The sequence below is a fragment of the Beta vulgaris genome, chromosome 5 (assembly GCF_026745355.1).
Source record: "Beta vulgaris subsp. vulgaris cultivar EL10 chromosome 5, EL10.2, whole genome shotgun sequence".
In the NCBI taxonomy this organism is placed as follows: domain Eukaryota; kingdom Viridiplantae; phylum Streptophyta; class Magnoliopsida; order Caryophyllales; family Amaranthaceae; genus Beta; species Beta vulgaris.
Genome location: NC_079206.1, coordinates 29,580,234 through 29,652,322, shown reverse-complemented (window position 1 = coordinate 29,652,322; position 72,089 = coordinate 29,580,234). Strand labels below are relative to the sequence as shown.

General features: G+C 36.0%; 1 protein-coding gene, 1 long non-coding RNA gene and 2 other non-coding genes across 4 annotated transcripts; 3 read left to right on the top strand and 1 right to left on the bottom strand.

Moving 5' to 3' along the window:
- The first annotated feature begins 16,610 nt into the window (after window positions 1–16,610).
- LOC130591496 (uncharacterized) lies at window positions 16,611–17,503 on the top strand. Its single transcript, XR_008969243.1, has 3 exons — window positions 16,611–16,653; window positions 16,788–17,066; window positions 17,187–17,503. It is a non-coding gene; the product is annotated as an uncharacterized LOC130591496 (long non-coding RNA).
- Window positions 17,504–17,663: 160 nt separating this feature from the next.
- Window positions 17,664–18,495, top strand: LOC125497310 (uncharacterized). The gene is made up of 5 exons (XM_057394829.1): window positions 17,664–17,759; window positions 17,848–17,958; window positions 18,049–18,118; window positions 18,213–18,311; window positions 18,388–18,495. Exons 1-5 carry the CDS (start codon window positions 17,704–17,706, stop codon window positions 18,484–18,486), a joined length of 435 nt encoding a protein of 144 aa, XP_057250812.1. The 5' UTR covers window positions 17,664–17,703; the 3' UTR covers window positions 18,487–18,495.
- A 22,311-nt stretch (window positions 18,496–40,806) lies between these two features.
- LOC125498133 (small nucleolar RNA R71) lies at window positions 40,807–40,913 on the bottom strand. The gene has a single exon (XR_007274899.1). It is a non-coding gene; the product is annotated as a small nucleolar RNA R71 (small nucleolar RNA).
- A 14,450-nt stretch (window positions 40,914–55,363) lies between these two features.
- On the top strand, window positions 55,364–55,470 carry LOC125498130 (small nucleolar RNA R71). Its single transcript, XR_007274896.1, has one exon. It is a non-coding gene; the product is annotated as a small nucleolar RNA R71 (small nucleolar RNA).
- Window positions 55,471–72,089: the final 16,619 nt, after the last annotated feature.

The window sequence follows — 72,089 nt, the reverse complement described above, 5'->3', positions numbered from 1 at the left end:
GGATTAGGTAGTGAACTGCTTGATCTGGACATTCTCATTTTTATATTGGCGCTGAGAAATTTTTAATAAATCCATTCTTATTTTTGAATATAATACACTGTTGAGTATATGTTTTTCTTGATTTTTGTCAATTCTTTGAAAATTTCTGATTGAGGTTCCGGAAATTCGAAGAATTTTCTTACCAAGCTATATTTTCATGTTGGATAATATGGATCATGCCTTTGCATATCATTTGGCGATACAAAAATCCTTATGTCTTGTAAAATGCGCATAATAGTATAAATTATCACAATGTGCGCCACATATTGTGACAACAAATTTTTCTGACGGTCAAGAGATTATGGTACCATCTTTGAAATTTTCTTTTCAACTTTTCTTGAGGATGATTTTTTGAATATCAATAGGAAGTTGAAAAATATAGATGATCAATTCAAGTACAAAGAGTCTGAAAATCATTATATCGATATCAAGTAGGGCACTACATTGGGAATGCTTTTTGATTGCTTGAATGAGGTTTTGAGATAAATTTCTAGTGGTAGGGAATATTTTATTTAGTAAATTTTCAATTCCATTGCTTTCAATTTTTCATTCCTGTTAAATAATTTCTTAATTTCTTCACAGGTAAGATGATTAAAAAGTAGTGTCTTATTCTATGAAGATATTACATATGAAATGATAAATGAGTAAAGTGAATAATGTTTGAAAATATAATTGGTAAACAAAAGTTTAGGAATGTAAATTTTTTGTAATGACAAATATAATATTGTAGCAAACGTTTGGACAAAATGGAGCAAATTCTTTTGGCTCATTCTCGAACTCTATTTGGAATATATGACTATTTTCAATGCGGCTGGTGAGGTTACGTTCTTAGGATTTTTCTAATATACATAATGATAAGATCTTTTGTTGGAGGTCAAAGTTATCATGACCACATAGTTCATTTTTTTTGTTTCATATTATATTCATTAGCCTTATCACCTATCCGACAACATTTATAACTAGTAACTTGGTTTTTTTTGGTTCTATACTTTTCTTTGGTGGTATTGTTGGTTATTTAAAGGTCTTTTTCTAATGATTGTGGGTGTTCATAAATTGTATATTTGGTTGAATTTTTTCTCTATTTGTTTCTTAATGGCACATGGAGGTCGAATTTTAAGTAAACCAAATGCAGCAAATAAACTACCCAATTCAATTCTTTACGTCCTTCTCTTTTTTCTGATGAATATTTATTTTGAATTGCAAGCACTTGACAAAGTGCAATTTATTTTTTTACAAAGGAAAAATATATGTGCATAGGTCATACTATCATATGTAATTTCATCTTGGCCTCACTTTCTCTTAAATTTAGGAATATTAGTCATTATACAAGCAATAGTCATCAAGTGTTCGGCATTTAATATTAGCGAGGGACTACTTGATTTATTTTGACATCTCTTCTTTATGATTTCCAATAAACTGCTTAGTGATCATCTTAATAAGAATTGAGTTTCCATCTAAATTTTGTTGTTCATTATCTATTTTGACGTGGTTAAGTATTTGAATATTTGTTTCTATATTACTACTTCCTTTGTGTTCTTTTGTTGTTCCTATTTACAATCGGGTGAGAAACCAATGCAACTAAAAAAATGGGCAAGATTTCAATATTTTAAGTACAACGAAATTAATAAAAATTTAAGATTCTAATCCTTTGAGTTAATATATGTTAGACAACCAATAAGACAAAAGTTTGAGAGGTAAAAGAGTTAAAAATGACTAGTGAATAGTATGGACATATTTAGTATAGCTTAAAACCAATAGGATTTAAGTCATAAAATTACTCTATGTATGGAAAGTTCAAGATAGGAGCAACATATTGAAATTTTCGATAAAAAATACAGGAAAAGAATAGAAAACGGAGGGACTACTATTATCCGGCCAACTTCTATGTTGACCAGTAAAACCAATTGTAAGAAAATCTATGATAGTATGTTCATTATAATTTTTAGATATATAAGTTGTAATAGTCGTATATGATAGTCTCAGAAAAATAAAAATTCATATTCTTCTTTTCTATCAACATTCCATTCATAGACAACAACTCCGTCGTATTATGTATCTCTAAACTTATATTGTTCTTCATATTGAATATATGTTGGAGTTGGCCTAATATAGTAATTTCTAGTGGAGACTATTCTAAAGGAACAATTGTTTATTTTATTTATTTCAATGCTTTCATCATCATAATCAATTAATTTATCTTTGTTTGGGCAGAGCTTGTCTAAAATTTGATTAGACGTACTTAGGCTACACAATTTTTCTTTATTTTTACTAATTAAAGGAGTTGCTTTTTCAGGTAAATTGAGACATTTTTGATGATATATAAAAACACTTGAGGCATTAATATGTGGAGTTACCATGTAAAAGGGGAATTTTCTCTCTTTTTTTCCGGAGTATTTCTAGTTTTGACATTATATCTTCGATTTCATAAGTTTTTTTGATTCTAGTTGTGTGGTTAGCATTTCTATTTGTTTTTAAATTGTAGTAAGAAGTTGATTTGAGTAGCTATTTTGGTGATATAACTTTTCAGTGTCCTAATTTTTTTTTTTGACATCTAATCAACGTACAATAACATTTAAATATTGATAAGTCTATTGTTCCTACTATCTAAAGCGATCGTATGGGCCTGCTGGACTTGATCATGATGGACCTTCAGAATACGGCACCATTGGAAATTGCTCGCTACTTCCCTAATCGCCTTTAGAGTATGTTGAATAGTTATGTCGGCTTTCTTTTGGTTCCTTAAGGATTGGACCAGGACCACGGAGTCCGTAATAACTAGAATAGCAGAGAGACAAGCCGCTGCTTCTGTTTGTAGAGCTAAAACCGCATACAAAAACGAATGTGGCAGCGAAAAGATTGCCCATTCTATAGGGCGACCCAAGCAATGCCTCCAAATCCAGAATTTTTCTCCCAAGAACCATCTGTTTGTATAATGAGATCGGGATTGCCTATTTCCAATTGCCCAAGGTTGGTGAATAGAAATCCCGGGGGGGAGTTATAGTTGTAGTTGGGCGCCGGAGGGGGGTTTATCGGCTCTGGATCATTTGCAATGAAGATAGAGTGTTGTTGGTCGCCTTCTCTTATATAGGAACGAAAGAGCCCCATTGTGGCCCTTCTCCGGCGAAATATTTGCACGTTCCTTGTCCTCCAAATAGCCCACAAGGTGCCAATGAACTGTGGAAGACGTAAACCTCGATAACCATATTCTTTAAGATATTTTATAAACCAAAATTCTAGCCATTGTGCCAACGATAACTCCGAGTGATGGTGGGCTTGGATCTGGAGATCGGATCCTTCCTAGGCCTTTATCGCGAGGGGACAGGTCCTGAAGATGTGTTGTTCGTCCTCGTTATCATGCAGACAAGTCTGACATTGGTTAGAAGTTGTAATCCCTCGCTGATGGAGATTGGAAGACGTTGCCAAACATTTATGCCATAATTTCCATACAAATAGTTTCCACTTTAGCATGATGTTCAATCCCCAGAGCACGAAAGAAATTCGAGCCCTCTGGAATTGTCATGCTGCTGGTTTCATTTTGTTGGTGATGTAATAGTAACCCATACCCGGACTTCGTGGAGTAATTCCCAGACCGGTCTAAAGCCAGTATATTTGATCCTGTTCATCCGTTCGAGATGGTAGTTCCATCCCCAAGATTCGTCTGGCATCATTTGGGATGAAAATTTTATGAATCTAGCTTGGATTCCAACCCTGGTTATTTGGCAGTATAAGATCGGCCACTTTAATGGTGGCCGCTTCACGGAGAGTAATCCCATCCCTACAAATCGGGATTTTACCATTAACCCAATCTTGCATAGTGGCTCTGATAGAAGTATTGTTCCCCACTTTCCATGCGCAAGAACCCTGCATTATTTGACAAGCTTTGAGGAGGCCGCGACGCCTCAATGACAAGTTATATTGGGATCTTCGGATCCATGATTTCGGATGTTGATTTGATTGAAACACCTTAGCGATCAATAGTTAGGGATGTTGGACAATGCGCCACACCTTTTTCATGATTAATGCTTTGTTAAAACATCCAATGTTACGAATTCCGAGGTCATCCTGTCCCCGCGGTAGCTGTAACACTTCCTTTCTTTTCCAGTGAATTCCTTTATGTAGATTGTTTTTCCAAAAGAAGCGCGCTAGCATAGCGTCCAACTTATTTGTTATTGTTACTGGAATCGAAAATATATATGGACATCTGGTTCACTATGGAAGCCACCAAAATGGTGTTGATGATTATGAGCTTCATCGACTGAGAAAGGAAACTATGGTTCCAGAGAGCTATCTTTTTAGATATTATGTCTAGTAGAGGTGTGAAGTGCTGAACCTTCGAGCCCTGAATGTCTATCGGGGATCCCAGATACGTTCCCAGTGATGATTTGTCTGTCATTTGCAAAGCATTCCTATAGATGTGTCTGTTATCCTGGCTAATGTTGGGGCTGAACTTTATAAATGATTTTTGCCGGTTAATCATATGTCCCAAGACAACACAGAAACGATTGATAATTGTGTTAACTACATTGCAGGCTTCTTCGGATGCTCGAAAGAAAGATAGGGCATCATCTGCAAAGAAAAGGTGAGATATTGTCGGCCCGTGCTTTTCGACCTTTATAGCTTGTAATAATTTTAAATCCGCTGCCAACGTAGTCATTCGGGAGAGAATGTCCATGCCAAAAAGGAATAGAAATGGCGACAACGGATCGCCCTGCCTTAAGCCACATTGGAGAATAAAGGAAGGCATCGCCACGCCATTCACTAGAACCTTGTATGACACTGTAGTAATACATTGTTGAACGAGTTGTAACCAGTAGTTAGGAAACCCATATGCTGCCAGAACATTGAGAATGAAATCCCATCTAACTCTGTCATAAGCTTTATTCATATCTAATTTTAAGACTGCCAGGTGCCTGTTTGCCGACCGCTGTTTGTTAATTACGTGGGTCAATTCTTGAGAGATCAGAATATGATCATCCATATGCCGCCTCGAAACAAAGGCATTTTGATAGTCATCTATAAGTCCTAGTAGTAGGGGTTTCATCCTGTTAACCATGCATTTTGCAATACACTTATAAACAACATTGCCTAAGTTTATTGGACGAAACTGACTGACCTCTTCCGGGGCGTGACTTTCGGGATTAAAACCAACAACGTTTTGTTCCACTCTCATAGGATATGCCCAGTAGAGAAGAATCTTTTAATTGCTCTGATGAATGTGGGGCCAATATGTTCCCAATGTATTTGATAGAACTCCGCCGGGACACCATCCAACCCTGGTGATTTTCCATGTGCAATGTCAAAAATTGCATTTTTTTATTTCCTGGTCCGTTATTGGAAAGAGTAGACTCTGCGAGTCTATAGGCGAAATATGAGGCAAATTAAGCTCCCGAAGCACCAGGTCGATCTCTTCCCCTCGGGAAATGTTATCCCCTAGAGTCTCATTTGATGCTTGGTACAAATTTTTAAAATAAGCTTGAATCATTTGACCAATATCATCGCTGCTATCTATCCATTCCCCTGCTGGGTTTCGAAGCATGTAAACGAAGTTCTGGTGCTTTTTTTGTCGTAGTCTATTAAAAAGAAATTTCGAAGGAATCTCTCTGAGTTTCAGGTGGCGTTCTTTTATTCTCTGATGCCAGTATGTGAGAGCTAGTGAAGCCTCATTCATTATCAACCGATGATTGAGAACTAACAACACTCCTTGAGTTATTGTCTGAACTTGATTTTCTTGGTGTTGTAATTCAGAAAATACCTTTTTCCAGTTAATACTCCAAAAGGATCTTTTATCCAAGCACCAGACTTTAAGTCGCTTTCGAATTATATCCATCATCCTGGTGAGACAGTACATGTTCGAGCCCACCATATTAATTCCCCATATTTCGTGGATGATGGCTATTACCTCATGGTGTCTCAAACACCAATTTTCGATTTGATACGGTCTACTTGGTTTAGATGATCGAGGTGCAATTTGTAGCCATATAGGAGCATGGTCAGATTGAATAATTGGGAAATTTTGAAGAATGGTCAACGGATATTCGTCCAACCATTCCTGCGATGCATATGCTTTATCCAGACGTTCCATTATAAGTTCGGAATCGCTTCTGTTATTGGACCAATTATAGCGGGGACCAGAGAATGAGATATCGCGTAACTGAAGGTCATGTTTCCATGAGTTGAATTCTTCCCAACCCCTAATTAGTGGAGCTCCCTCGAGTTTATCCGAGTAATTCTCCACTTGGTTGATATCACCGATGACTAAGTACTTTGTGTATGGTTGTAAAAGGTGTGCCGATTCCGCCCATAGCACTGGTCTGTGTTCAACTTGAGCTTCCCCATACAAGAAAAGATAATGCCAGAACTTTCCATTAAGAGCAGTTATTTTACATAGTACAAAGCCCCGAGACTGAGCAACTACATCCATGGCAAATGACCCCCAACAAAAAACCACTAGCCCACCCCTTGTCTCTACAGCATCCACACCACAGAACGACGAGGGATAAGTTGGTCTAAGTACATTAGCTACTGTATTTACATTGGTTTTAGTCTCCTGCAGAAACAAAAAAGTTGGATGATGGCTCGAGATGAGCCATCTGAGGTATGGAATTGTCGAACTATTTGTGTCATTTAGTCCTCGACAATTCCATGCAAGGACATTCAGGATGACTTTGGTGGTTTATGAGGGTCAACCACTTCCCTACTAGCATCTTCCTGTGCTTTTCCCACTGCCAAGCTCAGATGGAGAACCATTTCATTAGCTACTGTTTCAGATTCAGTCATCATAATCTGTGATTGCGTCATTTCACGAGCTGGTGGTGAGGCTGACTTATTCTTTTTCCCATTCCATTTCGAAATCTTTTGTGGAGGTGACGTAACTGCTGGTCTTTTAGTTCCTTTATGAACTGTTAAGAAACCTTCTGGTTGGACCCCAAATATTGTAGCCATATCCACATCCGTGATACCTTTGCTCCGCATTGGCGTCGCATTCGGACCTCTTGGAATGGAAACCCCCCCCATTAGCATCCCACTCCTCCATTCTTTTCTTCCGACGTTTAAATCGAGCCTGAAACTCGTCCCCCTCAAATCTGAAAAAGGTCTCTAAAGACTGACTCTTCGAACATGGAGCATCTCGTCTCCTTTTGCCTGCAAACATAGGAGCTGAATCAGGTATATCCATAACTAGGCTTCTTTCATTTGCGATTTGCTGCCTAACCTCGAGATTATTTTCAGAGAGTGCATCTAAAGCATCAGTGAGCTGCTGGATATCGAGGGGTGATGTTGGGGAATAACGATCCTCCTGACGACCTTCAATAATATCTTCTCCATTAATATTCTGTTGTTCCTGCATCAATGGGTTAAGGCAATCTGCAAAAGGTGGAGGAGAGATGCAAAATCTACTATTAATAATATGCGGAATGTTACAAAGCTCATCTGGTTCATTGCTTGAGTTTGAGAATTGACGACTTTATGGGTGCAAACCGATATCAAGATATCCGTGCAAGTCATTTAGGGCCTGTTCCTGAGCTCTATCAACCTAGTTACTTGGGCCTGCCTCTTGTGGACCCGGAGGAATAAGGGCCCAGCCTTCTGCAACCAAGCCTTCGAGAGTGTTGGAATGGTGATGATTGTGCTCTATGGAAGGTTGGTTTGGGCTAGGTATACTATTCTTGCCAAACGACCCACGCAAGTTCCTCTCTATGTGGGCTGATCTACTGGCCCACTGGGAAATACCAAGTTGGTGAAAAATAGAACGCTGGTTATGAGGAGCCTGGTTACTATTGGTTTCTTGTTTAATATTGGGATCTAGACCAGAACTATGTGGGGGCAGGTTTAGGTCAAAAGCTGAAGTTTCGAGAATTGGGGGCCTGACCCCTTGATGTGGGCCTGTTAGAGATCCTCTTGCCTCTAGACCTAGCCCAAATCTTCTGCCTGGCGAAGGAGTAACATTCTCCTCCCATCTTATAGGAGTTTGGTTTTGAAACGAAGCATTAGAAAAGTCCGGCGGGGGGTTTGTGTGGTTTTGTGAATTATCATCGGAGTAGTATTAATGATAAGGATGGACCAAGGACCGGTACCTGGAATTCGGGTGTAGCATCGAAGTAATTCTCCTGCGAACTTTCAGATTCATCATGATCAAACAGATACAGGTGAGGATATAGGTATGGATCGTATTGGGGCCCAGCCATATGAGGGGGTATTCTGTTTAGGTTTAGTCGAGGGTTTCTATGTAGAAACTGATCGTTTAATCCTCGAATCAAGTTCGTGTAAAGTGGAATACCAGATTGGGTTTGTAACACCGTCATACCATCATTTTCAAATCCTTGTACACGCCTTTGGATGAGTCTTCTAGCATCATAGGCTGACAACGTGCACCTTCCTGTTTTGTGGCCCACACATCCACACTCCTTACAAAACTTAAATATTCCTTCATACCTGAAATAAACCCAGGAGACCCGATTCCCTTCAATTGGGAGAAAGCATCCAGGAATGAGAGGTTTAGACAAGTCGACGATCAACTTGGCACGCAAAAATGGCTGTTGTGGCAGACCTAAACCATGATTTTCTATTGCTTCAATTAAGCCCACGTGACTTAATATCCTCACACTCCAGTCAGTGTTGAGGTAGGCCCGTGGAAGATCACGGACTCGCACCCAGATTCGCCACATGTTAAAGTTTATACTTGTCGGGATTTATGATGCAGAACATGGACGAAACGTTACTGGCTTCCCATCAATAAAGGTAGTATTATAGTACAGAATTGCATCTCTATCGTTAGGGTTTTGGCATTCCAAGATAAAGTAAGGCCCCGTGCGAAACACTCAGATGGGTTCACGTGATTCCCAGTGATTGTTTACTATATTATAAACAAAACTAGAATTCGGCGGAGAGTTGTCAAAAAACATGCCTACAACAGCATGTGCCCAGTTTATGGCTTGATGAGGAAAGTTGTTGGTTGGCGGTTGGATAAGGATACCCATCCTCTGGAAATTAATAAAAGACTGGGGGGGGATTGTGCCATGGTAATTTGTTGATTTTGAATTTTTATTAGGATTCATATTGTGAAATTTAATATAAGAAGACAGGATTTGGCAAGGTAGGTGAAGAGTTAATGGAGGTAAGAGTTTGTTGGGGGAGATTAAGCACAGTAACAAACCAACTGATGGAGGCAATTAATAAAGCAGGTGAAAGCGGTAGAAATTTGCACCGCTTACTTTTTCCTCATGAAGTGTTGCATGATGAACATTTGTCAAATTTTGAGAATGATCAGTTGGTAGATTGCGGCGGACAGATCTAGCTTGTCGGCTGTTGTTAGGGTTCTCGAACTGAGAGAAATCTCTAGAGAGAGAAAGAGCCTCACTTTAGGGTTTGAGTGTTTGTTAAGGTTGTATTGATGTAGAGATTTAGCTTCTCTCGTTAGTGTACAAACTCCAGTGTCCTAAATTGTTACTAGAAGAGTAATCATCATCTCTTCCTTTCTGAAAGGGAGTCATAACAAAAGATATTTCACTATTATTAGCTTGAATTTTAATTTATACAGGATGTAATTAGATTTAAGTATATTTCAGCCTTTTAAGGCCAACCTTGAATCAAACTATTTGTCATATTTATTTTTCTTTTATTAAATGGATAAAATATACTACTTCCTCCGTCCCATAATATAGTTCTTGCATTCCTCTTTGGGTGTCCCAAAATGTTGTGCTTATTTCTTGTTTATCAATTTGTTTGGACTAAATTATCCTTCATTTCTACATAAAATTTTCCAAAATACCCCTATTTTCTTTTAAAATATGTGCCCCTATTTATTGTTTTACACCATTCCAAGGTATATTTATTGCTCTTTCATTTTATTTTAAAGGAAAAAGAAGAAAAAAATAGTTCCAAGACAAAAACACTCAATAAACATTTACTTAAATATATATTTTTGTGAAATCCTAAAACTCTTTCCATTTTCCTTAATTCTTGTGAAAAATGAGAAGTGAGCACTATATTATGGGACGGAGGGAGTATTTTTTATGGTATATGTAGAGAACCTTGTGAAAAAGAAATATTAATTTCTAACTTTTTCATGTCAGAAAACCAATGTTGAGCTTATATGATTTTTAGCAGTTTGATCAAAGCACCGCATTGTGTCATTATTTTCTTTTGAATAGAAATTATTATGAATATAGTTTAAGTGTATTTGAAATTATTTTCCTATAACAATAATAGAAGAAACCGTATGTGGTTTCATGGTTATAAAGAAGTAACTGAATTAGAATTAGTAGTAGATTTTCTTACTGGATCATATATTGGATTTTTGTAACAATATTTTGAGGATCCTTTGAAATGGGAATTCTTAGAAGTGGATGGTTGAAGACTATTATTAGAGTTTTCCTTGTATGAGAACAAAGGTTAAGCATTGTCATAAGAAGCCAAAGGCCGATTTCATTCAAATTTACTATCTCCGTTTCTTTTTAATAGTTATACTTTTATTTTTGACACTATTCACAAATTTTCTTTTGATTATCATTTGTGATTTTTGGTTAAAAGAAAATATAGTCAGGTGGTGTCTTGTTTGATTTGTCTCGATATGTACTTTTCTAATATCGACTTTTTATATTTTTACAAATACAAAATTAGAGATATAAAGGCTCAAAAAAGTATATTGGCATTTTTGAAAAGTGTAAGTGTAACTACTAAAAAGGAATGGAGGTAGTAGTACCTAACTTTATTATTACTTGACCATCAGGTTCTTCTAGAATAAAATAGACAACTTTGAACAGGGCTTTAGGGTGGTTCTAATTGTGGTAGGATTTTGTTATGGTTGTAAGAACTGTGTTAGTTGTTGTTGTAAGTTGATGGGCATCAATAAACCAAGTTAACTAATATGATGAAGCATTTTGTGTCTTAATTCTTTGTCAATTGCCATACATTGCAGTATTTGAGATCAAGAATAGACAACTTTGAACAGGGCCAAAAAATGACACTTAACTTTATTATTTCATTGTTTGTAGTAGAACTCAACAGCTAGCTAGCAATAGTAGACAAAAAAACCAAAATAATCTGTTACAACTTAACAGCTAGCAGTAGCTGACAAAAAGACACAAAATATATAAAATGTTCATAGCCAATAAAGGCAATACATAGGTTTCGAGAGCCCTTCTTTGCAAGGTTAGGCATCTTCCATTCACTTATCTAGGGCTTCCCATTGGCGGGGACTGCTCACGAATAAAAAGTTGTACCCTATTATTGATCGAATGCAAAAAAAGATGGACTCGTGGAAAGGGAAATTACTTTCCATTGGTGGCCGGGTGACGTTAATCAAATCATCTTTAGCTAGCCTTCCCTTATACTATATGTCTTTGTTTATGGTTCCAAAGGGCGTAATTGAGAAAATTGCAAAAATTCAAAGGAGATTTTTATGGAGTGGCGACATGGATAAAAAGGCTCTCTCTCTAGTAGCATGGAACATAGTGGAGCTTCCAAAAGAATTCGGGGGATTGGGCATTGGAAACATGGTTCATCGAAACATTGCTTTGCTCTTCAAATGGATATGGAAATTTTTTCAATATCCATCTCTCCCATGGCGGCAGATTATAAAGGAAAAATATGGCTACCCTGACACTCTTTCGATCAGAGATATCGAAATTCCGAAATCTGGCGGGCCCTGGAAAAGAATTTGTGAGTCAATCATCAAGAATCCGGCCGCAAAAAATATTGCTTACCAGGGGCTCCGTAAAGGGGTGGGTGATGGCGTGGATATACCTTCTTTTGGCATGATTAGTGGCTAGATATAACTCCCCTCAAGGTTCTTTTCCCACGATTATTTCGGTTGGCTTCTAACCCAACGGCTTCAGTGGCTTATTATAGTACATGGGATGGCATTCAATGGCAGTGGAATTTCTCATGGTCTCGGCCTCTTAGGGCTCGCGACATTGAAGAGAGAGCCCATCTTCTCCGCCTTTTCTCTCGCGTATCACTTGATGAAAATGGCAGAGACTCCTACACCTGGACCTTCCACAAATAAGGTATTTTTTCTGTGAAATCCTTTTACACAGAACTTATGAAACCATCAAATCTGGGAAACGACACTATTAAAGGCCTGTGGAGGGGCCTCGTTCCATTCAGAATTGAAATCTTCACTTGGACGGTACTGTTGGGCCGAGTTAATACAAGAAGCAAGCTTGCAAGGATTGGCATTATTCCTCGATCTGAAAATAAATGCGCTCTTTGTAACAATAGCGCAGAAGAGATAGATCATCTTTTTTTGCACTGTCCCTTCTCTTCTCAATTGTGGAGCAAATGGATGAATATCTGGAATTTGGTATGGGTGCTTCCAGTCCGTATCCGGGACGCCTTCGATCAATGGCAATCACCCCTAAAAAACAAGTTCTTCAAAAAAGTTTGGGCAGCCACATTTTTTGTCATTGTATGGTCCATCTGGAAAGAACGAAATTCTCCTATCTTTAATAACATGGAATGTTCGGTCTCACAAATTCATGATATGGTTTTACTCCGCCTTGGATGGTGGATATCAGGATGGACTGATTCCTTCCCCTATTCTCCGTCAGAAATTCAAAGGAATCCATCATGTCTAATCTAGGATGGGCCTTCTTCCTCGTCAGCGTGCTTGGGGAGCGTCGTCCTTCCCCCCTCTACATGGTCTCCTCCGGAAAAAGAATGCATAAAATGGAACGTGGATGCATCATACATCTCGTCTCTTTCCCAATCAGCCATAGGGGGAGTTTTGCGGAATCACGAAGGTAATTACTAATGTCTTTTTTCATCTCCCATCCCCACAATGGAAATAAACAGCGCCATAATTCCTGGCTATTCACAGAGCCATTTCAATTTCCCTGGCAAATCCACGCATCAAGCAACATCAAATCATAATTGAGTCGGACTCGGCGAATGCGGTCTCATGGAGTAATAGTGACAGTGGGGGTCCTTGGAATCTAGCTTTCCAACTCAATTTCATTCGACATGCCCGTAAGCACAAGCTGATGATCTCCATAATACACAAGGGCAGGGCTTCAAATTTTGTGGCCGATTCTCTAGCGAAGCAAGGAATTTATAGATCCTCGGAGTTTATTGCATGGCTTTAAGAGATTATGAATAGGGATCTCTTTTCGCTGATTCTAATTTGTATAAGAATAAGCTTCGGGTTTATGGCCCTCTTTTGTAATGATCTCCCCCTCCCTTGATGTTTATGTAGTTATGGAACAATGTAATGGTCTCCATTAGCAGGGGCTGTAATTGCCTCCTTTACTTGGGTGTGCCTCGACACTATGAAAGTGTTCTCCGTAAGGAGACTACCTGGGTGTAAGTCCTAGAGGCTATTTATGGCTTCATGCTTTTTATTAATAAAACAAGGAGACTAATTATCAAAAAAAAAAAAAAAAATGCTTCTTGTAAGTTCAAACTAGTGTTTCAGTTATCAACCAATCATAAGTTTCTAAAGCACTTATCGTAAACTAGAAAATATGTAAAATTTTCCATAAGCAGGCCAACTGTTAAATACGATGTAATTTAAGTACAATAAAAGAGAAAGTGCAAAGGAATTTGAGTCAAAAGACCTTAGCTAGGCAGACCCTCCCAAAGTCAAGACACTATGTGTGTCAAATAGATAACAAACTTTGACAACAAAATAAATAACGAATATGTGGGAAGCATCATTGTTAACTACTACTCCCTCCGTCCCAAAATATAGTTCCCATTTCCATTTTGGGTGTCACAAAATATAGTTCCCATTTCCATAGTTAGTTTCACATTTTTCCGTAATTTGTCTCGAAAAATTGTGTCCCATCATTTATTTGCTTCTTGAATTTTGTTTTTTCCTTTGTTTATTCAACCAAAATGTTAAAATCAATGCTCTTTCACCAATTATCTCCATTCTCTCTCCTAAAATCATCTTTTCCCACACAACATTTATCTAAATAAACAAAAAATCTTTACTATTCCAACTTGCATAAATTACCGTGAAAAAGGGAAATGGGAACTATATTTTGGGACGGAGGGAGTATGTTATATGTAGTTTTACAAGTTGATTCTAAATAAAAGAAACCATTCTATTAATGAGCAACGGGGCAGTAGTACTCTACCTAGGTAAACTATAATTTTTGTATTGATGCACTGAGCTCTAGATTTAGATCATTCGCTTTCTCAATCGCATGGTCTACATTCCCACACTGCAGAGCCATCTTCACTAGCATGTGATCTGTTATTGTTGCAAGATCTATATATGCTACTCATCCATAAGTAGGTGCAACTGTAGAATGTCATAGCAGTTTTAAACATTCAACATCAAACAATGAAAAAACAATGAAACATTTTTTTAAGAATTTCAATAATCTACGTAGACTGAAGAGTTTATTAAGTACTAAAATTTTTTGCACGCAATGCGTGCTTGAACTTTTTTTCGCAACAGAAACTCGATTTTCTTCGCAATAAGAGTCAAAATTCGAACATTAGACATACGAAGTATAATTGTTTTTAGTTGCAAAATTTGATTGGTTTAGTTTTTGTCACTTAAGTTTATCACCTTTTTTTTTTTTTTTTTTTTTTCAACTTTTCAAAGTTAAATTCTATGAACAATATAGAAATTTTATTGAATTTATTTATGGTTTCTAATATTATAATTTTTTAGTTGATTTTTGAATTAAGTACAGTATTTCATAAATTGTAAAGAAAGTGGACAGTTTTATTTCAAATCAATTTTTTCATAGGTTGTAGTTTGTAAGTGAATTATTAAGTTTTTGTAAAATTTCCTCATTTTAGTGATTTACATAACGTAAATTATGCAATTTTATGATTTTAGTTGACTTTGTGAGTGATTGTTATAATTATATTTTCGGTATTTTACTTGAAGCCCCCTTTGATTTGTAAGTGAATTTGTAATTTAGAAAGGGAAGGGGGGCAAAATAGGCATTTCAAAAGAGGACACCATTGCTGAGGAGTGATAAAACCATAGCAGCTATGGGCCAAATGGACCATAACAAGGACTAGATGGCAAAATAAAAAAAGAGCAGAGAGAAAGAAAGAGAAGAGGAGGAGTGTTTTCTGAGAAATGATAAACCTCTTTTTGCTAACATCCATGTGGCAACATATAATTAGCACACATTTCACAATATTGTTTATCCAAAACAAATTACTTTTTGCAATTTTTAAACTTGTATATCTCAAGAAATATATTTTAGAAAAAAAATAAAAAATAAAAAATATATCAATATTCATATATTTTTATTCTCTACAAATAGACATCCATTTTGATATAATTTCATCATATTTTTATTTTACTCTTATCCTTATAACACACTTGTTTCTTGTTATTACAATACACCTGTTTTTTATTAACACACACTTGTTTCTTGTTACCATACACTTGTTTCTTAATACAATACACTTGTTTCTTGTTCAAATACAATTGTTTCTTATAGCACACTTGTTTCTTATTATTACAATACACCTGTTTCTTGTTAACATACACTTGTTTCCCCCATACAATACACTTGTTTCTTGTTAAAATACACTTGTTTCTTATAACAATACACTTGTTTGACGTAAGGTAATTAAAACTGATATAAATTTTAGTTTTTTCAGTTACTTTTTTTTACTCCTAATTAAAATATAGTAAAACCAAATCCCATCTTTCCTCTTTATTATTTTATATTTTACTACAGTTTATATTTTATTTACAGTGCTACACTAATTAGTTGCTACACTAATTACAAACTTACATCCAAGGAATTCGTGTAACTAATTAGGAATTCCCAAAGCTGATAAGTCAAATCTGGGAATTCGTGCTAGTGTTTTATTAGGTTATGTCCTAATTAAAACTAATTTGGGATGGGAGAGGAATGTAAAGCTTTTGCAGCTTTTTCTTTTTTTTCTTACACCCCACTTTTTAGAATAACCCTTTGAAATATATTTTTTGCCATCTAGTCCTTGCTATGGGCCAAATGGACCATAGCTGCTATGGTTTTATCACTATTCCACCATTGCTCCCCCATTCTCTTATATATTAGAGATAGAGTGAAACCTAATAAGGGAACATTATGAAAAATAGTGTAAGTATGCTTGACGCACCTGAAGCATTTTCCCCCTCAAACTTTTCTGAAATGATTATACAAATATAGGACAACAACAAACCAGATAGCACACAACTAACAAAGGCTCCTTCCCCATATAAGTATATAACTGATTAAACACACCTACTCTTTCGACAATTTCACGAGGATTGCTAATCACTAGTAGAATAAATGCTATTTCCCTTCACCATTTGCTATGCCATCTCCTCCTACACAGCCGACTCAGCCTCCTATTCCAACATCTGCTTCACCATTTCCTGGGCCATATTCTGGGCCATCTCTTGGGCCACCTCTTGGGCCATCTCCTGGGCCACCTCTTGGGCCATTTCCTGGGCCACCTCTTGGGCCATTTCCTGGGCCATATCCTGGGCCATATCCTGGGCCATCTCCTGGGCCACCTCTTGGGCCACCTCCTGGGCCATCTCCTGGGCCACCTCCTGGGCCACCTCCTCGGCCATCTCCTGGGCCATCTCCTGAGGTAGCTGCTTCACAGCCCACTCATCTATGTACTCCATTATCTGGATCAGACACTCATTCTCCTCAGCTGAAGGTACATATAATTATTATATATACATGTGCTTTATACAAAATATTATCTTATATACATGGCGCCCTATACAAATAATTATCATATTTACATGTGTGTTTTATTCATATAATATCAATATTACGTGTTGCTGTTAGGACGAGGTTCCATGTCGATTGTATTTGGTAGATCCAACTAGTGGAGAGACTTGTCTAGTGGCAGATGCATATTCTTATGCTTTTGATGAGACCACTACAGTTCATGGGTCTAGAATGATGAATGATCACCTAAAAGTGAAAATTCATCGAATTATAGAGAAATATGGTCATTTGCCACTACCTGTTCCCGTCCCTGCATATGAGATCGACACTACAGCTACTGCTTTGGGTACTTGGGTGCAATGGCCAAAAAATTTAGCACAAATGTTAAGTGATGAGGTAATTTTCATATAGGCCTCTATTTTTGTAAATATAATAGCTTTCAATTTAAAATTTCATAATCTTATGCCCTTTTGAAAAATAATTATTAGGTTATACCGACACCTAAAAAACAAAAAGGGATTTCGGGGGAGGCTGTTAGATCTTCTAGCCAGTTGCATTCATCAGCCGGTTCGGCTTCTCAGTTTAGTCCAGTTATCGACGATCGATCGTTCTTGGACTCCCTTACTGAGGACTGCAGGGAGTTAGCAGATACGCTTGCCCTTGCCGTCGCAGACGATGATGCTGTTGGTGTTACCTTGCCGAGATCCTTGTTCCATTATTTGACAGATGATGGCACCGCTTTTCTGACCAAGGAGGATATTGGTCAGTTTTTGAGAGGAGAAATGATTAATATTTCTATTATCCAAGTCTACATGAGGTAACAATAATCAAAGTTATGTTTTTTTTTAACATTTAATTATATGGTAGTTGTATTTTTCACATATAGTTTACTTTTGCCAATTTTTAGGGCTACGCAGTCGACTTGGCTGGATTTGGGGATTCTATTGGACGTGTTTGTTGGATGTGTCCACAAAGCACCGTTATGGAGTCGCATTCATCATCGGAGGAGGTAACAAAGTACATTGTGCATGCTATGGTTGGATGCGTCGATGTAAATGCTAGTATCATGTTCGCGCCAATCTTTCAAGAGTAATATTCTTTCTTAATATCTACAAATATTTATTGTTGCATGATATGTGATTTTTCAAGTAATTATTGTTGTTTAATCTTTCAATAGCCAACATTGGATGCTACTTGTCATATGTCCCTTGCCTGGGATAGTTTATATCTTCGATTCTGCCAGCTATCACAAACAGCGGAAGTTAAAGCTTAAATTGCCTATGATAGCGTAAGTTGATATTTTTTGTATACTTTATATGAATTGAGATGGTAACATTCCACAATTAAGGACTAAATCAAACAATGTTGTGTTATCTAGTGCTTTTAGGAGGTTTCGGATGAGCGGCCACAAAGTTCGTCGAGAGAAGCTTTTGTGGAAATATGTTGAGGTATGTATTGATCGAATTTCTTGATTCAATTTAAAGCTTACTTTATTCTCATTATGCGGTAATTTTTCTCATTTTCTTATAACTTTTGATAAAGTGCCCGCAACAACAAGGAGGCACGGAGTGCGGTTATTTTGTGATGCGGTACATTTTTGACGTACTCGCTTCATATTTTGGTTCGTTGGATATGGACAAAGTAAGTTTATATAATTATTCATTTCATATTTAATATATTTTAACTATTTGATGCTAACTTTGTAAATTATTTTCAGGTTGCTCAAACCTTTACCAAAGATCCTTATACGGAGGATCAAATCAATGAGGTGAAGAATAAGTGGGCAAGATACTTTGTTGATGAGTGCATTGCATAGGTTAGTTAGTTTATGTTAATATCTTCTTTTGTTCTAGCTAACTTTAGACGAACATATAATATTTTGTAGTGCTAACTTTAGACAACTTGACAACAACTTTGTAGTGATGGATTATCATGATATTAAATATTTTTGTTGGATTATTATGGAATTGTATTTATGTTGGTTGGGTTGAATATGATGTTGGTTTGTTGGCTTGAATATTGGATGATGTATGTTGGAGATCATGGTGGTTGTTTGATGGATTTTGATTTGCTTGGATGGTGGATTCGGAGATGTTATTGGTTGTTGTACAGGTTAATTAAGTCCCTATTATGGGTTTATCCAATTTACAAACGGAGCTCTGCCGAAATTTATGCAGAAAATTTATTAGCATATTGCTGCATAGCTTCATCAAGGTTGCATATATAGCTTCCTCTTCACTAATATAAAAAAAAAAAAAAAAAGAATATTGCTGCGGTTTCGGGCCAGAAACCGCAGCAATATTCCCTTTTTTATTATAAAAAACGAATATTGCTGCGGTTCTGGGCCAGAAACCGCAGCAATATTAATTTTTTATAATAAAAAAAAGTAATATTGCTGCGGTTTCTGGCCCAAAACCACAGCAATATTACTTTTTGGGACACCTTATATCACCACAATTCCTAATATTGCTGCGGTTTGGTAGATATAACCGCAGCAATATTACGTAATATTGCTGCGGTTCAAAACCGCAGCAATATTATTAATACCTATTGCTGCGCCCTCAATTGCTGCGCGCCCTATTCCGCAGCAATAGGGCACTTTTTAACCGCAGCAAGTAGGCTTTTTTCTACTAGTGAATTCTATTATCTTTGTCCGTGCTTGGATCATTTGCAATTTCATCATCATCTGGAAACGAACTAATTCAATTTTGCAAGCCAAAGGGCTAGGAATATAAATGATGCACCTTCAATTAAATCAAGCATATTACCAATACAGTTATAGCATTACTGTTGTCAATAATTAAGAGAGTCTTGTAAGCTTTGAGAAAATTTAGTCTCCTTCTTTCATCTAGCAGGGATTTACATGAGATAAGATAAATAGTAAGCTTTAGGGATTTGAAAACCTCGAGGTAGAACCTTATACAATGATCAATTGCTAGACAAGGATAAATAGGGTAACATCATCACAAATTGCAGCGATTGCAGCTAAATCTTCAAACATTAATTTAATTTTAATTTGCAACCCAAATAGTAGAAGACTATATAAGAATTTCTAAAAGCACGTCTTTTTTTTTTCTTTTGTGGTTTTGTTAATCTCAAACAGATAAAATGTATCAGCTACGAACTGGTGACATTTTTTAATCAACAAACCAAAACCATGAGTAGGTTGATTGTCCGAATAAGAAAAAAAGAACTTTAAACATATATTTTCAAACTAAACAGAACAATTCTAATTTCAAAGGGTAAAAACATCAAAATCTTTATATGCTTTAAGCCTTCAACTAAAAAGCATTATATGAGAAGACTAACTGCAAACTGAAAAAGATTAACATGAAGAATATAAAGTTAAATGGGAAGAAATACAGAAAGTAAAACATTTCAAAGTCATGAACATTTTCCATTCTAAATTTACCATTAAATATCCTCCCTTTTCTTTAAACAAGTTCTTTGTTAGATGTGTGATCAATGAGAGAACCGGATATCCACTCCAAGGCACGGAAACTACGCTTTCCTATTAGTTTAATTTCGCCCCTCTAGGATCACCGGGTTACCACGAAATAACTAATGAGATACAATGGAGAGGAACAATCCACTTAGATGATCTTCTAAGTGAATCAACAAGAACTTGTGTTTTAGTGTTTGTGAAGAACATTCAAGAGAAGATTGCAAGGTTTCTCTTAAGCAAAGCAAGAAGTATTTGAGAGTATAGAAAATCTGATTTTCTTCTAACCCTTTACTCATAGGGGTCCCAAGGTTTATATAGGAAGAATAAACCTTTCATTGACTAGAGTAGTTAATCCCATAACCCCCATTTTAATCACCCATCAAAGGCCTTTAATCTACTGATTTAAGGACCTTAAAGGTCATTAAAATGAGACCATAACATCACAACGGACATAAAACCGTCAAGGCATCTTTTCGCATTCCAAGGCAGAAGACACGTCGCGACTCGCGAAGAAGCTCGCGAGTCGCGGCGCTGGTCGCGACCCGCGACGCCTGTCGCGGCTCGCGACGGGCCACTGGTCGCGACTCGCGACGGTTGTCGCGACTCGCGGCCAGTCTTCTGTCTCCCTTGGTTTATCAATGCGTTTTGCCACTTGATGCACTCTAGCTTTTGCATACTAGACCTCCTCCTCTTCTAGTACATACCCTATGAGTTTCAAACCCATTACCCTATAAATGTTCCAACAATCCTCCTCCCATTTATAGGGTAATGTTGAAAAGTTTTCAACTTGCTATAAATCGCAAACACACATGTTCATGCATCATGGAAATATCTAACGATTGAATTTCCATTTAGTAAAAGTAATCTTTACAATAATTTAGATCATAATGATAGACAAAGCTTTGAATCATATAACCATTACAAATTATTGAAGTTACTAATACACACAAACATAAACTAGGTTCTTAAAACCTCCGACACCTATGAAGCCTTGGTGTCCATATCCATTCATAAGCATTCCAAGTCAAGCCTTAGACTTGATGAAGCGGCCAAACTTCTAGCTTACATAGGTAAATCTTTCCGACATGCTCCTACAATTGAGCACCTTATCAAAGATTTATTAAGAATAAAATTCAACCTCTTTATCATTGTAGCAACAAGCACTAACCTCGGGATGTATTAAACAAGTGCTCCCAACCTCTTAGAGAAGTACTATCCTCCTTGAATTTGAGATCTAACGTTGTATTAGACATCAAATAGAGTTTTCCTTCACCATAGGTTGATCAATAGGCTTAAGACCCATCCCTTTGTTCATTTTGTTCACTAGTTCCCTTGACAACGGTTTTTAAACGTATCCGCCAAGTTCAAACTAGACCGAACAAAATTAATAGTTATACAACTATTCCTTATCATTTCCCGCACATAGCTATGTCTAACTCCAATGTGCCTTGACTTGCCATTGTAGACTTCACTATATGCTTTAGCTATGGTTGATGCACTATCACAATGGATAGCAAGAGGTGACATTGGTTTCACCCATAAGTCCACCTCACTCAACACATTCCTTAGCCATTCCGCTTCTTGGCAACAAGAAGCCAAAGCAATGAATTCCGATGCCATAGTGGAATCCGTTATACATGTTTGCTTCTTGGATGCCCATGAAATGGCACCTCCTCCAAGAAGAAACACCCAACCACTAGTGGATGAATAATCTTCCTTATTCGAAATCCAACTAGCATCCGAGTAACCTTCTAAGATAGAAGGTTCTCTATTGTATGTTATGACATAATCCAAGGTCTTATTCAAGTACCTTAACACTCTTCTCAATGCTTGCCAATGCAACATACTAGGATTACTAGTATACCTACTGAGCTTGCCAATAGCAAAGGCTATATCCGGCCGAGTGCTAGTCATAGCATACATCAAGCTTCCAATTAAGCTTGCATACTCCAATTGTGAAATTGGAGTACCACTACTCGGAACCAAGTGAATACTAGGATCCATAGGAGTAGCAAAATGAGTCGAATTTGACTCATTATACCTCTTGACCACTTTCTCAATATAATGAGATTGTGATAAAGAAAACGACCCTTTCCCTCTTATTATTCTAATACCTAGAATAACATCCGCTTCACCCAAATCTTTCATGGAGAAGCTAGAGGAAAGGAAGACTTTGGTCTTTTCCACTTGTTCCAAATCAGTCCCAAAAATAAGCATATCATCAACATATAAGCAAATTATAACTCCTTTACCGTTATTATCAAATTTGCTATATACACACTTATCGGACTGATTTATTTTGAACCCACTAGACAACACAACTTCATCAAATTTTTGATGCCATTGCTTAGGTGCTTGTTTAAGACCATACAAAGATCTAACTAATTTGCAAACTTTAGTTTCTTGACCTTTACCACAAACCCTTCAGGTTGATTCATGTACACTTCCTCCTCCAATTCACCATTAAGAAAAGCAGTTTTTACATCCATTTGGTGAATTACTAGACCATGAATCGCAGCTAATGCTATCAATAGTCTAATAGTAGCTATTCTAGCTACTGGAGCATAAGTATCAAAGTAATCGATACCATATCTTTGCCTAAAACCTTGGACCACTAACCGGGCCTTATGTTTTAGTATGGTTCCATCGATTTTCTTTTTCCTTACAAAAATCCATTTACAACCTAGGGGTTTGCAACCGGGAGGTAAATTAGCTAAAATCCAAGTGTGATTACCCATTATAGAATCCATTTCATCATTCACTGCCTCTTTCCAGAAAGCAGAATCATGAGACTTCATAGCCTCATCAAAGGACCTAGGATCCTCCTCCATATTGTAACAATATGAAATTTGAGTCGAAATTGACTCCCTTGACCCTTCAACTAAATATAGTTGAAAATCCGGTCCAAAAGATTTCTCTTTTCTAATTCTTTACTTTTCCTAATTTCCGGTGTTGTAGTATCATGATCATTAGAAATGTCATCTACAACATTGGAACTAGTACTAGGTATCATGTCCTTTGGTCTTGGAATCGATGAGAATCTAGTCTCATCAAATATTGCATCCCTTGACTCTATCACGGAGTGAATAGAGACAAAGTCATTGGGCTCAATGACATAAAACCTATAGGCTTTGCTATGTACCGCATAGCCTATAAAAATGCAATCAATTCCTTTTTCACCTAAAGTTTTCCTTTTAGGTTCCGTCAATTTGACAATTGCCCTACAACCCCATACCTTAAGGTAATTGAGATTAGGCTTTTTATTACACCAAAGTTCATAAGGGGTAGTCTTATTCCTTTTATTAGGAACTCGATTTAAAATGTAACATGCAGTTAAAATTGCATCACCCCAAAAACCGTCATTAAGACCCGAATTAGAAAGCATGGTATTAACCATTTCTTTTAGGACCCTATTTTTCCTTTCCGCTATACCATTACTTTGAGGTGAGTATGGGGCGGTTGTTTCATGAATTACACCAATGGAACTAAAATAACTTGGATTATAATATTCACCACCCCTATCCGTTCGAAGTCTTTTAATCTTTTGATTAAGTTGGAGTTCCACTTCGATTTTAAAGGTCTTAAACTTTTCTAGTGCTTCATCTTTAGTAAATAATAAATATATGTAACAAAACCTTGAAAAATCATCAATAAAAGTTACAACATATTTCTTATTTCCTAAAGAAGGTGAACTATGAAAGTCACACAAGTCACTATGCACCAATTCAAGCAATACCGTTTGTCTAGTCACACTAGGATAAGGATTTTTTGTAATTTTATTTAGCACGCAAGTGTGACACTTCTCTAACTTTAAATCGAAAGGAGGTATCAACCCCATTTTAGACATGTCATATAATCTACGATAATTCACATGACATAAACGATTGTGCCATAGAGAAGAAACATCAAGCATGTAAATAGAACTAGTACCAATTTTATTATCAATACTAAATTTAAACATTCCATTACAAAAGAAACCTTGTCCAACAAAAATACCACCCTTGGAAAGTACAAATTTATCCGACTCAAAAACAACTTTAAAACCATACTTATTCAAGAGACCTCCTGACACAAGATTCTTCCTAACTTCCGGTACATAAACAACATCCCGGAGAGTTAAAGTCTTTCCCGAGGTTAACAACAATTCTACTTGGCCTATGCCTCTAGCCTTTACCGTAGAATCATTCCCCATATACAAGATTGGACCATCATCCAAATCTTTCAAAGACTTGAAGAAATCCTTGTTATTGCACACATGTCTAGAGGCTCCCGAATCTATCCACCAAGAATCATCAACCTGCACACACATAATTTCAGAAATCATAGCAACAAAATGCATTTCTTCAATTACATTAACATGTGCATTGTTACCTTGGTTTTGAACAACACTAGGTTGTGTGTTCTTTGTCTTCTTCTTGTTGTTAGAAGGACAATCCCTCTTAAGATGAGGACCATTGCATATCCAACAAGAGAGGGTCTTCCTCTTCTTGTTTGCAACATTGGTTTTGTTATAGTTGTTGTTGTTGTTGTTGTTGTTGTTGTTGTTGTTGTTGTTGTGTTGTTGTTGTTGTTGTTTTATTCTTGGTCTACAGACCCACCAACCTCTACCAAATTAACGGTAACTTAGGAATACTAGGAGTAGTATCTTAACCCCATCTTGAGCCGGGTCCCCTCTTCAATACGAAGATGAGTTCCTAATTGCTCCATGGACATGTCTTCCTTTTTATGTTTTAAAAGATGTTTTGTATCTTTCCAAGAATTTGGTAATTTGTCAATGATTGAGGCAACCGCAATTGCCTCATCATCACCATACCATGTGACCTTATTTGGTTCAAAATATGATGAACCTCATGGAATTGCTCCATAATAGGCGGTCATTAGTCATTTTAAAAGAATTAAAATTACTAACAAGGAATTTCTTACTTGAAGCATCTTCCGAAATGTACTTGGCCTCAAGAGCATCCCAAAGTTCCTTTGCACTCTCCACATTTTGGTAGAGATCAAACAACGGGTCGGTGAGAGAGTTGAGAATATGACCACGACAAATGTAGTCATCATTCTCCCACTTTATCCTCTTCCTAGTAGTCTCAAGAGACTCTTCCTCTCCATCTTCCGGGAGTGGTGGCATAGGGTTGATAAAACATATACCACATTCAAAGTGGTCAACAAGAAGTGCATCTTCTTTTGCCACCTACGATAGCCCACCCCCTCAAACTTATCCAACTTTTGGAAGTTCATAGTCATGTCCTTGAGTGTTTGAGCCATATCCGAAAATGGGAATGTTAAACTAATAGATTGTTAGATGTGTGATCAATGAGAGAACCGGATATCCACTCCAAGGCACGGAAACTACGCTTTCCTATTAGTTTAATTTCGCCCCTCTAGGATCACCGGGTTACCACGAAATAACTAATAAGATACAATGGAGAGGAACAATCCACTTAGATGATCTTCAAAGTGAATCAACAAGAACTTGTGTTTTTGTGTTTGTGAAAAACACTCAAGAAAAGATTGCAAGGTTTCTCTTAAGCAAGGCAAGAAGTATTTGAGAGTATAGAAAATCTGATTTTCTTCTAACCCTTTACTCATAGGGGTCCCATGGTTTATATAGGAAGAATAAACCTTTCATTGACTAGAGTAGTTAATCCATAACCCCCATTTTAATCACCCATCAAAGGCCTTTAATCTACTGATTTAAGGACCTTAAAGGTCATTAAAATGAGACCATAACATCACAATGGACATAAAACCGTCAAGGCATCTTTTCGCATTCCAAGGCAGAAGACACGTCGCGACTCGTGAAGAAGCTCGCGAGTCGCGAGGCGCTGGTCGCGACCCGCGACGCCTGTCGCGACTCGCAACGGGCCACTGGTCGCGACTCGCGACGGTTGTCGCGACTTGCGGCCAGTCTTCTGTCTCCCTTGGTTTATCAATGTGTTTTGCCACTTGATGCACTCTAGCCTTTTGCATACTAGACCTCCTCCTCTTCTTACATACCCATATGAGTTTCAAACCCATTACCCTATAAATGTTCCAACATTCATATCTCTTACGGGAAGTATCCTCTTTAAATTAAAAAATCATAAGACTCTACAGCATGAGATATCATAAAAGAAAGCCAAATCTAGAACAATACAATATTCTTATAAGAAGAAACGATGTAACAACCCATTTATAAAGATAAGCCTAAAACCAATTCTTTCAGTTAGTTTATATATAATTGATTATCTAGTTTGATTTCATCCATTGACGTCCCTCCATGAGTTTCGAAAACAAATTGGCAATAGAGATTGAAGCAAGAAATTGGATGAACAAAGTGCATAGAAGCAAATTTACTTTTTCAATTAAAATGAAACCCTTAAAATATGAAATATCAGGCCTTGAAATTAATTAAATTATAAACTAAAATGAAACCCCATGACATGAAATAGCAAGTCTTTGAAAATCAACAAATCGACAAACTTTTCTTACCTACATAATACCATCGCTTCCATGTCGATCTCTTATTTTAACGAAGAGCAACACAAGCTTCTGTACAAATCAATACAAGTGAAGAAAAATGAAGTAAAAATGGGAGGAAATCGCAGATTCATTACTCATCTCTAACAATTTGGCAAACTCCACCCTTTTTACTACCTTACTCATCTATTGCCTCAGTAATAATATTCTTTTATGGACTAACGAGAAATTGATTATGAATGATAGTCATGATGCACAAGTACGGATCAAATATCAAAACCTTGGAAAGAGGTTTGAGCAGAAATTAATAGACTATTGAACATTTTAACAGATGAGGGGAAGTAATCAAAAAGTTTAAACAACTCACTATTAAAAATCATAAGTGCTATATACAGCAAAAAAAAGCTAAATACAGCATCTAATATTATATCTAACTTAACTATAGTTAATTATAATTTTGTTTTAATAATTAAAAACAAACGCATGGATTTTTTTTTTTTGAAAGAAAGACTTTTGTTTGCATGGAATTTACTGCCACTCTTCTAATTTTGTTTGCAGGTGGGAATTAAAGTACTAGCAACCTGCACATGGAAATCTTAGTGTGAAGCTCACTGATGCAGGATAACAGATCCTACTAAGATAGAATAGAAATAGAAAAGGTAGAATAGACTTTGAGAGAGATTAAGAATCCATAATTCAGAATGACAGAAAGAGAAAGGAAGAGAGATAGAAAGTAATAGGAGAGAAGAAGAATGTGTTTATATTTCTGCATATCTCATTACTTGAGTTTACAAGTATTAATATAGTTTGTAACAATCAAACTATAACAGAAATGTAATAACAGAAATAGAACAAAATAACAGATAACAGAATTCTGTTATTTTGTTTAACAACTTTTGGGCGCCAAAATCAAAAACAAGATTTATTACAATCCTTATCATACTTTCCCCCTTAAGAGACTTGTCCCAAGTCTCTACTAAGTAACAAAGGAAGGTGTAAGACTTTTCAAAGTCGTCAGCAGCTTCCCAGGTAGCTTCACTATCTGAATATCCTGCCCACTGTACTAGGTACTTCACCTGAGGTTTATTCTGAAACCTAACTACTTTTCTCTCCAAAATAGCAGCTGGTTGTAATTTCACAGTATCATGTTAACCTTGAAACCAATCTGGTATATGAGCAGCAACTGGAAGAACCCCATGAAATTTCTTCAACTGTGATACATGAAAGACATCATGTATTTGAGCAGTGTTAGGTAGTTTCAGTTTATAGGCAACCTTGCCAATTAAAGCTAACACCTGAAAAGGGCCATAATACTTCTGAGCAAGCTTGTTATTGCTGCGTCTTTGTACTGAATTCTGCCTATAAGCTTGGAGCTTAAGCCAAACCCAATCACCAACAATAAAGGATCTCTCAGATCTGTGTTGGTCAGCTTGCACCTTCATTCTGTTCTGAGCCTTAATCAGCTGTAACTTTAGCTCCTTGATCATATTTTCCCTCCTTTGTAGACTTCTGTCAACATCAAGCACATTAGATTCACCAGCCAAGTATGGCAGATGCAAAGGTGGTGGTTGATTATACACCACTTCATATGGTGTAAGCTGAGTTGAAGAGTGAAAATGGGTGTTATACCACCATTCAGCTAAAGGAAGCCATAAACACCAATCTTTGGGTTGATTTCCACACATGCACCTCAAATAACACTCCAAACATCTATTCACCACTTCTGTTTGGCCATCTGTTTCAGGATCATAAGAAGAAGACAACAGAAATTCTGTGCCATGTATAGAGAACAATCCTTTCCAAAAACTGCTAAGAAAGATTGCAACTCTATCACTAACAATACTCCTTGGACATCCATGGAGCTTAAAAATGTTATCCAGATAAACTTGAGCAACTTGGATTGCTGTAAAAGGATGACCTAATGGAACAAAATGGGCGTATTTACTCAATCTGTCCACAACAACAAAAATGACTTCATACCCCATAGGCTTAGGTAAACCTGTGATGAAATCCATTGATATGTCAACCCACACTTCCTCTGGAATTGGTAGTGGCTGCAACAATCCAGGATAGGCTGATGAATCATATTTAGCAGCTTGGCAAATAACACATTCTCTAACAAATTGCCTCACTGTCTTAGTCATGCCCTTCCAATAAAATACACTTTTAACCCTCTTGAGAGTTAAATCTCTCCCAGCATGGCCTCCTTCTGGTGAAGAGTAATGCCATTGAATTATTTGCAGTTTAAGATCAAAATAATTCCCCAACACAATCTTACCATGTCTTCTTAATAACCCAGCCTCAAATGAAAAAGAAGCATGGTTGTGTTGTTGTTGAAGTTGCTCAATGAGTTGCTGTAAAGCCACATCTTCTTTATAGCTATCCTTGATCTGCTCCTCTAAATTAGAGGAAACAATAGAAATAGCCATACACAAGATCTCAGATCCTTGCACCCTTGAAAGTTCATCTGCCACCACATTTTCTTGCCCACTTCTATATTGTATTTCATAATCAAAACCCATTAGTTTGGAAAGCCAAAACTGTTGAAATGATGTTGAAATTTTCTGTTGCAAGAGCCATTTCAAGCTTTTCTGATCAGTCTTGATAATGAAATGACTTCCCATCAAATATTGCTCCCACTGTTGCACAGCAAATACTATAGCCAAGGGTTCCTTCTCATATACAGATAATTTCTGCCATCTTGGACCAAGTGTCTTGCTAATAAAGGCCAATGGGTGTCTTGATTGCATGAGTACAGCTCCAATACCAGCAATGGAGGCATCTGTTTCTACTATGAACATATTAGAGAAATTAGGTACTGCCAAGACAGGAGCAGATACCAAAGCTGTTTTCAAGGTCTCAAATGCTAACTGAGCTTCTGTATGCCAACTAAAATTACCATGTTTAAGTAATTCATGAAGAGGTTTACATATAGAAGCATAGTTTTTAACAAACTTCCTGTAATATCCAGTTAAACCCAAGAAGCTTCTAAACTCTTTAACTGATTTAGGAATAGGCCAGTTAGCTACTTCCTCCACCTTCTTAGGGTCAGTTTCAACCCCTGCTGCTGATATAAAATGACCTAAATACTCTAACTTTATCAATGACAAAACTGCATTTGCTAGCTTTTGCATACATTGAATGTTGTTGCATAAGCTGAAAAACATCTTCAAGATGTTGCATATGCTCCTGTTTAGTCTTGCTGTAGACTAATATATCATCAAAAAAGACAAGCACACACCTTCGAAGTAGAGGTTTAAACACACTATTCATCCAACTTTGAAATGATGCAGGAGCATTAGTTAAGCCAAAAGGCATAACTAGGAACTCATAATGGCCTGTATGAGTTTTGAAAGCTGTTTTAAAAACATCTTCTGAATTAACTCTAAGTTGATGATACCCTGCCCTTAGATCAAGCTTACTAAACACAGTTGCCCCTACTAATTCATCTATCAACTCTTCCACAACATGAATTGGGAATTTGTCTTTTACAGTCTTGTTGTTCAATTCCCTATAATCCACACATAACCTCCACGTTCCATCTTTCTTCCCAACAAGAACAACAGGAGATGCAAAAGGGTTGTTGCTAGGCTGAATAATTCCCCTGTCATGCATTTCTTGCACTAACTGCTCAATCACATCTCTTTGTTTTAAGGGATACCTATAAGGTCTAATGTTAACAGGAGAAACATTAGGTAAAAGAGGGATTTTATGATCAAATACTCCTCTTTGAGGAGGAAGATCTATAGGGTCCTCAAAGACTGTGTTATACTTTTGTTTGAGCTGATCCAATTCATCACTTTCACATTGAACCTGATTGGAACAAGTTTGGACAGAACAATCCATTAATTGCAGAAAACAAAGATGAGAAGCTGAGTGAAAAGCTTTTTCACATGTCTTGCCCTCCAAAACCTTCACTCTACCAGGTGGAATGCCTCTTAGTACAAAAGATTCACCTCCCAACTTAAAACTCATCACTAACTGCTGAAAATCCCAGTTAATCTGTCCTAGAGTGCTCAACCATTGTACACCAAGCACCATATCACATCCCCCTAAGGGTATCAACATGACTTCAGCCGCAAAAGGCTTCTTGTTCATTGTCCATGCAATCTTTTTACATTTATGGTTACACACAATCTGATTGCCATCAGCTACAATAATGGATTGAGAGGGAATAGTCTCCATTGTACAATTTATCTTTTTAGCTAAATATAAATCCAAGAAGTTATGTGTACTTCCAGAATCTACTAAGATATGCAGAGGTTTACTATTTACACTTCCTACCACCCTCATAGTTTGAAAATTCTAGTTACCTGCCAGAGCACTAACTGAAATGATAGGCTCAGTCAACTGCTTATCTTTATCATCCACTTCTACATCTTCCCTTTCATCTGATTCATCAGAATCTCCCAAGAATTCAACTGTAAACAGTTGAGGTTCTTTAAATTGGCATTTATGACCTCTCACAAATTTTTCATCACAGTAAAAACATAGGCCCTTGGCTATCTTTTCAGCTCTAACATCATGGGGAACATGTGTTTTGGTTATGGCTTGAGATGGTTTGGTTTGTGGTGTAAGTAATAGGGGAGGTTTATTGGCATTATTGTTGTAAGGGATAGCTTGTAGAGGTTTTGGGTTATAGGTTGTTTGTGAGTTATTGTGTTTATAGGTTTTATAGAAGTTCTGAGATGAGGCTGATGCTTGTTCTTCTGCCAGTCTAGCATATTCTACAGCTTTAGAAATGTTCTCAGGTCTAAAAGCCTTCACAAAAGGTTTGATGGATGGTTTAAGACCCCCAATAAAGCTGTCTAAAATGTATGAGTCAGGTAACACATGGCTGCTTTGCATCATAATGGACCTTAGATTTTCGAATTCATCAAGATACACCTCCAAATCCCCTAATTGTTGCAGTTTATTAAATTGTTCTACCACATTTAGACTCATAGTATCTTGAAATCTAGCTGACAAATCAATGATGAAATCATCCCAATCAACATGTTTCCTTACAGACAAATAACTTGAGACCCAATTCTCAGCTTTATCTATCATGTAAAGAGAAGCCAAATCTACTCTTTGTTCTTCAGGAATTTTGCACAGACTAAAGTACCTCATGCATTTTTTAATCCAAATTCTAGGATTAACTCCATCAAACTTAGGAAATTCGAGTTTGGCGTAAATACCTTGAATATAATTTCTGGGTCTGGGACTAGACTTAGCACCCTCATTAGACGGAGAGTTTGAAGTAGCGGAATCCTTCAATTCTCTCATCATCTGCAACAAACTTTGCATCGTTTTGGCTTGATCTTCCAACTTTTTCTCCAATGATTTCACTTGTTCCTCCATAGCTACAACTTTTCTAGTTGCAGGCGCCAGAATGATGCGACTCTGATACCAATGATGTAGGATAACAGATCCTACTAAGATAGAATAGAAATAGAAGAGGTAGAATAGACTTTGAGAGAGATTAAGAATCCAGAATTCAGAATGACAGAAAGAGAAAGGAAGAGAGATAGAAAGTAATAGGAGAGAAGAAGAATGTGTTTATATTTCTGCATATCTCATTACTTGAGTTTACAAGTATTTATATAGTTTGTACAATCAAACTATAACAGAAATGTAATAACAGAAATAGAACAAAATAACAGATAACAGAATTCTGTTATTTTGTTTAACAACTTTTGGGCGCCAAAATAAAAAACAAGATTTATTACAATCCTTATCACTCACCCCCACTAACAAGCTCCATAGCTAAAAAAAATAAAAGAATTGGAGGGTTACTTTTTCTATATGAAAGTGACGGCAGTTGTGGGTGTATTTCTTGTACATGTGCAGCGAGAAGTTAGAAAAAAAAAAATTCATTTATCTTATTTTTTCCTCTTATCTTTTTAGTTGAGATCAAAATGCACGATATAGATTTGTAAAGGAACTTATCCTTTATATTAGTTACTTATATATGTTAAATTTCATAATATAATTTCACAGCTATTAAGCAAATTTGAGAATTTTCAGTCACCACAAACACTTCTACCTTTACCACGTTAATACTCTCTAGTCGCTGCAACTATGGAGGTCGCTTTAATCTCTATTATATAAGGCAACACATGGGGGACACCAAAAATTTGAAAAAGGAAAAAAATGAAATAAATTAGAGGATAACTAACTCTTTCATTTGAATGAAAAAGGGGGGGGGGGAAGTAAGACATTTAAACTGAATATCAGTTTTTTGAAAAAATAAAATCTAAAGACGGTTTTTCTACCCAATTAATTTTATTTTCTACTTCATTTGTTATCACACATTATCGCACGCATTGCGTGCATGTAAGACTAGGTAGTTTTCTTTTTTTATCTCTATTCTATATATCTCTATTCTATATGGGAAGAGGGGTAGGACACCAAAATATTAGAAACCCCATTTTACCCTCATAACATCTCTATTATAACTACTTCCTTTAACGAAAAAACTAGCTACTTATTTTAATTAAAAAATAAAAAAAGAAACTACCTAATTAATTTTAAAAATAAAAAAGACATTACAAAAAGAAAACCATCAACAATTCAAGTATCCCTAATTTATTCGATATAGTTAACAATTAATTTAATTTTTCTACATCGTATTTTCGCACGCATTGTGTGCATATAAAAACTAGTAAATAATAATACCAACAATTCGGTGAGTACTCATATTGTTTAAATTTCAAATTTATTGTCATATTATTCAAAGTATTAGGTCATATTTTATATTTTTCAGACTGCGATTATATGTACTATAATGGGGAATGAGACCCCATATAAAGGGGGTCATTTGTTATAGATGACCCCCCAAAGGGGGGTCATTTATCATAGATGACCCCTCCCAAGGTGGGGTCATTTTTCATAGATGACTCCCCAAGGGGGGTCATTTGTCATAAATGACTCCAAAGGGGGGTCATTTGTCATAGATGACCCCCCGAAAGGGGTGTCATTTGTCATTGAATTTTTATTTGATTCTTTACTTATATTATAAAGGTTTTAGAGTTAATATCGCAACTTATATATGTTTGACATGGTAAATGATATGATAATTTTAATTCACTGCTTACAGCTTATGTGAATCACAGTGTTGTGATACTGCAAATAGCTAAGTAACTAAAAAAGGTTAGTAAATAAATAGGAGTCATTTTTAGAAATTACACCTAATAATCTTTGACTTATTGATTTTCTTACGATATTTGGAGTACAACCGTGTGTTAATTAATTTTAACTTTGTAAAGATAAGTTGCGATAGATGACACCCCTAATAGTATGATCGTTTTGCTTATTAAATATTGAGCGGAGGTGATTTACATGTTCACTCAGGATAGCAGCGGAGACGAGAGTCCAGACACTAGTCATTATTTTAAAACCGATCAAAGTTTTAAGAATCGTCAAGAGTTGGAGGAATGGGTGAAAGAAATCGGGAAGGAGTGTAAGATTTGGTTTTATGTGCAGAATTCTTTTAGCAACCGTGTGTATTTGAGATGTGAAAGGGGGTCCTTATAGAAGATTTATATCTTTGAAAGAGAATCGTAATAGGAGGAAAGGAACGGGAACAAAAATAAATCATTGTCCTTTTCAAGTTGTGGGTGCTCAAGTAGAGGAAGGTGTTTGGAAGGTTTTTGTGAATGAATGGAGGAGCAAACACAACCACAAAGTAGGTAAGTATAATAAGTGGCATACTTCGGTTGCAAAATTAACAAGAGAAGAATTTGCAAAAATTGGCACGTATCGTCAATCTAATATGAAAAGCAAGCAAATACTCAATTTGTTGAAGAAAGAGAACCCACAAAATAACAGCTCAATCAAGCACATTAACAATGCTTTGCAGAAGTTGAAGAGGAGTATGATGGGTTCTTTTTCACTGATGCAATTCTTTTTGAAGATGCTAAAAGATTATAATTATTTTCAGTGGCACAGAAGGGAGGAAGGCACGAATATGCTAAGTGATGTACTCTTCGCACACCTGAAAACTACCGATCTACTGCATTTATTTCCTTATGTATTAATATTAGATGCAACCTACAGGACAAATCGGTTTGAGATACCGCTTTTGGAAGTGATATGTGTATCACTAACTGGCCAGAATTTCCATGTCGGTTTTTCTTTCATGAAGGATGAGACAACGGGGAGTTTCTTGTGGGTGGTACAACAATTAAAGATGTTGTTTGGCTGATGCCAAGAGCCAGGAGTGATTGTTACATATAGGGAGTTGGCGCTCATGAAAGCTATTAAGATTGTATTTCCGCATCCTAGACGCCTTTTATGTAGACGACATATTGCAATGGATGTTGAACGATACCTTACTAATTTATGAAAATGTAAAACATATTGTCCCGCCTTCAGTGCAAGGTGGCACAAAATTGTTCGAGCAAGGACACGAGACGAGTATTATTCACATGTGGAGCAATTATACAAGAAGTGGTTTCGTTTACCTGCAATATTATCTTATGTGAATATGACATGGTTAGAGCCATACCGAAAGAAGTTTGTCACCCGATGGACAAAACATGCTTTACACTTTGGTGCGGAGACAACAAATAGGTATGTATAAGTATTAACAAAAAAAGCACTAATTTGTTGCCCTTCAATAGTTGAACTTGATATTTTTTGCACTTGTGAAAACGTTATTTGATTTTATTCAATATAATTTACTTATTTTCATGTTTCATAACAGGGTTGAGTGTGCACATTCTCAAGAAGCGTTGGTTGGGAACAGCAACAGAGAGTTTTTATTTGTTGTTACCCCAAATTCATGATCTTGTAGAACTACAATTCAATGAGATTCAACGAGAGTTTGAGAGGTCCCGAACGGTTCACCTTCATATTACATCATTCTAATTATTCCGTCGATTAGATGGTCGTGTTTCCCACAAAGCCATTCAGCTGTTGGATGAAAAATTTAAGACTCGAGGGTCCACTATAGGTGTGGATGCTGTGAAATGTGGATGTGTGTTGAGACCTAGCTTTGGGTTGCCGTGTGCTCATGAGATGGGTATAATGGCCATTGAACATAGACACATTGATCGTCTTGATTTTCATGTCTTTTAGAGAACTCTTCATATGGAAGGTGTAACATGCAATCTAATCACACAAGAGAAAGCGATTGGATCACAATTATTGAGTGAAATGATGGATGAACTGCGCAAAGAATCAGATAGGCAACAAATGTATTATGCAGAATGCATCCATAATATGATTCATCCTCAATCGACTGATATTGAAGATCCCAAACAAAGGAGTCACAAAGGTCGACCAAAGCACAATCCTACTAAGACAAACTTATCTAGTTGGGAGTGGGCAAAGAAGAAAACTAAATCAGGTACAAAGAACAATTCATCCTATTCTCAACGAGATTCTGAACATAATAATCGCGATTATAATGAGGCAAAATCATCAGACTCTCAAACTTATGACAAAAGACTACCTCAGTTTATTGTCCCTTACATTGACGTATATGTGGATGTCATTGGCGACGAAAATTGCGGGTTTAGATGTATTGCTTATTATGAGTATGGAAATCCAGATGAGTGGATGCGTGTTAGGAATGAGCTCTTGGAGGAAATGAATTCCCAACGGCATTTATACTTTGAAATGTTGGGTGGTCAATTTGGTTTTGATAGATCCTTTCGTGGGCTTGACTGGTTCCAACCCAATTCCTTTGCTCGAGAGGATAAGTGGTTAAGTATGTTAGACCATGGCTTTGTGGTTGCAACTAGGTATCAGAAAATTGTCACATGTTATACTCTTTTTGGCAGTCTTACGTTCTTGCCTTTAGAATATCGTCGCGGGAGTCAACCTCCAATGTTGCACATCAACCTGGGACTTATTGATCGTCACTTTATGGTCCTCCTTATGCATGATGGTGCTCCGTTGCCAACACTGTATCCTGGATGGGATAATTACTGTAACCCTGAGATTCGTTTTTGGAAAAGCAATTTGCGAGAAAGGTTTGATCAATGGAAGATTTTAGATAAAACATAATTTTTTTACAGGTTTCGTTTCTCATGGCATGGTTTAAGCAGTAGGATTTCTTTTCATTTCATAGTTACACTATTAATGCGTTTAAAGTTTGTATTTTAGTTTATTTCACTTTGATATATAATAATGTCTCATGTTTTGGCATATACCATGTTTGTAATTGCAAGTAATGATTTAGTTCTAACCTTCAATCTATAGGTGGCGACATCAAGCAAATAATTGATCAAGATATTAACACATGGAACAAAAAATATAAGATTAAACACACATGTTTAAGAATAAATCCCAAACACTAATATTTAAAACTACTAAATTTCATAACGACTAACTAAGACAATAAAAATACAATCATCAATTACCATGTAAACTATCATCATGACCATATGCATGACTGACTCCTCTTCGACGACGATCGTCTTCGAGTTCAGGCATTAAATCTTCCAAAGCAATAGTCAACTCGTTGAGGCATCGATAATATGTCTCTTTATTAGTCCTATCGCGTATCTCTGGATGAAGTGGATATGCACGTGCACCCAAGTATTGCAAGCGCTATCATCATTTCAAAATGGGGACGTAAATACACATATTATATTGCCTCTATTTAGTTCATGTCATCATAAATAAATACACAAATTTAACATAATTTCTTATACCGCTCTGTCAGGCATCTCATTGAATGGGATAGGTTGAGGCATCGGAGATGGCCCTGTGATATGTTGTACTTTAGGATGTGTGCGATCCTTAAACCAACTTATATAATTATCAGCAACCTCTGTGGTAAAACGAGCACTAAAAGACCCAAGAATACCAGATTGAATCAAATGTTGTTACCACGTTCTCCAATTTGTAATCATCGGATCATGTACACAATTATATTTATGTATATTGGATCCCCTATACACTTTATTAGGAACAAAATGACATGGAGGTATCACTTGAACATATCCAAATTGTCTTAAAACTCGAATAGGCATGTATGGCTCAGTAATGGACTGACAGTGAATGATTCCACAATATCGCAAAATTGGAACATCTTTGCTCGGATCTCTTGTAAAGGTGGTCCAAGTAACCTACTTACATAAAATAAAATATGTTGATACACAAGTAATTTCTAAACTTATGACAAAGACAATTAATAAATGGAAAAGAAAGTATTTGATTAACCTCTTCCACCGTCATGCAATCTAACGCAGCTCTGTAAATTAGTAAATCATCATTCGTCTTTTTCATCTTTCCAGGTATCCATCTTGCAGCATATGGGGGTTGTTTCGCCCAATTTCCATTCTCCGTTGGCCTAAATCTTGGAAAATATTCATATATCCATGCCTATTAACTCAAATAACAAATACACACATCATTAAAAATTAAATACTTTGAGATAATATATAGTTCAAATGTATTAAAATTCAATCAATAACCATATATTTCTTACCTGAAGTAATGTTAAATAACCACATATTTGCTTAGTTTGAAATCGTGAAGCCTTTCCGAGCTGACGATACATATAAGCTAAAGTTGCAGCACCCCAGGCATAACTACTAACCCCTTCTAAATTCATTAGAAAAGGTACAAAATGTCCATTCACTGCATTATGAGTCTTGTCTACAAACAATGTAGCACCAATCAACCATAACAAAAATCCTATTGCAGTATGTTTTGGATTTACATTTTGATTAGACACGTTAGATTTTACAACATTGAATTTTATGGTACCTTTCTTCCAATTTTTATTTATTTCATCCATAGACATATATAGGAGGGATGCCATGTGGGTTTTCATCAATGATACCGCATGTCCAATATTCTCAGTAATTAGAGGGCTACCAACTACAGGTACATTGAATATATAAGATACATCATGAAGAGTGATGGTCATTTCTCCAAATGGCATGTGAAATGAATTCGTTTCAGGATGCCATCTCTCAAAGAAAGCTGAAATCAGAGGCAGGTTTACGTGTTCAAACATACAAGTTGATAAATGTTTTAATTGTGTTTTTGCAAGCAGAAGTTTAACATCATCTTGTTCTATAGTCCACGAAGATAACTGGTCACTTCGATTGTGGCATGTTAATAAACCTCGATCCTATTGAACAAAAAAACTATTATTAATATACACGAATTAGTGAATACATGTATTAAATTAGAAAAAAGGAAAGCATTAGAAGATGTGCATCTAACCCGACCAATCCATATGTAGTGTCCAACATGAACGCGAAAACCGGTAAGTTAATCGGGATTTGAAGGTCCTCCATCTATCCCTCTAATCAACTGCCAATCATCAATTTTGTGTACGTTTTGTTCTTCCTCATCCTCCTCCCCTATGTCATCACCCTCTACATCATCAGTATCATCATCATTATCATCAACTCGATTCTCATCATCCTCACGTACTCTCTGAAATAGAATATCACTAAACAACATATCTTCTTCTTCAGAAATATTATCATCTGAATCATTATCAACATAGTTGGGGATAGTAAAGTCCTCTATATGAGTTTTCTTTCGATCATTTTTACTAGTAGGGGCTAAAACTTCTTCTCTAGCTTTCACAGCCCTAGCTCTCGCAGACATTGTAACACCTTTTCGAGTTCTATCATTTTTATTTCCAAGTCGACCACTATAATTTTCTCCGATGGTGCTTCAGTGTCAAGTAATTGCCTCTTTCCTTTTCCTTTATTTCCATCTTTCTGGCTAATACAACCTCTTTCTCTAGTACTTGACATCTGATATACCATCATAATTATAATTAAAAAGAAGTAAACGTTTCTCAAGTCTTATTGCACATAATAATATGCTCACAACCATGTATGACACTGTTCCTTCCATACAAATTATAACACTTCCTTAATGACAACCAATCAATATCTGTTTGACAAATAAAGAATACTCTGCTTAATAAAATCAACATCTTATTTCACAAATACAAAATCAACATCTTAATATTTGGGAAAAAAGTGCGACCACCCAGATGATATTCTAGTGGGTTCCTTTGATCAATGTATACAAGTAGTGTAGATAACATAAAGAACGAAAACTCAATGTGCTATATACATCAAGTTTAGAGCAAGAAAGCTTCAAAAAGACCAAGAAAAATATGAACTAGGCAAATTGAAAGTTCAGATTACAAGTTCAGAAGACACATACAAGTAGTGTAAAATGTATACAAGTAGTGTAGCATCATGTATTATCCTGCCTATGATGGGATTTTGAGAGGTCTAAATGTGGGTACCCTAAAACCTAACCAATTAAGTTTTGTAGACAGGCTGTTAAACTCATGTCTAAATTAAAATTTGGAATGAATAGTACTTATCATGATCTGATCACCACTGAGTTAATCTGAAGAGCTGATCCAATGCAATCAATTTTGAGTTTAATCTAATCAGGTCTGATTCAACTCCTACCCACCTTTGCAAAGAGCTTCCTGGTACTCGTGAATACCAACTCCAACTTTCAAGTTTCAGAATTCCGTAACATTAGACCAGTGACGCACAATAGATACAAAAAGAGGCACGATAAAACCTCATAAGAGAGAAAGGACGCAGGAGATACTGGGATATAAAACCCTTTTGGACAAACACAACAGGGGGATAACAACCACACTGAACAGACAGACAACAGTCGTAGAAGAAGAAGAGAGACGAAAGTCTCGCAATTCATCTCGAATTAGAGTTTCTTCTATTCCCCTTTCTCTTCTACTATCAATTATTAAATTGAGATTAGATTACAAAGCATAGTATTTTGTTTTTTTAGTATTAATAATTTGGGTTAATTTGTATTCGATGTCTAGCTAAATTTGTATGTTCTAGGACTAGATGTGGTCTTTTATTTTCTATTAATGATTTGAATTTGTTGTTTGGGTTTAATTATTATAAATGCAATTTGATAATCTCGGTTTGTTTTCATATTATTAATTTGGCCAGTTGATTTTATGTTTAAGGTATTGAATTGTTAGCAGAAGTGAAAGTTTATATTAGTTCATGGGATTAATAAACGCTAAGTATAATTTTAGAAATAGTTATACACATGGAGTGGTCTTTTATATGAATTTCTTGTTCGCAATGAGTTTATATTAATTGTTATGACCACGGAAGTAGGTGCAAGATTAGTATAAATACACGTTTTCCAGGTTGGAAGACGAGATAATATATCATAAGAAGTTCGATCATTTACATATTATAGATTTTAACCCAACAACTAGTTTAATTTCTTAAAAAGTACTTTCTCCCTAGTAAAACTGCTAAACTAAGAAGTGATATAACTAGTTTCATATAGAATGATGGAGACTCTTTATATGAGGCTTGGGAAAGGTTTAAACAATCATAACGTCAATGTCCTCACCATCATGTCCCAAATTGGTTGCTTGTGCAATTTTTTTATAATGTTATGAATGAATCTATAATATAGATGTTGTTGCAGGATATGCTATAATGGGTAAAACTACAAAGGTAGCTAATAGATTACTAGAAGAAATGGCTTCTAATATTTACTACTAGTCTAATGATCGAAATAAACCAAGTAGAAGGAATAAACATGTTAAATATAAAAGTGGACAACTTAGTAAATTTGTTTACTAAAATGAATAATGTCAATTTTGTGTCTTCTTTTACTATGATATGTAATATATGTGGGGGTGGCCATTTACCTATAGAATGTGCTAATATAGAACAAGCTCAATATGTTTCTCGTTTTAATAGGCCACCACTAAATGATCCTTACTCAAATACTTATAAACCGGGTTGGAGAAATCGCTCTAATTTCTCTTGGAGAGACCAAGGACACAAAAATGCCAACTTTAGTCCACCAAACCCTCTTGGTTCCATCAAAAACAATCTCAACAAAAAAGTATACCAACATCGGAGTTGGCTATTGAAAAGTTCGCTAATCACTAGTGGAAAAATGAAGAAAGGCTGCGCTAAAAATGGCCTGTAGGGCTGCGCTTTTTGACAGCAGCCCTTTCAATAGCAGCCCTTCACTTTTCAAGTAGGGCTGCGCTAGTAAAGCGCAGCCCTTCACAACAAAGGGCTGCGCTTTTTAGTAAAAAACGCAACCCTTTTGACCCAAAAAAAAAATAATTTTTTTTTTTTTTTTTTTTGCATTTTTTATATAGAGAAATATTACGAACAACAACATAAAATTGACATTAAACACCATATACAAACACAATTCATTATCCGCCATCACCATTTGCGCAAAAATAAAACAGAAACAATACAACAAAAAACCAAAAGTAATAACTGCAGCAAAATATTCAACAAAATCACCAAAATGAAAAATATCCCAAAAAACTACAAAAGAATTACAAAAAATTACATAGTAATTACAAACAAGAATTGAATACAAACCAAAAAAAAAAGAAATTAATCTCCCGAAAAGAAAAACAGAAATAAATTACATCACAATTACAAAAAAAAAAATCAGAAACGAAAAATGTAACAAAAAATAAACGAAAATGAAAAAAATGAAGAAAAAACCCTAAAATTATAGATCTGAAATTGCTGAAACGAACGACTGGAAATAGAAAAAAAAGGAACGAAAAATAGAACAAAAATGAAAAAAGATGAACAAAAATGACCAAAAATGCAAAAAAAAAACCCTAAAATTATAGATCTGAAGACCAACTCATCGGGGTTGATGGCGACGGTGGTTGTTTTTGTTGTGAGGAGACGAACGAAGGAGATGCTGAAGTGCAGACGAACCGGTGTTTGTCATGGACTCACGGTGTACTTGCAATTTCTCGAAATGCAGACGAACGAAGGAGGGAATTTCTCAAACATCCTCAAATAAACCATTTGCAGACGAATGAAGGAGGGAATTTCTCGAAATGCAGTAGCATTTGACAGCATGAGTGTAAAAGGGAAGAGAGAGAAGAGAGGGGAGCGTATGAGAGAGAAGAGGGGGGCGCATGAGAGAGAATAGGGGGAGCGTATGTGTAACAGCCCGAATTCTCCCGACCAGCTTAGAGAGGATTAAGCACAGCGAAAGAGACTTTGGTCGAGATAACCCGAACTATTACCATCACACTCACCGAACTACATCGGAGAGTATGGAACTCAATTCCTAACTCAATTCAAATTAATTAACTATTGCAACTATGCTCTGATTCTCACAGTCTATTCCCATAAATTTCTACAGAAAATCCGGCAGAATTTCCTTTGAAAATAGGACAACGCTAAAGCGAAAAATAATATGAACCTGTTATAATTTCAATAAATAAAATATTTCCAAATTCCTGAGCTTATCATCCTCAACGCTTTCGCGGAGCAACAACCAACAGAGAATCAGGAGCACTAACGACTCTTAAATACAAAGAATTGAAACAAAAGTTTGATAACCAACTATTACAAGTTAAGCGCCCTCACTTTGGTAACAACTACATAATACACCGTCTCGTATCAGCTTCAACTTGCAAAAGATAACTCACGGCTTCAACCTGAAACATTTAAGAAATACTGCCACCCACCAAGTGACAGACCACAAAATGACAAAACAACATACACACATCAGCAAAGCTGAGTACTAAACCCGTAAATAAGAGTAACACATGCTTTGGTGGCTTTTACTTGAAAAGACTCACAGTCAACATAATCACATTGTCATAACATGCATCACATCAACTCATGTTGACAACATATTATACATCTTTATCTAATTGTTCCTTTTCTACTACATCGTCTTCACATAACAGCAAACCCAACAACGTGACTTCAAACAATCTTGTAGCAGATACATATCTTATATAGAAACTAATTAGTCAACCTTTCAACATATCACAATCCCTTATAAGGAATCTGGGTTTACCAACTTTGATATAAGTAATGTACTTTACTTCCTTTAATTGAGTTCTTATCAGAACTCCAAACTTATGTTTTCATACTCTATCAATCATTCTCTTATATTGTCCTACACAACCCTTATCAGGCAATAAATAACACAACAACTTTCATCATAACGATTCCTTACCGGGAATCCAATAACGAGATACGATTCCTCATCGGAATCCACAAACAAGATACGATTCCTTATCGGAATCTAACGTTAGTAACACTTACCATGTGCCTCCTTATCAGGAAACCAATATCGATATTCATATTCATATACTGAATAAACATTCACTACTTACCTGATATGATTCCTTATCGGGAATCCAATATCGAAACAACTTACCACGATACGATTCCTTATCGGGAATCCATTATCGATATAACTTTCATACTCTGAGATAACATTCCTTTTAACCAGGGGGAAAGAGAACGCGGCGGAGGAGACAAAGCTTACACTCCGACAGTGGGGTCGTCACCCAACCATTCCTTTACTTTTGGCCAATAACCGCGACTAGTCCGGAGTACATTTTTCCGCTGATTTCATCAGCCATCCACAGGTTTCACATTACCTGATATCGCCCGATTATCGCCCCACAGAGCAATGGGCAGGTTTCCTGGGGGCCCCCAAGGTTCACAGTCCATGGGGCACTGTTCATGTCACCTCATCCGTCGACTCAGACGAGGCTACTTTCCCCTTTCAGATTCCTTTCGATTATGTTCATAACTCAATCGTCATTCTTAGAACTATTCATAGTTATAGTAATCCTTGACAATCATTGAACAAGCAAGGCTTCTTCTTAGAAGTTATAATCGCTTAAGTATTTCGAGGCCAATATAGTTATGCATTTTGATTCAACTCAATTACAATTACAAAACATACTTACCACACAAGTAACCAATCATATTCTGTAAAATACCCAACCATAGTGACAATAGGTCTCTCAGCTAGAATTAACTAGCGAGAGTTACTAACCCGATTCCACACATCACATACTTTTGCATATAAATAATTCATATTCTTTTCCACTTCATCAATATCTATGTAGACTCATCTCAATCATGATAATAACGATTATCAAATATCAACAATACTCGCAATAGGTCTCTTACCTAGAATTAACTAAGGAGAGTTAACTTACATATCACACTCCAGGTCATTAATCAAAGATTGATTAATGAAAATAATCAGTTCTGATTCATACTTTACCATTAGTGGAATTCCAATGAACATATTTAACAACAAACTCAACTACGACCCATGGCTATAATCCTATAGAACGAGTTTATCTCATTACTAATTAGGAACCCATTCCATTATCCGAGTGAGACTTCTTCAAAGTAATCCACAATCATATTGATTTACGTAGTTAAACACACGCATTAATTTAGTTTAGTGAATCACTAGTCAAGTAGCCTGACTTTATTATCTTATTCCATTTATAGTTATCAAACTAAATACTTTATTAACCCCAACTTCACTGATTTAATCCATAACTTATAAAACTAACTCAAGTACTCTTAGCATTACTAACAAGGACTAGTTAATTCTCTTTCTAACTTAATATGAGAAAACTAATTAAATTAACTCATGAATACACTCAAATGTAGACTTTCATCTAATTATTCATCTTCTTGTAATAATACCCAACCTATTTTAGGACATTTTCTTAGTTAGGCCGTCATCACAAAATCACCCACTTAGTTTACATATCATTGTAATATAGACCTTCGAGAACTATGAACTCATAATTGTACTTCTTACTCTACACTACATATTTGATTTTCCATAACTCAATAAGCCACCCTTTGCGACAAATAATAAGTTCCAACAAATTTGAAAAGCAAAACTTTGAAATTAAGTTCATTCTTACATTAATCTATTCGATATTCATGTATCTTTAGATACTAACAAGCATCACTTGAACCATCATGAAGTATTAACAATTCAACTTAGAGTTCTAATCAATAATCAATATACCTCCACCACATTAATAAACATTACTAAGTACTCACTATACTAATCAGATGAAGCATAACTCAACTTAATTCACTTGAACCGACTCTAATTACGTCCTTCATTTTAATGCTAATATTATTCTTGTCGAAACCAATGAATAGGAAATAACTCTAATTTAGTAAGTTATATAATCACCTTGCTAATTACCTCCACAACAATAACAATAAATGTTCTACTTTATTTATAAACTTTGGATATCTTTAATACAAATTCAATGACCAGATAACTACAATCTATCACACTTAAAACTAATTAGTCCATAGCTCAATGATTTACATTAATACGAAGTGATTAATCACACGTAAACTAAAAATCTTACTAAACCAAGTTAATCACCCAGAGTCATAATTCCTTTCATAATCCAGCAAAACAACAACTAAGATTACTCCAATTAAAGTTAGCCACCATTAGTAACAATCATACAACACACATCCTCGCCGGAAACCAACACAACAATCAATTCACCGTAACACTTTATAACAAGGAAGGAATTAACAAGCCGTTTTGTATACTTTTAATCATAATTCTTATTATCAACTCAATCTAGCAATTGACCCACCAAGTGAGACACCACCACCACAACCAAGAGGAGTAACTACAATAGTAACATAGGACAACAATAGCCAACAACAACCTCCAACCACAACAACAACAATATAACACAGCAACAATAATCTACCAAGAATCTTTACAAGAACAAAAGGACGAGGGTTCAGTACCTCTGCTCACAAGAGCAGCAAAGAACAGAGGGATGAAGGGGGAGTTTCGAAGCTCCGGTGCATATCAGCGCAGCTCCGGCGAGGCTTAATAACAGCAGCGCAACGCCAACGACAAAATTCCGGCGGTCATTCGTCGATGAAATAACGCTGCAACAAATCACTCGCTGGAAAACCACGAACAGAGCACGAACAACGAAGAAGAAGCGAGAGAAGTGAGACCGACTGGAGAACAGCGCGGCTCCGACGAGTTTCAAGAACGCCGGCAAGGAGAGGCGCAACTCCGGCAAGGCAGAGAGCAGGGGACGAGAGAGAGATGAAGGGGTTTGGGGATTCAATTGGGGTTTCGGGTTTTCACACGGGAAGAGAGAGAAAGAAAAGATTTTTGGGGTTTTGGAGTTTTTGAGAGACACGGGAAAACTGAAGCAAAGGCCTTGGGTTTTGGTTTTATCCTCATGACCGACAAAACAAATAGGAAAAGAGCTTTGTTTTTTTTGAAAAATAACCGACAAAGGTAATTTGGGTTTGGGTTTCTATTTTAGGAAAATACGACTCAACTAGTTGCACAAAACCCAAAATATAAAATTAATAATAGAAATAATCTTATATAATTAAATAAATAGTTACAATAAAACACGACATAAAATCACATCCACAACTCAAATAAAATAAGAATTTCCGAAACATAATTAACTTAATAATTATAATTAGCTTTTAAATAAACGCTCTTAAAATTAGGGCTATTACATACTACCACCCTTATCAAAAGTTTCGTCCTCGAAACTTGCAAACAATTTTTTTTTTATCAGAAAAACTAAAATCTCAAACTTCAAAGATATTAAATGTCCAGCCTCCATTCTACCATCATCTTTTGGTTCTCTACTTCAACTTGATTCGCGAAATCAAGGAGCAAAGAAATTCTCTACTTCGACTTGACTTTGCAATATCAAGGAGCAAAGAGCAAAAGGGGCAAACTTGTTGGCATTGGAATTCAACCATCTCATTTGCAGAGATCTCGTTTGAAATTCATTCACTTAATCAAATCATATAAGTTTTCTCGAAATACGCATTCGAAATAAATAATATCATAAACAATCAAGTCATAACAAGATAACATTTTACACATAGCAAATATACACTCAAGTAATACTTATGCATATAAATGCATCCATATAGTACACGCATAAGCGCAAACACTCATACGGCTTGATTCATTTATACCGAATTCTTTAGTCAATCCATTAGACGTATTTTCAACCCTTACACTATGATATGGAGATCACAGCGTGTCCAAAAACTACTCAAGCTCTGATACCACTTGTAACAGCCCAAATTCTCCCGACCAACTTAGAGAGGATTAAGCACAGCGAAAGAGACTTTGGTCGAGATAACCCGAACTATTACCATCACACTCACCGAACTACATCGGAGAGTATGGAACTCAATTCCTAACTCTATTCAAATTAATTAACTATTGCAACTATGCTCTGATTCTCACACTCTATTCCCATAAATTTCTACAGAAAATCCGGCAGAATTTCCTTTGAAAATAGGACAACGCTAAAGCGAAAAATAATATGAACCTGTTACAATTTTAATAAATAAAATATTTTCAAATCCCAAAGCTCAACAATCTCAACGCTTTCGCGGAGCAACAACCAGCAGAGAATCAGGAGCACTAACGACTCTTAAATACAAAGAATTAAAACAAAAGTTATAACAACTATTACAAGTTAGCGCCTCACTTTGTAACAACTAGATAATACACCGTCTCGTATCAGCTTCAACTTGCAAAAGATTAACTCACGGCTTCAACCTGAAACATTTAAGAAACTGCCACCCACCAAGTGACAGGCCACAAAATGACAAAACAAACATACACACATCAGCAAAGCTGAGTACTAAACCCGTAAATAAGAGTAACACATGCTCTGGTGGCTTTTACTTGAAAATGACTCAACAGTCAACATAATCACATTGTCATATGCATCACATCAACTCATATTGACAACATATTTATACATCTTTATCTAATTGTTCCTTTTCTACTACATCGTCGTTCACATAACAGCAAACCCAACAACATGACTTCAAACAATCTTGTAACAGATACATATCTTATATAGAAACTAATTAGTCAACCTTTCAACATATCACGATCCCTTATAAGGAATCTGGGTTTACCAACTTTGATATAAGTAATATACTTTACTTCCTTTAATTGATTTCTTATCAGAATCCAAACTTATGCTTTCATACTCTATCAATCATTCCTTATATGTCACACAAACCTTATCAGGCAATAAATAACACAACAACTTTCATCATAACGATTCCTTATCGGAATCCAATACGATACGATTCCTTATCGGAATCCACATAACAAGATACGATTCCTTATCGGGAATCTAACGTTAGTATCACTTACCATGATATGCTCCTTCAGGAAACCAATATCGATATTCATATTCATATACTGAATAAACATAACTACTTACCTGATATGATTCCTTATCGGGAATCCAGATATCGAAACAACTTACCACGATACGATTCCTATTGGGAATCCATATCGATATAACTTTTCATACTCTGAATAACATTCTTTAACCAGGGGAAAGAGAAGCGGCGGAGGAGACAAAGCTTACACTCCGACAGTAGGGGTCGTCACCCAACCATTCACTTTACTTTGGCCAATAACCGCGACTAGTCCGGAGTACATTTTTCCGCTGATTTCATCAGCCATCCACAGGTTTCACATTACCTGATATATCGCCCGATTATCGCCCCCAGAGCAATGGGCAGGTTTCCTTGTGGGGCCCCTAAGGTTCACAGTCCATAGGGCACTGTTCATGTCACCTCATCCGTCGACTCAGACGAGGCTACTTTCCCCTTTCAGATTCCTTTCGATTATTGTTCATAACTCAATCGTCATTCTTAGAACGATTTCATAGTTATAGTAATCCTTGACAATCATTGAACAACAAGGCTTCTTCATAGATAGTTATAATCGCTTAAGTATTTCGAGGCCAATATAGTTATGCATTTTAATTCAACTCAATTACAATTACAAAACATACTTACCACACAAGTAACCAATCATATTCCGTAAAATACCCAACCATAGTGACAATAGGTCTCTCAGCTAGAATTAACTAGCGAGAGTTACTAACCCGATTTCACACATCACATACTTTTGCATATAAATAATTCATATTCTTTTCCACTTCATCAATATCTATGTAGACTCATCTCAATCATGATAATAACGATTCAAATATCAACAATACTCGCATAGGTCTCTTACCTAGAAATTAACTAAGGAGAGTTAACTTACATACACATCCAGGTCATTAATCAAAGATTGATTAATGAAATATAATCAGTTCTGATTCATACTTTACCATTAGTGGAATTCCAATGAAACTATTTAACAACAAACTCAACTACGACCCATGGCTATATCCTATAGAACCGAGTTTTATCTCATTATAATTAGGAACCCGATTCCATTATCCGAGTGAGACTTTTCAAAGTAATCCACAATCATATTGATTTACGTAGTTAAACACACGCATTAATTTAGTTTAGTGAATCACTAGTCAAGTAGCCTGACTTTATATCTTATTCCATTTATAGTTATCAAAACTAAATACTTTGTTAACCCCAACTTCACTGATTTAATCATAACTTATAAAACTAACTCAAGTACTCTTAGCATTACTAACAAGGACTAGTTATCTCTTTCTAACTTAATATGAGAAAACTAATTAAATTAACTCATGAATACACTAAATGTAGACTTTCATCTAATTATCATCTTTGTAATAATACCCAACCTATTTTAGGACATTTTCTTAGTTAGGGCCGTCATCACAAAATCACCCACTTAGTTTACATATCATTGTAATATAGACCTTCGAGAATTATGAACTCATAATTGTACTTCTTACTCTACACTACATATTTGATTTTCCATAACTCAATAAGCCACCCTTTGCGACAAATAATAAGTTCCAACAAATTTGAAAAGCAAAACTTTGAAATTAAGTTCATTCTTACATTAATCTATTCGATATGCATGTATCTTTAGATACTAACAAGCATCACTTGAACCAACATGAAGTATTAACAATTCAACTTAGAGTTCTAATCAATAATCAATATACCTCCACCACATTAATAAACATTACTAAGTACTCACTAATACCTAATCAGATGGCATAACTCAACTTAATTCACTTGAACCGACTCTAATTACGTCCTTCATTTTAATGCTAATATTATTCTTGTCGAAACCAATGAATAGGAAATAACTCTAATTTAGTAAGTTTATATAATCACTTGCTAATTACCTCACAACAATAAAATAAATGTTCTTACTTTATTTATAAACTTTGGATATCTTTAATACAAATTCAATGACCAGATAACTACAATCTATCACACTTAAAACTAATTAGTCCATAGCTCAATGATTTACATTAATACGAAGTGATTAATCACACTAAACTAATAAATCTTACTAAACCAAGTTAATCACCCAGAGTCATAATTCCTTTCATAATCCAGCAAAACAACAACTAAGATTACTCCAATTAAAGTTAGCCACCATTAGTAACAATCATACAACACACATCCTCGCCGGAAACCAACACAACAATCAATTCACCATAACACTTTCTAACAAGGAAGGAATTAACAAGCCGTTTTGTATACTTTTAATCATAATTCTTAGTATCAACTCAATCTAGCAATTGACCCACCAAGTGAGACACCACCACCACAACCAAGAGGAGTAACTACAATAGTAACATAGGACAACAATAGCCAACAGCAACCTCCAACCACAACAACAACAATATAACACAGCAACAATAATCTACCAAGAATCTTTACAAGAACAAAAGGACGAGGGTTCAGTACCTCTGCTCACAAGAGCAGCGAAGAACAGAGGGATGAAGGGGGAGTTTCGAAGCTCCGGTGCATATTAGCGCAGCTCCGGCGAGGCTTAATAACAGCAGCGCAACGCCAACGATAAAATTCCGGCGGTCATTCGTCCATGAAATAACGCTGCAACAAATCACTCGCTGGAAAACCACGAACAGAGCACGAACAACGAAGAAGAAGCGAGAGAAGTGAGACCGACTGGAGAACAACGCAACTCCGACGAGTTTCAAGAACGCCGGCAAGGAGAGGCACAACTCCGGCAAGGCAGAGAGCAGGGGACGAGAGAGAGATGAAGGGGTTTGGGGATTCAATTGGGGTTTCGGGTTTTCACACGGGAAGAGAGAGAGAAAAGATTTTTGGGGTTTTGGAGTTTTTGAGAGACACGGGAAAACTGAAGCAAAGGCCTTGGGTTTTGGTTTTATCCTCATGACCGACAAAACAAATAGGAAAAGAGCTTTGTTTTGTTACTTTGAAAAATAACCCACAAAGGTAATTTGGGTTTGGGTTTCTATTTTAGGCAAAATACGACTCAACTAGTTGCACAAAACCCAAAATATAAAATAATAATAATAGAAATAATCTTATATAATTAAATAAATAATTACAATAAAACACGACATAAAAATCACATCCCACAACTCAAATAAAATAAGAATTTCCGAAACATAATTAACTTAATAATTATAATTAGCTTTTAAATAAACGCTCTTAAAATTAGGGCTAAATGATCCTTACTCAATTACTTATAAACCGGGTTGGAGAAATCGCTCTAATTTCTCTTGGAGAGACCAAGGACACAAAAATGCCAACTTTAGTCCACCAAACCCTCTTGGTTCCATCAAAAACAATCTCAACAAAAAAGTATACCAACATCCGAGTTGGCTATTGAAAAGTTCGCTAATGCTACTTCTAGAACAATTGATATGTGAGAAACAAAAGTTAATCAGATATCTATTTATAATAGAAATGTAGAAGTTTAAATTGGACAATTAGATAATGCCATTAATTGAGGGAATCAAGAATCTTTACAGAGTAAAACAGATGTAAATCCTAAAGAGCAATGCAAAGCTGTAACTTTAAGAAGTGGTAAGCAACCCCTCATTTTTCGTGATGCTAATTTATGCTTAAGTAGGTAAGTTGAGCAACACATATTTGATGAAAAGTTACGACTCTAGAGACCAGATGACTAAATTGTTAGTAGATTTAGATGGTGGGACAGTGAAATTAACTCTATGATCAGGTCATGAGACATCAAAATCCATTTCTAACATGTGTATGAATGCTTGATACTAAATGATACCCATTTGAAATCTGACCTTCAATTCTCCCATCCAAAGTTGCAAAGGAGATGGTATGAATGTTGATTATGTCATGAACTGATATAGATAAAATGATAGACTGTTATGGCTATTTGCTTGAGCATCTTAATTTTAACTTTCTTGACAATATATGCAGAATTATGTGGAAAATCTTTTTTGGAAACGAAAATGTAATATAGAAGGGGCATATTGTTAATTTTTCAGATTATATGAAAATGGTCCTGGGTAACCCAATAAGGAGGAGGAGAGTTTAGCCCATTTACAAGATAGGAGGTTCCATCCTAAAACCAATTGGTGATAGGAGGAGTAACTCCTCATCTTATAAAGTAGTTTATTCTCTCCTCTTTCTCCAATGTGGGACACTCACAAGTGGACTTTCAATGGGTTTCAACACACCCCCTCACTTGTGAGTGTCCTTAGAAATTCAGAGCTAACTGGAAAGGTTAGAGCAATAATCCTCTTAGGGGTTGGAGATCCTGTCGAGGTAAATCCTTATCCAGTAGCGATCAAATACCCAGTTTTAGATGAGACCCGTAACCCGGGCTCTGATACCATGTTAATTTTTCAGATTATATGAAAATGGGCCTGGGTAACCCAATAAGGGGGAGGAGAGTTGGAGTTGGGTAGGAGTTGAATCAGAGCCGCAACCCGGGCTCTGATACCATGTAAATTGCAACTAAATGGTGCCATTTAATTCAGCAAACAAATAATAAAACATTCTCTAATTCAGTAGGTAATTCAGCAAAAATACTCTAATTCAATAGTATAAGTTCTCTTAAACAAACAACCACCAAAAATCTCAATCAAAGAACACCCAATTGAAGAATCAAATCAAATCTACAAGAACAAAATAATTTAAGGTTATTTCAAGAAAACAAACCTTAGGTGGTGGATGCTCCCGCTGATGAGCAGTTCCCGACGAAATAAACGACCACCGTCGTGGTCGTCGCGTCGCACGAAGAGGAGGGTGGGTCGTCGCGTGGGTCGGCGCGGCACCACTTTCGTCTCGCGAACGCTGCTGCAGATTCACAGGTGAGGAGGAGTGGTGGAGGTCTTGGCGTGAGGGTGAGGGTGGGGTGAGGGTGAGGGTAAGGGTGAGGGTGGGTAATTTGTTTTAGGTGGGTTAAATTTTAAAAAGGGTAGGTTAGTCTTTTAATAGGTTTGCTATATTTAACCTTTTTTTTGCTGTATATAAAACTACCCTTAAAAATCTTTAATTGCTACAATCAAGAGGTGTTCATAAATGAGAACTGAAAACTATATGTGTTGAAACCCATTGAAAGTCCACTTGTGAGTGTCCCACATTGGAGAAAGAGGAGAGAATAAACTACTTTATAAGATGCGGAGTTACTCCTCCTATCACTAATTGGTTTTAGGATGGAACCTCCTATCTTGTAAATGGGCTAAACTCTCCTCCTCCTTATTGGGTTACCCAGGCCCATTTTCATATAATATGAAAAATTAACATGGTATCAGAGCCCGGGTTGCGGGTCTCATCTAAAAGTGGGTATTTGATCGCTACCGGATAAGGATTTACCTCGACAGGATGTCCAACCCCTAAGAGGATTATTGCTCTAACCTTTCCAGTTAGCTCTGAATTTCTACGGACACTCACAAGTGAGGGGGTGTGTTGAAACCCATTGAAAGTCCAGTTGTGAGTGTCCCACATTGGAGAAAGAGGAGAGAATAAACTACTTTATAAGATGAGGAGTTACTCCTCCTATCACCAATTGGTTTTAGGATGGAACCTCCTATCTTGTAAATGGGCTAAACTCTCCTCTTCCTTATTGGGTTACCCAGGACCATTTTCATATAATCTGAAAAATTAACAATATGCCCCTTCTATATTACATTTTCGTTTCCAAAAAATTATCCACATAATTCTGCATATATTGTCAATAAAGTTAAAATTAAGATGCTCAAGCAAATAGCCATAACAGTCTATCATTTTATTTATATCAGTTCCTGACAGAATCAACATTCATACCATCTCCTTTGTAACTTTGGATGGGATAATTGAAGGTCAGATTTCAAATGAGTATCATTTAGTATCAAGCATTCATACACATGTTAAAAATGGATTTTGATGTCTCATGACCTGATCATAAAGTTAATGTCACTGTCCCACCATCTAAATCTACTAACAATTTAGTCATCTGGTCTCTAGAGTCATAACTTTTCATCAAATATGTGTTGCTCAACTTACCTACTTAAGCATAAATTAGCATCACGAAAAATGAGGGGTTGCTTACCACTTCTTAAAGTTACAGCTTTGGATTGCTCTTTAGGATTTACATCTGTTTTACTCTGCAAAGATCCTTGTTTCCCTCAATTAATGGCATTATCTAATTGTCCAAGTTAAACTTCTACATTTCTATTATAAATAGCTATCTGATTAACTTTTGTTTCGAACATATCAATTGTTCTAGAAGTAGCATTAGCGAACTTTTCAATAGCCAACTCGGATGTTGGTATACTTTTTTGTTGAGATTGTTTTTGATGGAACCAAGAGGGTTTGGTGGACTAAAGTTGGCATTTTTGTGTCCTTGGTCTCTCCAAGAGAAATTAGAGCGATTTCTCCAACCCGGTTTATAAGTAATTGAGTAAGGATCATTTAGTGGTGGCCTATTAAAACGAGAAACATATTGAGCTTGTTCTATATTAGCACATTCTATAGGTAAATGGCCACCCCCACATATATTACATATCATAGTAAAAGAAGACACAAAATTGACATTATTCATTTTAGTAAACAAATTTACTAAGTTGTCCACTTTTACATTTAACATGTTCATTCCTTCTACTTGGTTTATTTCGATCATTAGACCAGTAGTAATTATTAGAAGCCATTTCTTCAAGTAATCTATTAGCTACCTTAGTAGTTTTATCCATTATAGCACATCCCGCAACAACATCTATATTATAGATTCATTCATACGATTAGAAAAAATTTGCACAAGCAACCAATCATGGACACCATGGTGAGGACATTGACGTTGTGATTGTTTAAACCTTTCCCAAGCCTCATATAAAAAGTCTCCATCATTCTGTATGAAACTAGTTATATCACTTCTTAGTTTAGCAGTTTTACTAGGGAGAAAGTACTTTTTAAGAAATTAAACTAGTTGTTGGGTTAAAAACTATAATATGTAAATGATCGAACTTCCTATGATATATCATCTCCTCTTCCAACCTAGAAAACGTGTATTTATACTAATCTTGCACCTACTTCCGTGGTCATAACAATTAATATAAACTCATTATGAACAAGAAATTCATATAAAAGACCACTCCATGTGTATAACTATTTCTAAAATTATACTTAGCGTTTATTAATCCCATGAACTAATATAAACTTTCACTTCTGCTAACAATTCAATACCTTAAACATAAAATCAACTGGCCAAATCTCTATTCTATATGGGAAGAGGGGTAGGATACCAAAATATTAGAAATCCTATTTTACCCTCACTTCATCTCTATTCTAACTACTTACTTTAATTAAAAAAAGAAAATGTAAAAATTAAAAGAGAAACTACCTAATTAATTTAAAAAATAAAAAAGGCATTACAGGAAGAAAACCATCAACAATTCAAATATCTCTAATTTATTAGATATAATTCATAATTAATTTAATTTTTTACATTCCCTAAAAAAAAAAATTAATTTTCTATATATCTTCGCACACATCGTGTGCATATAAAACTAATTAATAATATGAAAACAAACCGAGATTATCAAATTGCATTTATAATAATTAAACCCAAACAACAAATTCAAATCATTAATAGAAAATAAAAGACTACATCTAGTCCTAGAACATACAAATTTAGCTAAACATCGAATACAAATTAACCCAAATTATTAATACTAAAAAAACAAAATACTATGCTTTGTAATCTAATCTGAATTTAATAATTGATAGTATAAGAGAAAGGGGAATAAAAGAAACTCTAATTCGAGATGAATTGCGAGACTTTCGTCTTTCTTCTTCTTCTACGACTGTTGTGTGTCTGTTCAGTGTGGCTGTTATCCTCCTGGTGTGTTTGTCCAAAAGGGTTTTATATCCCAGTATCTCCTGCGTCCTTTCTCTCTTATGAGGTTTTATCGTGCCTCTTTTTGTATCTATTGTGCGTCACTGGTCTATGTTACTCGTGCAAACACTAGGGGAAAAAAACGCAAGGGCTGCTGTCAAAACAATCCTAAGGGCTACATTTTCGGCCAGCAGCCCTTCACTTAAAGTGAAGGGCTGCGGTTTAGGCTTAAAATGCAGCCCTTCTTTGTACGTATGGCTGCGATTTTGACCAAAACCGCAACCCTTTTGACCCATCAAAGACCAAGCAAATGCGACAAATTGAAACACGCAAACCTTAGAATCCTTCACCGCTACTCTCTCTCCTCCCTTCCTAATCTTCTCCTTCTTATTGTCACGTGCAAACCCTAAAACCCTAGAAATTAATTAGCAATGGCGACATTTTTAATGATTTCGTTGATTTGTAGCGTAAAGAGCTCGAAAAGCTCGAGCAAGACATCTGTTTAGGGTTAGGCGTGAATCGTCGAATTCATTGTCGAATTCACTTGATGATTTTGAGAGGCTGTTTCAAGCAGGCGTGAGAGAGAAAAGGGAGAAGGGAGAAGGGAGAAGGGAGAAGGGAGAAGGGAGAAGGGAGAAGGGAGAAGGGAGAAGGGTGAGAGAGAAGGGAGAAGGGTGAAAGAGAAGGGAGGAGGTGTGAGAGAGAAGAGGGAGAAGGAGGTGCGAGATTGTAGTGTGTTTAGGGTTAGGTGTGAGAATTGTGTTTAAAGGCCCGCGGAATTCTAATAAAAATTGTAAACAAAAGCCCATAAAGGGCTACTGTTAGCCCAAAAACCGCAGCTCTTTATTACTTACAAGACTGCGGTTTTTGGGCTAATTGTAGCCCTTCACATTAGTGAAGGGCCACGCGCGTCAAAAAACCCGCAGCCCTTCATTTCAAAAGGGCTGCGGTTATTTGAGAAACCGCAACCCTTCACATAAAGGGCTGCGTATGGCCTAAAAACTCCAACCTTTTGTATCAAAAGGGACTGCATTTTCTGGATCACCGCAACCCTTCATACTTAAGGGCTGCATTTTTCGTAAAATGCAACCTTTTTAATTTTTTCTCTAGTGAAAGAGTCCTTATTATTCCCTTTTCTTTCAATTGCTACGCTGTTGTTGTTATGGGAAGCATTCGGTTTCCTTTGTTTTTCTTTCCATTTTGTAATTAGTCTTAGGTTGTTGTCATGGGCTTCTCTTCTGTTTATTTTCTTTTAATTTTTTTATTCTTTTTGCAAATTTTACCTAGAAATAATTTAATAAAGTAATAAATACTAGGGCTAAAAAATAAAATATTAGCAGAGTAAAAAAAAACCACTATTATTAATATTAAATAACCAAATTAGCAAGTACAAATAGTTGCAAAATCAAGCAAGTAATTTATTGAGTATATTGTTCATATTTTACAACAACTTTATTTTTTGGCAATTCAAAGGTCTTATTGAAAACGAAAAAAAACTTGGTAGAGAGTCAAAATTAGAAATCCCAATTACTTAGCAACAAGGGAAAGCAAACAAACACAAAACATCAAATAACTAGCATATGTCTATCCTCTTCTTTACATCTAGCTGCCACTCTAAATAGAATCTCTTTGTAAACTCTATCAGGTTGCATCAGTGTGTTACAGAAGATCTTTTGATTTCTCTGGTGCCACATCATATAAACTGCCTTAGTGAATAGCATAACATAAACTCTTGCTCTTCGAGTTTTGTTATGAGCCTTTCTACAAGCTGCTGCCTGCAATTCCATATTGAATCCTTGCCCTCTTTCGTGAATATTAATAACACTAAGAAGCTGGCTCCACACTTTATTAGTTTATTGACATTCAAAGAACAAATGCTCAATTATTTCGTTTTTATCATCACAAAGTTTGCAAACAGGGTTGCATTGAATAGGCCATTTCAGTAGCCTGTCTGTTGTTCCCAACCTTTGTTGTGCTGCTAGCCAAAGAATAAAGACACTTCTAGGGGAAACTCTGTTATCCTTTATCACCCTTCTCCAAGAAACTCTATGAGAGACTCCTTCATTCTAAGATAAGCTTTATGAATGCTAAAGCTTCCATTCACTAACATTGATTGACACCCTCCATAAGCATGAACTTGGTCTCTGGCTGCCATCACTTTCTTAAGAATCCAAGAAGAGTTGTTACTTACAACAACTGTGTCTTGTGTTTGCCTTTTTATGTAATAAATATGAATCCATTGCACCCATAATTTCTCCCTTTTAAAAGAGATAGCCCAACGAAGCATCATAAGGGCTGCTTGATTCCAGATCTTCATATCAATCAAATTCCAACCTCTGTCACTTTTGCTTTTAAACAAATTCTCCCAAGCTACTGGAGCTTTTTTAGAAGGACCAACTGCTCCAGTCCATAGAAACTTCCTACAAACTCCTTCAACAGCCTTAATGATCTTCTTTTAGAGGGGAAAGATATGGCGCCAGTAATTATGCATACTACTTAGAATAGATCTAATTAGTTGCAATCTCCTAGCATATGAAAGAAGGCTAGCCATCCACCCTTGGGCTCATTCAGTAATATTCTCCACTAATGGTTTACACTGAGTGAAGTTGAGCTTTTTTGAGGCTAATAGGACCCCAAGATACTTGAAGGGGGGCTGCTCAATCGGCATATGAATGAGCTCAGCTAAAGTTATCTTTTCTTCTTCTGGCACCCCAACCATGTAAATACAACTTTTTTCTACACTTGCTTCTAGTCCTGAAGCTGTAGAAAACGTATTAAATGCAGCCATAATCTTGGATATTGAGCTGTGATCTGCTCTTGCAAGTAATAGCAGATCATCTGCAAACATCATGTGAGTGAGCTTTATCTTTTCACACTTGGGGTGAAAATTGTGGAACCCTAGTTTTGATGATGACAAAGAAACAAAGATGCAAACTAAGTAGTGAACTAATGAGTTATTTAAGTGTATGATTTTTAAGGTATCAATGAAAGGAACTAGGAGAATACGAAGTCAAGGAAGAAGTCAAGAGAGGATTTCAAAGGCTAAGTAAAGAAGTTTCTAGAAGTTGATACTGGAGCAAGCATTGGATCAAGAAGAATAAAAGCAAGGCGTTTTATTTTCTAGTCCCATTGTAAAGGAACAAGTAAGGATGGTAAGGAACATTGGCAGTCTTATTTGAGAATGAGAGTTTGTTCCTTGTTAAAGGAACAAACTAAGTGGCACTAAACGAATCTGTTAAAGGAACTTGATTTATAGAAGGAAGTAGACTTAGGCGTGCAGTAATATAACGGTACAATTATGTAATTGAGTAAGTCATGCCTAAATAATAGGAAATCAGTTTTACCTAAGTGAAAATCAGTTTTAATAGAAAATCTTTTTAAAGAAAAGATTTTGTTTTTCGAAAAAGATAAGAAAAATATTTATCCGATTTTTATGAAGAGTTTATTTAAAAGATAATATTTTCTTAAACATTAAAATTCATTTTTAATAATAAAACTGTTTTGATATTTAAACTGATTTTCGGATAAAGCTCAAGAAACTCCTAATCTTTAGGAGTTGTGGCTAAAACATATCCACGTTCAAAATGAGATCATGGGATCATGGGACATGATAAGGAACGTGTTCCTTAGGGGAAGGAACATCATGGTTTAATGGATTTAACATGAACTCAATTTTAGCTCCCACGTTCTATGTGTTAGTCACTATAAATATTGAAGTCTAAATAAGTTCCAAAGTGTGTCTGACTAAGTACTTAAGTGAGTTTAACTAATTAAGTGTCAGTGCCTTCATTCTCTCATAATAGCCATTTGTTCTTTGCTTTCTTACTCTAATTCCACTAAGCTTATTTCGATATATTGTATTATGGTTTTTGGGATAAGGGACTTTGAGTGAAGTTCTGTAAGAGTGAGAAAACTTCGAGTGAAGTTGAGAGGAACTACTGTTAAGGGAACAGTGGCTCAGGAACTTGAGTTTCAGAACTCAAGGTGTGGCTCGAGAATAGAATTAGGTTGTAACAAAGTTGTTTGGCCTAATTATTGAAAGAGTTGAGTTTAAAATCCCTAGTGGTTGAGGTTGTTTCTTGTTGTTGGGCCCAAGAAGTTTTTCCTCGTAAAAATCCCTTGTGTTCCTCTAGCTTGTTTATTCGTTTAAGTTTAACTTTCCGCAAAAAGTTACGTTTACTTCTACACCTACAATTCACCCCCCTCTTATAGTGTTCCTAGGGAAACAACAATTGGTATCAGAGCTAGAACTCACGACAGATAGGAAACCCTATTGAGAAAAAGATCCAAGGAACAATGAATACACCAGAAACTTGAGAAGGTTACTCTACTCAAAGACCTCCTATGTTCAATGGGAAGTACTACAACTACTGGAAGAACCACATGGAGATATTCATCAAAGCTGAAAACTATCAGGTATGGAGAGTCATTGAAGTTGGTGATTTCGAAGTCACAACTACAAATGACAAAAATGAGGTAACTCTAAAACCCCTCTCTGATTATGACAAATCTGATTTTAAAAGATGGAAGTAAATGCCATGGCTAATAAACTATTGCATTGTGGACTTGGACCCCATGAACATAATAGGATCATGGGATGCAAATCCGCAAAGCAAATATGGGATTTACTAGAAGTAACCCATGAAGGAACTAATGAAGTTAAAAGATCGAAAATTGATTTACTTATGAATCAATATGAACTGTTCTGCATGAAATCTAAGGAAAGCATCGGAGACATGTTTACTCGTTTTACTAACATTATTAATGAGTTGGCTTCTCTTGGAAAGTTTATTTCATCTGAGGAACAGGTTCGAAAGGTTCTTAGGAGTCTTCCTAAGGACAGATGGATGGCTAAAGTCACTGCTCTTCAAGAAACAAAAGACTTCACTAAGTTCAACTTAGAACAGCTGGCAGGGTCACTTATGACTCATGAGCTTCACCTTGATACTGAATATGGTGAAAGCTCCAAATCAAAATCAATTGCTCTCAAAGCAGATGATGAAGATGATTCGGATTCAGAAGAAAGAAGCAGCCCTCATGGTTCGAAAATTTCGAAAGATGTATAGGAACATGAAGAATGGAAACTTCAAAGGTAAAACTAAGAAATTTTCTAACAAAGCTGCTTGTCATAAATGTGGTAGTACAGATCACTTCATCAAGGAATGTCCTCTTTGGGAAAATGACAAAACCAAAGAAAGGAACAAGGAACGCTTTGCTGAAAGGAACAAAGAATCAAAGCACCTTTCTCTAAGGCAAATGTGCGCAAAGCTATGATAGCTGCTTGGGGAGATTCAGAGACGGAAGAAGAAGAGGAACACCAACTGAAGAAACAGCAAACCTTTGTCTCATGGCAAACACTGACGAAAAAGAAGATGAAGAAAAAGTTGAGGTAAGTCAACATGGTCTTGAGTCAGACTTAGATTGTAAAACTAGGCTGAAATATATGATCTTCTTTATGATGCAATTCTTGAATGTAGAGATGAACGTGAAAAACGTAAACAAACGAACAAGCCTAAAGGTCTGCAAGGAACACATAGAATGGCTTAAGAAAATGAGAACAGATGTTGAAACAAGATTCTTTGATTTATTTGATAAAAACTTAAAAATCAAAGAATGTTATGAAAGTTTGAAAAATGAAAATTATCTAATTAATTTAGAGATTTCACACTTGAAGGAGTTTGTCCCTGTTCTGAGTTCCTTTGATATAAGATCAACCCTTTGAAAGGATACAGATCTGAGATTGAAAATTTGAATAAAGAGAAAAATATTTTAAAGGAACAGATCTGTAATCTTAAAAAGGAACTGGTTGTCGCAAGGAACAGAGGCAAAATCATGGTTCCTAAGTGGATTGAGAAACCACATACCAAGAGGAAGAAGGTCTTGGTTTTGAAAACTACAAGAAAAGGAACAAGACAAAGAAATATGTTGATCTACCTAGTGATAATTTTGTATGTATTGTGGAAGGTAGGTCATTACATAAATCAATGTCAACTAAAATCTGAGATGATTGGAAAAATGTGAAATAAGTAAGAAAAAATGGGTTGTCAAAACAAATCCTAGTCAAGAACAGGAACCCACGAAAGATGGGGTTCCTACAACTAACAACTAGTTGATTTTTGCAGGTTGGAGTGAGGGGGAACAACACATGGTATCTCGATAGTGGTTGTTCCAAGCACATGACAGGAGACAAAACTAAGTTTCTCTCACTCACAACCTATGAAGGTGGAAGTGTAACATTTGGTGAAATAAGAAAGGTAACATAGTTGCCATGGGTAAGGTTGGTAAGTCACCACTACACTCCATTGAAAATGTATTTTTGTTGAAGGTCTAAAACATAATCTATTAAGATTTCTCAATTCTGTGACAAGGAAATACTGTAAAATTTGATAAGGAAAAATGCTTGATCATCAACATTAAAACTAAGAAGGTTATATTGGAAGGAACAAGGAAAGGGAACACATACATTGTGGATCTGACCTTGTTCCTCAAATCAATTTAACTTGTCTTAGTGTTATTGAAGATGATTCACTTCTTTGGCACAAGCGTCTAGGACATGCTAGCTTTTCATTACTTGAGAAACTTAGATCAAAAGATCTTGTTTTAGGATTACCATCCATAAAATTTCATATTGATCAAGTTTGTGATGCATGTGCACGAGGTAAGCAAGTAAGATCCTCTTTCAAATCTAAAACGATTGTAAGTACCACTAAACCATTAGAATTAATTCATATGGACTTATGTGGACCTGAGAATTCAAAGCAGAAGTGGAAAGAGGTATGTACTTGTATTGTAGATGACTACTCTAGGTATACTTGGGTTATTTTTCTCACTAGTAAAGATGAAACTTATGATGAGTTCCTTGTCTTTGCTAAAAGAGTTCAAAACTTAAGTGGTCATAAAATAATGCACATTAGATCAGATCATGGCAAGAATTCGAAATTATAAATTTGATGACTTAAGCAGAGATAATGGCCTAGATCATAATTTTCTGCCCTAGAACACCACAACAAAATGGTGTTGTAGAAAGGAAAAAAAGAACTTTGGAGGAAATGTCTAGAACCATGTTAATTGCTAGTGAACTTCCAAGGAACTTTTGGGCTGAAGCTGTTAATACTGCTTGTCACATAATTAATCGTGCCATGATGAGACCTATCATTAATAAAACTCCTTATGAACTTTATTTTGGAAAGAAACCAAATATCACCTATTTTAGAACATTTGGTGCAAATGTTATGTGCATAATAATGGAAAAGATAATCTTGGAAAATTTGATGCAAGGAGTGATGAAGCAAATTTTTAGGATACTCATCACATAGTAAAGCTTATAGAGTATATAACAAGAGAACTATGTGTGTTGAAGAAAGTATTCAGTAATCTTTGATGAATCTGACAAATACAATCCAAGCATACAGGTTGATGACTATGAGATTGGGTTGTACAACCAAGTGAGAATGCAGATTCACAAGAAGAAGAAGAAGTGAAAGAGGAAAGGAACGAGGAATTGAAAAATAATCAATGAGTTCCTGTTCCTCAAGAGGAGAAGATGTTCCTGTTCCTCAAATGAAGGAACTGAGTCCACCGAGGCTAACAGAGGAACAACTGATCAGAGTTCCTCATCTACTCAAGGAACTCATGAGGAACAACATGTTCCTATAAGAGAGTTTCAACCAAAACCTTGGAGACAACAAAAGTCACATCCAATGGAACTCATAATCAGCGACATATCCAAAGGTACGCAAACTAGATCTCAGTTAAGGAACTTTTGTGCATTTCATGCGTTCCTATCAATGATGGAACCAAGAAATCATGAAGAAGCCTTAACTGACTCTGATTGGATTACTGCATGCAAGCTGAATTAAATGAGTTTGAAAGAAACAAGGTATGGCATCTAGTTCCCTCATCTAAACAACAAAAAGTAATTGGCTTAAAATGGGTGTTTAGAAACAAACTAGATGAATATGGAACCATTGTAAGAACAAAGCTAGACTTGTAGTAAAAGGTTATAATCAACAAGAAGGAATAGATTATGAAGAAACCTTTGCTCCTGTAGCTAGATTAGAAGCCATTAGAATTTTAATTGCATTTGCTGCTTACATGGGATTTAAACTATATCAAATGGATGTTAAGTGTGCATTTTAAATGGCTATCTAAAGAAGATGTATATGTTGAACAACCCCCAGGCTTTGAAAATAATAATCTCCCAAATCATGTCTACAAGCTTGATAAAGCTCTTTATGGGTTAAAACAAGCACCTAGATCATGGTATGAGAGATTATCAAAGTTCCTTTTAGAAAACAATTTTAAAAGAGGAAAGGTTGATAAAACCTTGTTCCTAAAATCTAAAGGAACTGACATTTTCTTGTTCAAATATATGTTGATGACATCATATTCGGAGCTACTAATGAAACATTGTGCAAAGAATTCTCAAGTCTCATGAGATATGAATTTGAAATGAGTATGATGGGTGAGTTAAATTTCTTTCTTGGACTACAAATCAAACAAACTGAAAAGGAATAATTGTTCACCAACAAAAATACATAAAGGAACTATTAAAGAAATATGGCCTCGAAAATCAAAGATAAATCACACTCCTATGGGAACTTCAACTAGATTAGATGAAGACTCCATAGGAACAAGTGTTGATCAAACAAAATTAGAGGAATGATTGGTTCACTTTTGTATCTAACTGCTAGTCGTCCAGACATAGCTTTCAGTGTTGGTTTGTGTGCTAGATTTCAAGCAAATCCAAAGGAGTCTCACCTTACTGCTGTGAAGAGAATTCTTAGATATCTTAAAGGAACAGATGATCTTGGACTCTACTATCCAAGAAGTGATACATTGAGCTAAAAGGATATGCAGATGCAGATTATGCTGGAGATCTTGTAAATAGGAAAAGCACCTCAGGTATGGCACAATTCCTTAGTCATAGTTTAGTTTCTTGGAGTACCAAGAAACAAAACACAGTTGCTTTATCCACTGCTGAAGCAGAATATGTAGCAGCTGCTGCATGTTGCTCTCAAATGCTTTGGATAAAACAACAACTTAGTGACTATGGAATAAACTTTGATTGTGTTCCTATTTATTGTTGAATACAAGTGCTATAGTATTTCTAAAGATCCAGTGCATCATTCAGAGTTAAACATATACATATCGACATCACTTTTTAAGAGAAAATGTTGAAAAAGGTTTGATTAAACTTGAGTTTTGTCAAACTGAGAATCAGATTGCTGATATATACTAACTAAGCCTTTGCAAAGATATAGATATGAAAAATTAAGGCTTGAGTTAGGGTTAATAAAAATTAAGTGATTGTTCCTATGTCATTCCCCCCCTGTTTGAATCAATTTGAGTGACTTTGTGTGCTAAAAATAATTGTGTTTAATTGCCTCAGACCATTGCAAATTGGAATGTTACAAAACATAAACTGAATTCAAAGAATTAAACAACTCACAAATGTCACATAATACTCCCCTTACTGTTCCTAAGTTAAGAAACATGCATGATGTGAAGAACATTGATATGTAGCATTAGTTGTTCCTATAGCACAAGTTCCTTAGCATTTATTTTCTTTCAAAAATTAAAACTCATAAAAATCCGAAAAATCCGAAAAATCCCAAAAATATAGGAATCAGATTTAATTAAATCTTGATTCTCATTTATCTTCTTTTCGTTTTTTTTTCCTTTTATTTTTATTTGTTTTATTTTTCCCGCGTGTCAAAACACTTTACATGCAAATTCCCTCTTAATCTCATACAAGAAACCGTGTTCCTCCAACCTTTCATCTTCACCATGCCGAAAACTCTCACACCTCTTCAACCCATAAAAACCAATCTACTTCACACAATGGCAAAAACCTCACGAAATCTCCTTTTCCAACATCAAAAACTACCAACTCTCAAAAGGAAAATTCCTTCTCCTACCAAAACCCTTGAAATCGACCAAATTCAAGAAAACCCCATAAGGAACAACAATTAGAATCTCCAAGAAGGAGTATGCGAGAAGAAAATTAATTGGGGAAGATGATGAAGAAGAAACCCCGGAACAAACTCAGGGGGAAGAAGAATGTCACGCCGTTCCTTCCAAAGGAACTGTTTCTTCTCTTCCAAGAAACGGGTTGAAAGAAGCTAATCTAGGTATGTTTGGGTTTTTGTGTAGATTAGAATGGGCAAATAAAGTAGATTTCATGAATTAACACATTCTAAAGGAACAGGATGGAATTCTTGTTTGAATTCGCTTTAACAATGCACTTGTTCCTTTAGCATGGATGAATTTTGTGCAATTTTACAATACTGATGGTCTTTGCACAACTGAGTTAGGGAAAGAAAATTAAGTTTAATCAAGCCACATTGGGAAAGTTTGGGAAGTTCCTTGCAAAGGAACGATTTGTATTTTAAACGGAAAGGAACTGTTTCTTTTCCGAATTTTCCTCAGGACAAAATTGTGAATTTTTGGAGGAACTGCTGGTCAAACAAATAAATCATAACCTACTCTCTCCACTTCACAAAATCTTGTTAACTTAGTGTGGAGAGCACTCATTCCTCGCGCTGAAACGAGGAATGAAGTGGGTCTTTTAGTGATATACTACATGTTTTGTTTAGACCACCACATTCAAATCAACTTCCCTTCTCTCTTTATCCAACATCTTACCACTGTATTGAAATCAATGTGTATTGGTTATGGAGCCTTGATACATCTCTCCTTCATCACTTTGAAGTGAGACTACTGGTTGGCCTACTTAGGAGTCAAAAGGGAAATCTTGAATGAGAAACTCTAAATGGACTTGGATCTTTCTGTCCAAGAAGGAGTACTCATTCAAGGGAGAACACTCCAGTTCCTCAGCAAAGAAAATGCTCAAGGTTGAATTGAGGAACAAGATGATGATGTTATTTGGAGGAACCATTCCTAAGCCGGAGGAACCAAACCAAAGAGGCGCAAACACATAGCCAAAAAGCCACCTCTGTCTCTAGAGAGTGAGGAAGAGCATCGTTGAAAATTGCTCATTTGTCTCTGTTCCTTCCAACAAGGACTCCCTTTAGTCCTTTCTGATGCGGAGGCAGGACACCCACTCTCAAGGAACCCACTCACACCTACCAAATCTCTGTTCCTTTCACAAAACTACCCTCCATTTCTCCCTCATCCTTTCTGTTCCTTCCAGTTTTGAGCAGATTAAGGATGAAATAAAGGACCAAACCTTTTGCTTCCACCTCCACAACTCTTCCACCACACACCATTTCTTCCTCCCATTTTACAACCCTTCTGTTTACTCCGGAACTGATGAGCCTTCATCAACCCTCCGTTCCTCCACAAACCCTACTCTGCCTCTGGTTCCAAGGGTAAGGAACAAGTCTCCGATGATGTAGCTGGGTTAAGATGTTGTCTTCGCACAACATGATAAAATTTATAATCATCTTCACTGGACTTTGGATGCTAAAACTGACAAATGCTAGTCTTATGAAGATTCTAAGTGATACGTGATTGCGCAACAAAAGAAGATGGATACTATGGCCCTAGCTTGGAGGAGTTGAAGGAACAGTTGGTATCAATCATGGGGAGTAATGAAAAACTGGAGGATGTGGTTGAAGAAGAATTGTAGAGGAATTTTCCCTTTCTTAGTTCTTTAGTTCCTGTTTCCTTTTCAGGAACAGACTTTTGTTTATTCTTTCTTTTTCTTTCTTTTTTTTTTGTTTGGAACAAGTGCTATATAACAATGACTTTTGCTATATGTTGTGTTTTGTGAATATTTATGCATAATTTCTTCCTTGGAATGGCTAGTATTATGTGATTGATGTTTGAGCAAGTTTACTCTTTGAATTTTAACAACTTGGTGCTTGCTTATGGTCTTAAGGTGTTAAACCAATTCATCAATACACGCAGAGTCTATTCTTTTTGAGGATGACAAAGGGGGAAAAGTTTAAGGAACAAACTGTAATAAAAATGAAAAATGAAAAATTAAAAATTAGGTAAGGTAAATGAAAAATCAAAAATAGGTTAAGGTAAATGAAAAATCAAAATTCAAACATTAGTATTACTTAATTTGTTTTTTTTTCATTTTCTTCTTTATGTTTTTATCTTTCATTCACTTATATTATTTGTTATTTCCTTAGTTTGTACCTTTGTTGTCATCATCAAAAAGGGGGAAATTGTTGAACCCTAGTTTTGATGATGACAAAGAAACAAAGATGCAAACTAAGTAGTGAACTAATGAGTTATTTAAGTGTATGATTTTAAGGTATCAATGAAAGGAACTGGAGAATACGAAGTCAAGAAGAAGTCAAGAGAGGATTTCAAAGGCTAAGTAAAGAAGTTTCTATGAGTTGATACTGGAGCAAGCATTGGATCAAGAAGAATAAGAAAGGCGTTTTATTTTCTAGTTCCATTGTAAAGGAACAAAGTAAGGATGGTAAGGAACATTGGCAGTTTATTTGAGAATGAGAGTTTGTTCCTGTTAAGGAACAAACTAAGTGGCACTAAACGAATTGTTAAAGGAACTTGATTATATAAAGGAACTAGACTTAGGCGTGCAGTAATATAACGGTACAAATGTAATTGAGTAAGTCATGCCTAAATTAAGGAAATAGTTTTACTAATGAAAATCAGTTTTAAATAGAAAATCTTTTTAAGAAAAGATTTGTTTTTCGAAAAGATAAGAAAATATTATCCGGTTTTATGAAGAGTTTTATTTAAAAGATAATATTTTCTTAAAGATTAAAATTCATTTTAATAATAAAACTGTTTTATATTAAACTGATTTTCGGATAAACTCAAGAAACTCCTAATCTTTAGGAGTTGTGGCTAAAAATATCCACGTTCAAAATGAGATCATGGGATCATGGGACATGATAAGAACGTGTTCCTTAGGGAAGGAACATCATGGGTTAATGGATTAACATGAACTCGATTTTAACTCCCACGTTCTATGTGTTAGTCACTATAAATATTGAAGTCTAAATAAGTTCCAAAGTGTGTCTGACTAAGTAATTAAGTGAGTTTAACTAATTAAGTGTCAGTGCCTTCATTCTCTCATAATAGCCATTTGTTCTTTGCTTTCTTACTCTAATTCCACTAAGCTTATTTCGATCAATTGTATTTTGGTTTTTGGGGTAAGGGAACTTTGAGTGAAGTTCTGTAAGAGAGAACTTTGAGTAAGCTATAGAGTGAGAAAACTTCGAGTGAAGTTGAGAGGAACTACTGTTAAGGGAAAATGGCTCAGGAACTTGAGTTTAGGAACTCAAGGTGTGGCTCGAGTTAGAATTAGGTTGTAACAAAGTTGTTTGGCCTAATTAGTGAAAGAGTTGAGTTTAAAATCCCTAGTGGTCGAGGTTGTTTCTTCTTGTTGGGCCCAAGAAGTTTTTCCTCTAAAAATCCCTTGTGTTCCTCTAGCTTGTTTATTCGTTTAAGTTTAAATTTCCGCAAAAAGTTAAGTTTATTTCTACACTTACAATTCACCCCCCTCTTGCAGTGTTCCTAGGGAAATAACAAAAATTAAAATCAGGGTTCAAATGAAGCTCTTCAAGACATCTACTCAAATATTCCATGCTAAGGGCAAATAGAAAAGGAGAGAGTGGATCCCCCTATCTCACCCCCTCTTAGCTTGAAAAGGAACAGTAGGGATGCCATTTAACATAATAAAATAACTTACACTTCTCACACAAGTCATAGTCCACTGAATGTATTGTTCAGGGAATCCTAGTTCATAAAGCATTTTCTCTACGAAGCACCATTCTACAGAGTCATATGCCTTTTTAATGTTTACCTTGATTAAACATCTAGGAGACATATGCTTCCTATTGTAACCTTTGATCAACTGAGTAGCAAGAAGTATGTTGTCTGCAATATGTCTGCCTGGAATAAAATCAAACTAAGCTGAGTTCACCACTTCATTAATCACCTTGCCCAATCTTTGTGTTAAAATCTTAGAGATAATTTTATACACAACTGTGCAGCAGGCTATTGGTCTGTAATCCTTGGCATGAGTAATATTAGCCTTCTTAGGAATTAATGTTACAACTGTAGTATTCACTGGCCAATACAGAAATGCTTTTTGGAAAAACTCATGCACTGCCAAATACATATCTTCTTTAATGAAGCTCCAACACTTCTTAAAGAACACTGAGTTAAAACCATCAATCCTAGGTGCTTTACCATCATCAATACTGAATAAAGCTGCATTTATCTCTTCTCTTGTAACACTTGTAATAAGAGCATCACAAGCTTCTCTACTCAGCTGCTTGCCTCCTCTCATAGTTTGAATATCAATACCAGGCATTTCACTGCCACTCGTACCCAGTAAACCTTTAAAGAAGCCTACAACTTCCTCTTGAATTTCTTCTAGCTTTGTAAAGGTATCACCCTAAGCATTATGGATTTGAGTAATCTTGTTCTTAGATTTCCTTGCTTTCATAGCAGCAAAGAAAAACTTAGAATTAGAATCACCCTAAGTTAACCAAGATATTCTTGACTTCTACCTTAGGATACTTTCTTCAACCTGGGACCAGTATCTAAGCTTGCTTCTCTCCATATTCCTTCTCTTCTTGTTGTAAGGTGGAGTTAGTATTGATGTCAGGCATTGCTTGCACATTAGCTAACTTCCTCCTTAGCTCCTCAATTTTGCAATAAGCCTGAGACTGAGGCTTATGCAGTTGTTTCAGAGCATGTTTAACTTTTTTCAGCTTAAGCCATATGCTCTTCATTTTAAATTCATCATTTACACTATTCCAAGCATCCTGGACAACAGCTTCAAAGTTTTCATGTTCACACAAGGCCTTCCTCCTTGAATACTATGAGTGTTCATATTAAACACCAATGGGCTATGATCTGACACACCATCAATTTTATTGTTCACAACAACATCAGTATATTTGTCAAGCCAATCAGAATTCACCAAGGCTTTGTTTATCCTGCTAGTAATTCTTGCTTGACCTTCCCCTCCGTTACTCCAGGAATAATAGACCCTTGCATTAAAATCCCCTATAATTACATCTATAGCTACTGTAACATATTCATTCAGACCATTATTAAAAATTTGCACAAGCAACCTATCTGGGACACCATGGTGAGGACATTGACGTTGTAATTGTTTAAATATATCCCAAGCCTCATCCATCGTTCGGTATGAGACTAGTTTTTTTTAAAGGAAACGTCCGACCGAGAATTTTATTGCAAATCATATTCCACCAAAGTTATGATACTTAAGGGAATTAGAATCATACAAACAAGTTCAGAAGTTCCATGAGTATCGCACCTTACCGCTAAGTGGGCTACAATATTTCCGACCCTTTCAATATGTGAAAAACGAAAGCTATTAAAGGACTTAAGCATTTGTGTAATATCATTCTAAATTAAGATAATTGGCGAACCACAACAAAGGCATCACACTCTAGCCACACATTTTAGTAGCCTGATCTACATGCAATGAGAAGACCGTACCTGGCCGCTTCAGCTTCCGCCACGGTCCAGTTTCCATCTCCAACATTTCGTTTTGTGGCCATCATTAGTACCGAGCCAACATCATCTCGTACAACAGCCCCCAAACCCACATATCTTCCTGCTACAATGTGGGCATCCACATTTTTTTTGAGAACACCAGTAGGAGGTTTTACCCAACGAGTTGCCGATACATCACCTGCGGTTTTGTACATAGTGGCGAATACACCTACTGCAGCGAT

Coding starts and splice junctions, on each gene's coding strand:
- LOC125497310 (XM_057394829.1), top strand. CDS start 17,704: ATGGTTGGATGCGTCGATGTAAATGCTAGTATCATGTTCGCGCCAATC. Junction 17,959..18,048: donor CTTAAATTGCCTATGATAGC/GTAAGTTGATAT, acceptor TGTGTTATCTAG/TGCTTTTAGGAGGTTTCGGA. Junction 18,312..18,387: donor GTTCGTTGGATATGGACAAA/GTAAGTTTATAT, acceptor AATTATTTTCAG/GTTGCTCAAACCTTTACCAA.